The following is a 68,101-nucleotide window of genomic DNA, read 5'->3' on the forward strand; positions in this document are numbered from 1 at the left end:
CGCCTCGTGTCCCGGCGAGAAGAGGCCCTCGAGGAACGGGACGCACTCGTGCGGGCTGAGCCGGAGCAGCGGGTGGTCGGCAGCGGTGAGAGGGTTGTAGGTGCGGCGAGCCATGACGGCGAAGGCTAGGGCGTTCACCCACGTGGTGCCGCACTTGGGGAGGCTGGCCACGATCACGTCGTCGGGGCGGGGCTCGAAGCGTTGCTGGAGCGGGACGGCGCCCGCGGCCAGTGCCTCCGGCAGCCAGAAGCCCTGGTAGTAGAGCTGCTTCATCTCGGCCTGGCCGGCCAGCAGGCTGCTTGGCAGGGCGGAAAGCGGGAGCGGGACGCCAAGCACATACGAGGACACCTCCGGCAAGTCGTCGGTGACCTGCTCGGTGTCCTTGAATGGGACGGGGCCTATTGGAGCAATGTGTGGGCTGCTTCTGCTTGCCATGGCTATGGGTCACTCCGGTCTAGCTTTAATTTAATTCTGGCAAGAATATGCAAGGAAGCAAGTTGTGAGAGCTATATAGCTCCTGGCCGGACGCTAAGCTGGAGTGGCAGATAAAAGGAATATCTCCATTACTGTGTGCGACGACAGAGAGATTATAACCATATATAGGAATAAGATTTATATTCATGTCGGTCCTGTTTCACCAAACGGTATGATTTATTGTCCTTCCTTTCATAAGAAAAAGATTGTTGTCACACCGAACCTCGCACGAAAATGACATAGGCCTAATTTTTCAAAAAGATGATCACACGATAATGACGGGGCCAAAATGTACAAAAATAGTTAGCACTGCCACTTTCCACTTACCACTTTCATAGGGGTTTAGATGTACGAGCTCCACTTAACAATAGGACCTGAGTGTAAAATACTCCCTCCGTTCTTAAATATTTATTGTGATTTTAGTGCAATACTCCTGAAAGTGGATTGGCCTGTACGTTCCCTGGCCAGTACTATCAGTGCTTCGAGATTCGTAAACACGGTTGAGATCATAGCACCCCTATTGTACTGACACCACTGCAAGGCGCACGTCTCTCTTTCTCTCTCTTCCTTTCTCTCTCACCTATGTCATGTACCACCAAGGTTGCCTCTTTCCCGCACATCTCTCTCCCATGTCCCATCTCTCTCGCTGTCTCTTTCTTCCTTTCCCTCACCTATGTCCTGTCCATTTTCGAACCACCATCGCCGCGTGGACGAGTTCGTCGTCTCGGAGGAAGAAGAGGATGTAGCTGTCTCTCTTCTGCATCTCTCTCCCATCCCTCCCTCTCTCTCCCATCCCTCCTCTCTCTCTCTTTCTCTCTCTCACGTACCTCTGTCATGTCCATCTTGGACCACCACCGCGGACGAGCTCTCCGATGCGGATGAAGAAGAGGATGCGGGGTGAGCAGATGCGCACATCGTCTGTGCAGCAGCAGCAGCCTGTTGGTGTCCACGTGCTGCTCGTTGTCGTCGTCGAGGAGTTGGACGAGACGAGGTCCGGCCATGGCTTGGATCTGCACCGACCTGGATGTGGGGAGTTCCATGACCTCGATATGCGCCAAGGAGCTCGGAAATTTTTACGGCATTAGCCCCCGGCCAACGTTTTTGTCAAAAATGGCTTCCTCCAAAAACTATTGTCAAAAATAATCTGGCGGAAGATCGAAAAGGTGCCCCATCGCAAGTTCTGCCAACTCAGCACGCTGACAAGGCTTTGTGACAATCTGGAAGGCCGAAAGACCCTGGGTCCAATCCCATGGGCGGAAGGCCTACGGATGTTCACTTTTCGCCCAGCGGGTCCCTCTTTCCTCTGCGCTTGTCGGCCCATGCAGAACGCGGAAAAGTCCACGGTGATTAATCTTAATAACAGTACAATATGCGATCATCTCACCGGCCACTCCGCGCAAAGCCATCTATTAATCACGTGCAGTGCAGAAGCAAAGCATCGATCTCCACGCATGATTTTTCCTGTCACCGTGAATCAATGTTGCAAGCTAGCTAGTCCAATTAAATTTTTTGTAGAATTGAGTTCAGATTTTCTTCTTCTGCCATTGATTCTTGAAGACTGGAGTGTTCCTGCTGCTTGCGTGAAAGCAGATGATCCATCAACGTTAATTAATTGATTAGCATCAAACATGCATTGGTACTCCCTCCGTTCCAAAACACAGCTCCTATGCTTTCATGATTCCAGGGTGGTATTAATTCCTACTCGTCCGTTGCGATTACCTTTTCAGCCAAATTCGCGCGGGTACTCTTCTTTCGCTCCCGCGCGCGGATGCGGAATACTACCGAAATTTTCTGGCGCGCGCCGTGGCTGCCGACTCCCGAGCTCCCGAACCAGCCACTCTCACTCGCATGCATGCGCCATGCAGGCCAATCAGTTGCATGCATGCAGCGCTACTGTACTCTAGGCGGGCAAAAATAGCGCAAATCGCTTTTGTTCGCGCGCGTTGCATGCATGCAGCGCTACTGTACTCCATGGAGCTACAAACTGCCGCCCGCCATGAAATTCAACTTTTGCAAAGTCCCATTTATAAATAGCAGACCTCCCATCCATCTACTCATATTCATCTCCATGGCCACTTTCAATCTAAACGAAGCAATAAACTGGGAAGAGTTTGAAGATTTCGATGGGAATGCCGTGGACCTAAACGATGAATACTGGGAAGTGGATACTGATCCTGGTAAGTGTAATTTCTGTAACAATCTCTCAATCAAACATGTGCAAGGAGGAGATGCTAATTGAAATACCATTTCTTTTGGCAGGAGACGAGGAGGGAAGGCAAGACGAGGAAGGTAGAGATGTCTCCGGCGGATCGTCATTGATCTGAACGAACCTGCAACTGAAATCGATGACGGCCATGCGGCGGCTGGCAGCAACAGCTTCGTCGCTGGGACGTCTTCATCGCAACCGCCTCCTGCCACGACCCCGTCCTCATCCGCGGCACCATCGGCAGCAGGGGACCCGAACCATCTTCAGAACAGATGCATTCTACTCATTGCTAAGTTTACCTTCATCAAGAGTCATCTCATCGGCGACCAGCTCCGGATCGCCGCACGGCACCCGAACCAGCTTCACCTCGCTGCGCAACATCTGGACCTCGTCATGCATCACCTCATCGCCGTGTGGCAACCCGGACTAGCTTCGCCTCGCTGCGCAGCACCTGCAGCTCGTCGCGCAGCATCTCGTCGCCGTGCGGCACCCAGACTAGCTTCGCCTCGCTGCGCAGCACCTCCATCTCGTCTCGAACGCCAGCGACGACGTCTTCACCAACACCAGTGCCATCTTCAATTGCACCGGCAACCGGTGTTGGTGAAGACGTCGTCGCTGGCGTTCGAGACAAGATGGAGGTGCTGCGCAGTGAGGCGAAGCTAGTCTGGGTGCCGCACGGCGACGAGATGCCGCGCGACGAGCTGCAGGTGCCGCGCAGCGAGGCGAAGCTAGTCCGGGTTGCCACACGGCGATGAGGTGATGCATGACGAGGTCCAGATGTTGCGCAGCGAGGTGAAGCTGGTTCGGGTGCCGTGCGGCGATCCGGAGCTGGTCGCCGATGAGATGACTCTTGATGAAGGTAAACTTAGCAATGAGTAGAATGCATCTGTTCTGAAGATGGTTCGGGTTCCCTGCTGCCGATGGTGCCGCGGATGAGGACGGGATCGTGGCAGGAGGCGGTTGCGATGAAGACGTCCCAGTGACGAAGCTGTTGCCGCCAGCCGCCGCATGGCCGTCATCGATTTCAGTTGCAGGTTCGTTCAGATCAATGAGGATTCGCCGGAGACATCTCTACCTTCCTCGTCTCCTGCCAAAAGAAATGGTACTTCAATTAGCATCTCCTCCTTGCACATGTTTGATTGAGAGATTGTTACAGAAATTACACTTACCAGGATCAGTATCCACTTCCCAGTATTCATCGTTTAGGTCCACGGCATTCCCATCGAAATCTTCAAACTCTTCCCAGTTTATTGCTTCGTTTAGATTGAAAGTGGCGATGGAGGTGAATATGAGTAGATGGATGGGAGGTCTGCTATTTATAAATGGGACTTTGCAAAAGTTGAATTTCATGGCAGGCGGCAGCTTGCAGCTCCATGGAGTACAGTAGCGCCGTACGAAAGCGATTTGCGCTATTTTTGCCCGCCTAGAGTACAGTAGCGCTGCATGCATGCAACTGATTGGCCTGTATGGCGCATGCATGCGAGTGAGAGTGGCTGGTTCGGGAGCTCAGGAGTTGGCAGCCACGGCGCGCGCCAGAAAATTTCAGGAGTATTCCGCGTCCGCGCGCGGGAGCGAAGAGAAGAGTAGCCGCGCGAATTTGGCTGAAAAGGGAATCGCAACGGACGAGTAGGAATTAATACCACGCTGGAATCAAGAATGATGTGTTCCTCGGGAGTACGCGGAAGGACTGTGCCTTGGTCTAAGTGCATGAAAGCATACGAGCTGTGTTTTGGAACGGAGGGTGTAGTATCCATGCACCCACAGTATATGCGTAACTCCTTTCCGCCTTCTGCTTTGCTGGAAGGTGTCTGCGGGCTGACACATGCAGAAGAAGACGGGTCCACCCAGCTGGCTTAAAGTGGGCATCCATCAGTGTTCCGCCAATGGCATTTGAGTTAGGAACATTCCGACTTTGGCATTGTCACAGAGCGTTGGCTGCGAACTGAGATGGCGGAACCAGCTAAGTGTCACCTTTTGTGCTTTCCGCCGGCCTACTTTTGTCAATAGTTTTTAGATGGAGGCATTTTTGTCATAAACGTTGGGCAGGGGGGCAATGCAACAAAAAATTCAGGAGCTAGTCCTTCTTGTCTGCGGAAGGAGCTCCGGTAGATGCGGTTACCGGTTTTATGTTTTTTACGGAGGCGGCGGTGGTGGTGGCTCACGCCGGCCTAGAGGAAGCCCGCGACGGTCGGACGGTGCCTTGAGCATCACTGTGTCGACAAGGACCTCGACGCGCGCTCTCCATGTCGCTATCGCTTGAGATGGCGAGCCGCCGACGCGCAGCAAGAGGTGGTCTCTTAAGGTGTTGTTGCTGGCGTCGATCTTGAGCGCTGCCACGAACGCGTCCTCCACGCATCGCGTACGTGCTTCCCCTGCCCCTTGTACACCGTCGAAGGCGATGCCGAGGTAGCACTGGATGTTGAGCTTCACCCAGTCGATGGCGACGGAGGGGGAGGATGCGAGGCGGCGCACGTTCTCGTCGGCCACGTCCATGAACCATGATGCGCAGATTCCGGACCCGTTGAGGACCAGGACTTGCACGCATCCTGTTCGACGAAATGACCGCCGCGGACGTCGAGCCCAACTCCCGCACGCTCACTGCACACAATCAATTGTCGAGGAAATCGAGAAATCAATTGAGAGAAAGAACACAAACGCCAAGCCGAATACGCTCTGCATGGAATCAAGAGCTAGAATGAAGTTTTGTTGACGATTAGCTATTAGTGCTCGCCGTTCCATCCCGTGACACCCGCAGAAAGAGAGGACCGGTGCAGGTTGGGCTTTGATGAAGCACACCGTCCTGACACATGCAGCGGCGACGCCCTCGACACGGACTTGCATGCATCCTGTTCGACGAAATGACCGCCACGGACGTCGAGCCCAACTCCTGTACGCTCACTGCACACGAGAAGAAGCTCCCGCCGGCGTTGCTTGAGGCGCGAGGTTGTCTCCCGCGCCGCACCGGAGGCCGTCCACCGCACGGCGGCCCTGCCATCGTTGTACGCCGTGGGGAGCACGTGCTCCGACGAGAGGCGGTACCAGGCAGACACGACGGCGCGTGGCCCCCTGCTCCCCTGTCCCCTGACCTCGCCGAGATAGTGGCTTGTCTCCACATCGCGGAACGTCGCCTCCGGCCACATACTCCCATGCCCACGACCTTCCCTCCGTTGAGTCGACCCCCGCCGCGGAACGCCACACACCTCCTCTTCGACTTGTGCGCGCGGAGCAGGTTTGCGAGCTCGCCCCCGAGCTGGACCTCATCGGGATGACATCGAAGAGATGGAGAGAGAAGATAGTGCTACTGCTGCCTCCCTTCAGTCCCTCCGTTCCTAAATACTTGTCGTGGTTGCATTAAAATCACGACAAGTATTTAGAAACAGAGTGAATAGCTGTTTAGACAACTTAACAATACATATGATAATAGTTTCACGAAACAACATTGTTCTCACTTTTTTAGTTGTTTGTTTGAAAGAATGGCTAACCACGTTTGCCGCGTGGTTCACTTTTTTAGTTGTGACTTGCGAAGTTGCGAGTTGCACAGTACCTTTTGTCGACACAATTTTCCTGTAAAAATTTCTGAAAACCAACATCCAATTGTTTTGCTGGCAGTGCGCGGGCCATGACGGTCACATTGAATTTCTTTCTTTTCATTTTGGAAAAACGCAAAAGCCTTGCATATACGGATGTAAAAGTTTTTTTTTCATTCAGTTGGGTATTCTCTCCCCTCGCGGTGATTAACTCTCAAAAAAAATATTTTCCTGTCAAACATACCACCAGCTGATCTCACTTATCTATGTTTATTATCCACAAACCCAGAAAGGACAAGTAGTCTCTGAATCACCTATTCTACCTACAAAACTATCGATGTGGTCTAATCCTTTATTGCTTATCTTACATAACAAAGCAGCATTTAACTGAGTCCTGGTACAATTGCTCAGTCTTCTTCACGGTTCTTGCAGGTTGGGTTGCAGGGATACGGGCAGTCAATCAACTGAGATACATGCCGGTTGTAGAACCAGTCCCCCACCGCTTTTCCAATTCTCTGCAAACAATATGGAACATATTATAAATAAGTAACCACGCGGAAAACGTGGTTAGCAATTCTCTCAAACAAACATATCAAAGATTATAAATAAGTTGAGACCGGGTTTCTGTTTTGCAAACATTCCTTCTTATGGAACTCGTTTCTTTAATATTAGTCCTGGCTTGATTGCTAAGAAACCGTTGAGCATGCAACACAAATGGGATAGTAATAGATTTGGACTTGCCATCTTTTGAATGGAAGGAGAACCTTCGCCAATCCATGTATCTTGGGCTCCAGATTGGCAGTGAGCAAAGCATGAGTCTATAAAAATGCCTAGAGAAGGAGACTGTCCCGGTTGAGGAAGAGCTGCCAAAAAGTCTTTCCTGAAATCTGCGCCATAAAATAAATAAAATGAAGCAAGTCAGATGAATGAAAAAAATTGCTCATCCATGAAATCATCACCCAACTGGCTGAAATTATGATTGTATGCAACAGTTGAAGTTTAAAAATCACTAACTTTGCAAGGTCACGAGTTGGCTGGAGGAGCAGCTCTTTATATCAAGCTTGCATTTGGCCCATGTCTTCTTTGGATCAGCCGCATTAGGCGCTAGGATGTTCCTGATCTGTAATGCAGGTGCCATCTTGTTACTCTTTCATCGCTGATATACATCTATATGAACTGAATCGATTCGACGTGACATGGAAGGATACATGCTGCAGAAGAAACACTAGCATTGAGTTGTGCTGGGAAAAGGTACGAAATTTACCTGCCATGTATCATATGCTGCATTAAGTATGAACAGCGGTGTGCGCAATGTCGGGATGACATACTGCGGGAAGAAGCACTGCATATATTGTTTTTCTCCTTTTATGTTAGTGCACATGGTATGATAGGAACGTTCCCTTCAATCCTGTAAGTGAATAAAACTGACCAATTCAGGTGATCGCTTCGATGTACATGAAGATGGCAGACTTTTAGCTGATCCCTGCAAGAGATTGAAAGGGTTTATTAGGCTTAAAGGAAAATGAAACTTGCGTGCAGTTTTCATAAATTATTCAGGTGATCAGTCAAGAAACTCATAATAGTGGAGAAAACTGGTGAGAACGAATGGTGCGTCAAATTTCAGATAGAACAACAACATAATAAAGCTTCCTTTGGTAGTGAGAACTGAACTATAAAGATGGGGTATTTGCAAGATTAAATATCAGATAATTAGGATCACGGATACTGCAAGGTCAGAAGACAACATACATGTAGGTTTACAATATCCTTGTAGGATTTTCTAACGTAATTGTTACCGGTGATATCTGTCCTGCAATGACAACAACAATGGTCATTTTGTAGAAAATCTGAATAACTAAAAACATGGTATAATGTTGTAGTTGTCAACTGTAGAAGTAATGAAAGATCCAACAGAAATACTCAAAACACGGATGAAAACTAGCACAGAGCACACTGGTTTAAAATACCAAGAGTACAGAGCTTACCCATCAAAAAAGTAACCAGCATCAGAAAAGCACTTGACCTTTGCCGATGCCGGAAGCAGGTCACTGAATCTGTCACAATGCAGTATTGCTGCTAGACCTCCAGCTGAACATCCAGAGAGAAGAGCCTGAAAAGATGCAATGCAATAGTTAATTTTCCAGAATTTGTAAGGTTCATGCAAGAAGATCGCGGGACGCAGATTAAGAATTTGCACACTGCTGCAGGTACAGTTTATGATCCTAATAGCTGAAATAAACTTCCGCTTACGTTTCCAGTAAACAAAAGTATTGTGATTTAAACCGTAACTGCATTCATTGGTGGTAATTTTCCCCCCCACCAAATCAGCACCATAATAAAACGTGAAAGTCATTGTTGTCGTCAATAGCTAACTGCCTATCAGTACTGAACTTACATTTTGTGCCTTGCTCATCCCCCTGTCAAGTAGATCTTGGATGATGGCTTGCCAAACTCTGTTCCCTCTGTAGTGCAGGTTTGTTGACTATACATTGCAAACATGAGGTCAGTCCCAATATGTTGCACATAAAGACGTACAATCCACATTCCAAAAGTCCAGAAAACTTACAGTTTCTACTGCCTCAACATCACCGGTAAACGACGAACCATCGCAGTATCTGACCTTCACTCTGTTCCAGTTGTAGAAATCTGCGATTTACCCAAGAGAATCAGTGCTACAGCCATGCGAAATTACAGAAGCAGATGATAAGGCACCACTACATTAATTAAAGGAGCAAACACCATACCAGGATTGAATTTGTCGCTGCCCCCTAATATCCCTGAAAACGAGAGTGGCTTCATGTATTTGGACGAGCCCCTGAAGTTGCCCTTCCGGATGGAGCACTCTTCGGAGGTCTTGCACCACCCTCCTCCCTTTCCAAACAGCACACACAAAAAGAAATTGTTTTCATCTCCAAAGAAAAATGCACTAGGGGTATTCAGACATGCAAAATAATATAATCTGAATTACAACATGATCAAAATTTACCTCCATGTGAACCACCCAGTTATTGGCGCCGGAGCCGGAGCCAGGGGAGAAGTGGTAAACCGGAGGGCTCCCATCCAGGCACACTGCAATGGCGCAAGGCGGTGAGATGAAATTTAACGTTAGATAACATGGCATTGCAGCAGTGGCACAATGTACGCACCTGCTCCTTTGGCCACTGCACTTTTCAGGAACACCATTTCCACGTCGCCCGCGGCAGCCACCGCCGCGAGACCCAGCACCAGCGTCGCCATCATCGCCGCCACCGCCGTCGGAGAAGCCATTGCGAGAGACCGGAACTTTCTCTTCCTAGTATCAAACATCGGGACAGCCAGAAGGAAGAGTTAGAGAAAGATGGTAAAGGAAGGAAACTGAAGCGCAAGAACTAGCGCATACATACTTGGGTGTGTGTTTGGAGAAGAAGAGAGCTAGTAGCGCAAGAACTGCGCGGCCTCAGGCTGGGGCAACTCGTCTTGTGACCGCAGCTGGGGGGCCGGGAGCGACATAAATAGCAGCAGGCTGTGGGAGGAAGAGAGCAATAAAGGAAGGCAGGGTGCCGACAATGGCGGTGGCATCAAGCAAGGTATATGGCCCATGGCTCTCCCAGTATAGGAATCTGCAGCTAGCCCTGGAGTTTACTGATCAAGTTTTGGCACTAGTAATGCACTGATGCCCATTTAATTTCTACCACTGCCACACACACATGATTCTGGGTTGCTCTGTCTGCGCCTGGCAAGGAAGGAGTACTGCAGAATTTTGGAATACCGTTGGTCACAAATAAGGAGGATTATCTTCCCATTTCCTATTTGTAACACATGTTTATGGAACGAAAACACTAGTTTACGTGGTGGGGATATATTTGTAACAAATGGCCGTTGTGTTCTAGTCTCATCTCTTGTCCGAAAAAGCGTCTCCATACCACCGACCTCTACCGGCGAGGCCATGGGTCCCCTCCGCTTCCGTCTGTCGATCCGACGGCGGGAGGGGATGATGACCCTAAATCTATGTTGTGGCTTGACAATTACGGAGTAGGTCTTCGGAGCTGCACTAATGATGGATATGGCAGAGCCATGCGGTGTAAGGTTTCCTGTACTCCTTAATCCTGGTCCATCTCGTCGTTGGCAACGATCTCGTCTTACGTCGTAGAGGAGGGCGATGGATCGTCTGGCCACTGCTCTTCTGGATTGATGGATTTGGTTATGTCTTTCTATTTTGGTGCTTCTCATCCGATCAGTGTGGATTGGGCAGTTTCGACATCATCGCAAAGTTTGTAGGTTCGGTTTCTCTGGACCTGTCTGTCAAGATCTAGAGTGGTCATCCAAATCTCTTTGTCATCTTCTTCATCAGGACGACAATCTGCTTTTGAAATCATTGTCGTCGGCATTTTCTGTCTTTGATCGGCGACTTCTCGGCTGCTACGTCAGCAATGCTTTTCTGGCTCCGTCATGGTTCGGAGGTCCAGATGTAGCGTCGAGTTTTGCTCATGGTGCGCCAGTGGTGAAGGATTCTTCTTAGTTGCGGTGAGTTCACCTTCAATAATACTACCTCTGTTTGGGTTTATAAGGGCCACACGGAATTTTATGCCAAACTTTGATCAAAAATTACATTGGTAATATGAGATATTACTGCACAAAAGATATATTGTTTGATTCGTATTGAATTTTTTTTTCAAATGGTATGATTTTTAATAATTGTTGGTCAAAGTGTGGCACGAACTTTTATAGAAACCTTATAAATCCAAACGGAAGGAAGGAGTAATAAATAGTGATAATCACTAGTGAAGGATTCGTAGAATCCTACAGGTTCAAGTGACACAGGCACTGGCTCTGTCCCCGTTGTCTCTCTCTAAAGACTTGTGAGTATTTTTTTTTCTTTAAAGATGATCATGAGTATGAAACTTTGACTTGTTAAAAAGGAAAAGGAAAAAGACTCGTCTCGCACCAAAGCTATTAAGCTAAGAGTATATGTAGCGGGTTATTTTTGAAAGCACCCTCGTCGTCGCCGACCCACAGCAACATGACACGAGCATCGCATCGCCATCACGGTTGCAATGGGTTCCGGCGCACGTGAAACGGCCAGCTGCTGGCTCGTGTCGTGTGGCGAGGTAGCATCCAAACGCCTCCCCTGTCATCATCTCATCTCCAGACTCCCGTACGCCAGCCACAAACACGCGTTGGATTGGATATTTACATCGCGCGTGAAAACCAAAAGAGGAGCATTACTGAGGTGAGGCACAAGAAAAAGGAAAAGAACAAAGAGCTGGCGATCAGCAGAGAGTACTGAATAGTGATACGTGTGCACTGCAAAGCTTTGTAGCCGTGCAGGCGATCCACAACACAGTTCACACGGCACAGCGCAAGTTTCGGAAACATGGTCGCGGACCTTGCGACGAGGGAACAATGGTCTATCTAAACCGGGCCAATTCGGCATAACGACAAATAGACAAACTGCCCCCCGTACCCGTAGGGGGCTCCCGATCACTATTCATCAGTAGGAAGATGCAACGATCGGAGTTCCTAAAGAAAAAAAGGAAAAGGAAAGAAGAAGCAACGGGCGAAAAATAGAATGGACGGCGGCGCGGAGCCCCGGGTCCATCGGATCGCGCGCGCGGGCCATCCGGCGGAAGCAAGGCGCGCGTCCCTCGGCCCTTCTTCCTCCTCCCCCCCTCCTTCTCCTCCTCCCGTCCTCACGTTCCCTTTCTACTACTCCACCCCCCGGCCTCGCCACCCCTCCATGAATCCACCCGCTCCCCTTCCCCGGACCCCGCCCATGTCGTCGCCGCCGGTGCCCTCCCTCCGCCTCCCGCTCCGCCCCTCCCTTCTGCCCCCGACCACCAAAACAACAAACACCCTCTCCCGCCGCGCCACACCCCCGGCTCGCTGCCTCCTCCTCGCGCCGCCCCGTGCTGTCCCGAAGCCGCTCGTCGCCATGTCGTCGTCCGCGTCCTCCTCCTTCCGCTCCCCGCTCCTCCACGCCTGCCGCCCCTGCGCGCTGCCCGAGACCTCTTCAACCCCCGAATTGACCCTCAAGGTTTGCTTCGCTTCGCTTCGGTTTCCACTTCTCCTTCTCCCTACATTGGCGGAAAATCGATCAATCCTAGCTTCGGTTTGCTGCTGCCTGACTGATGGTCGCGTTCGGTACGTTAGGACCCGAAGAAGTACGAGGACTGGGACTCCCTGACGGCCAGGTTCGCCGGCGGCGCCAACGTCCCCTTCCTCCTCCTCCAGCTCCCGCAGATCGTCCTCAACGCCCGCAACCTCATCGCCGGCAACAAGACCGCGCTCTTCGCCGTCCCCTGGCTCGTACGCCCCTCCCCCCCAAATCGCTCGCCACCTTAAATTCCACCCGTCTCAGTCTCTCTCTTATGCTCTGATTGGCTGCTCGCTTCAGGGGATGCTCACCGGGCTTCTCGGCAACCTGTCGCTCATGTCCTACTTCGCCAAGAAGAGGGAGACGGAGGCTGTCGTCGTGCAGTCTCTTGGATGCATCTCCACCTACGTTGTTATTGCCCAGCTTGCGATAGCGGAGTCCATGCCGCTGCCGCAGTTTATCGCCACTACAGCTGTCGTGGCCACCGGGCTCACCCTCAACTTCCTCAATTACATTCGCTGGCTCCCGGAAGGAGCCTGGATGCTATGGGAGGATTTCATGACAATCGGTGGCCTCGCCGTGCTCCCCCAGGTGACAATTGTTTTTGTGCTGTGCCATCGTGCAGATCCATCCCATGCTCCTGATATACCGTCCAATGTTGATGTTGAGTGTGATTTATGGCTCTCTCTCAGTCCTTCTCAATTGTGATTGAAAATGCAGGTCATGTGGTCAACATTTGTTCCCTTCATCCCCAATAGTGTCCTGCCTGGCATCATCTTTGGCTCTTTGGCTATTGTTGCTGTTGCGATGGTATGAGACACCCTCTTGCATAAATCAGTGCCTTCAAAGTTGCCTGTGTGTGTGTGTCTATGCTCTGGCACTATCTCCCATGGTAAACTAGAAAATGCATAAGTTCTAAGTTTTACTGTACTCAGTGGTAACTATGAACAATATTTTATCACTTGCATGATTCTAGCTTGAGCCCATACTAAGTTGTAGGTTTTAATGTAGTCCAACGGCTTTAAGAAAGACTTGCTGCAAAATAGTTGCGGAATAATAACGAAGTCAAGTTCCATATTATGATAGAGTTCTTATTACAGGTGTTTTAGATTCTTTTTAGTGTGGTAGGTTTGTTTCTCTTTTTAGCACAGTTCAAATTTGGTTGATGATTCTTTATTTAGTAAGTTTACTCTTATGTTTCGATATGTCATTATCAAAAGAGGGCCCAGGTGCTTCATAAGGAAATTTTGTCCAATAAGATTTCTAGTGCTTCTCAACATTCTAGGTATATAAGAATGACCATTGTATTTACTTTGCTTTATCCTTTCCATTGCTGTTCATATGCCTCTAATTTATAGTGTCCTTGCTGATTAAGCAATTCAAGACTAGAAGTAGCTTGTATTCTCAATTTCTCATGAATGTCCTCTTTTACTTCATTTGTCCTAGATTATGTTAGCTCTTGATTTTGTGTTACCTTAAATTCAGGCAAGAATGGGCAAGCTTTCCGAGGGAGCAACTAAATTTGTGCGGGCATTGTCTGGTTGGACTGCCACACTTCTATTCATGTGGATGCCAGTTGCACAGATGGTATTCAGACATTCACTCTTGTAGCATTTGAAACTTTAGAAATTATAATCACCTAACAGCAAGACATTTGCTTACAATCTGTGTGGTTGGTTGTGCAGTGGACAAACTACCTCAACCCAAGTAACATCGAAGGCCTGTCAGCTTTCACAATGTTGCTTGCAATGCTTGGAAATGGACTTATGCTTCCTCGTGCTGTATTTATCAGAGATCTGATGTGGTATTATATATTTAGCTTGCTTCTTATTAACATTGAGCACAACTGTATGATAATCTACAAAGAAGTTGATTTCTGATGCAAAGACTCAACTCTCGCAACCTGCTTTTCTACCTTGTCAACAGAAACATCAATATCTTCCCAATCAGGGCTTGTTCGTTTTCCTTGTAATCCCTTTGGGTTGAGAGGGATTGGGAGGGATTAAAGGGAAACTGAACTAAAATAGCTCTCAATCCCTGTCAATCCCCTATGCACATGGAAAAGAGACTTGCTTAGCCTGTATTTTAATCAGACATGGTATGGTAAACCTGATTAATAATAAAGTATGTTATGGACCAATCATTAGTGAAGTTAGATTTTTCTTCCTGTTATTGAGGTCATAAGACATTATAACTCCTAGAAAATGTCTACTCTAGACAAGAGACACGTTATTTATTTGTTGCGCCAGCCGGCAAGTAGTCAAGGTGAGATTATAGGGAAAGGTTACTAGCCTAAGCATTTTCGTGTATGAAGCTTTACTTACACCCTCCAGTAAGATATTTTAATTTACATCCTCAATTGCATCAGAGGCCATAACTTGGATATTTATTAATTTATTTCCTGAAACTGTGATTTGAAAGGCTATTGACATCTCATTCATAGAGATTGACTGTAGTTTCACTATAAGATAGGAAGTGTATTTCAGTTTGATATTTTCCTAGTCAACCAGATGCATTTTTATCTGTTGTGTCGCAGCTCTTACGTGGCCCCTTAATGTTTGTTCTTTTAATTAATCCATTTAGGTTCACTGGTTGTTTTTGGGCATCTCTCCTTCAGGGTTGGGGTAACCTGGCCTGCATGTACTGGTAAGTTTTAGCAGCAATGGCAGTCCTGACATATAATGAGCGCTCTGTATTACACCATTCCCTTCTACAAGACGGTTGGTTAACCCCTGAACTGTGTCTATTTCCAGTTTCAACACCATCAGCAGAGAATTTTTCTTCGCGACGACATTCGGACTTATTTCGTGGCTAGGTTTGATTTCTGCTCTATCTCTAATTGATTGTGTTTCTTTCTTAGCAGAAGTTTCAGTCGAAATATAAATGTTGTCACCCCGAGCATTTCTATGAATACTTAGAGTGGTAGCTCTTTGAAACCCTAGCCCTAGAAGTAGTGGTTTTGTGAAATTTATTCCTACTAATGTAAATATTGTCACCCCAATAATTTCTATGGAGAGCACACACATGATAATACATAACAGATTTGTTTTAAAGGAATACATAACATAGTAACTGTTTGATGAACTGCAACTCTTCAGGATTTATCTCCTAACGGAGATTCATGCAATGTCTTTTGTTTCCTCAGTTTTCACTATCTGGAGAGACACCGCTGCCTACGGCAACAGCTCACCCATGACTTCTGTGAAGGAGCTTGTTTTCGGAAAGTGATAACACAATAAGCAAGCACATGAAGCAGCTGACTGATCCGGGGTAGGAAGCTCGCCTACAATAATTTCCGGTGAATGTCAAGACATTGTGGTAGAATCTTGGTAAGCATAGAGGTGAATGAAAGAAACTCGCCGTGGCCGACAACTTATGGCCGTGGTGAGCCGAGAGTCCCCCCCAACCCGCAGAAAGCGCCATGAAAGTTCACATGGTAACAGAAGCTACCGTGCGGGCCGCCAGCTTGCGCATCCGGCAGAGAGGGTACAGTCTACAGTGTAGCAGATCTATCTATCTATTCGTTGTAAGAAAAAAGGAAGTCATTGTTTCTTTCTTATCTTGAATAAAGTTATCAGCTCATGCTGGTTTGCAAATATGCAATAATCAGAGGCTATCTATTCTTCTTATATTATGTCGAACAACTAGGTCTCGGTGACTTGTGCTGTTGCCCCTGATGTGGAGACACTCCGACTTGTATGGTTTAACTCTGGCCGAACCTAGGTCTCAATGAAATTTGGGACCGGGGGCTGTTGCCCCTATCATCTAAAAAAATATCTTCTGTTCTTGGGTATGGCGGGCCAGTGGGTGGGCGGCGGCGCCGGGCCCGGTCCAGTCAAGTCTAGCCTAACAAATCCTCAGACGACAATTAATAAAAAATCGTGGAAATAAGTTGCAGGTGGACGGACAGCTAGTGTGAACGCGAGAGCGAGCCCCTGTTCTTCTGAGCCGAGCGGCGTGTGAATGGGCAGAAAAGTAATGGCAGGCAGCTGCAGCAGCAGGCAGGAGGCTGCGGCGAGAAGAAAAGCGAGGCCAGAAGGTCGCGTCCCAGAGCAAGCAAGCGGGCAAATCAAAGCGAGAAAGGAGAGCCCGCACCGCCGCGCGTCACGGGCGTATCATCAGGGATCGCTGTAGCTACAGGGCGGAGGCGGCGGGATGATGGAGGCGGGCGTAGGAGGAGGAGGGTTTAGGGACGAGAGGGTGCCGCCGTGGGGCACGCAGGAGACGCGCGAGCTGATCGCGGCGCGCGGGGAGCTGGAGCGGGAGGCCGCTGCTGCTTCCGCCGGCGCCGCCGCGAGCCGTAGCGCCAAGACGCTCTGGGAGGCGGTGGCGGCCAGGCTCCGGGCGCGCGGGTACCGCCGCACCGCCGACCAGTGCAAGTGCAAGTGGAAGAACCTCGTCAACCGCTACAAGGTACAACACCCCTGCCGCTCCCTTGCACAATTTCAAACCCCAAGTTCCCAACCTCCTCGCTTCTCCCTTGGGGCGATGGTGGTAATAGCTAATGTTATCACGCTCATGGCAATCTGCAATGCATTGGTGGCTGGAGTACCATATTAATTTAGGCTCTGGGTCCCCGAATGGCCTCTTCTGTCTCAGCGGCTCCTTTTGCCGTGGTACAAGTATGCACTCTTTGCTGTTTAAATGGTAGTAGTGGAGTAGTAGCATTTCGATCAAGGGCATTGATGAACCTCTGTTCCGGTTGAACCAGTTGTTTATTCATTCAAGAAGTGTGGTTTTCTGAAAAAATTAACGCAATGTGTGGTTCCTTGAAATTTACTCTTCTAATTTTGGAAGGGAAGTTGAATCGTCTTCGGCCCTAGTCTTCTGTTAAACATAAGTGGTGCACGATAACACCTTAAACGACTAATGTCATGGTCTCATGGAGACTCTTGCTTTTGCTTTCCGATAATGGGAGCTTTACTGAACATATAAGTCATGGAGACTATTACGGTGAAATTTACTAGCATGACTGCGAAGTGGTGTGTTCAATTGGGCATCTTTAAGTGACAGCAGAGATGTCACAGATAGTTGGTGCTCAAATACATGTTGGTCTAACACAGTTTCCTGTAATGCTAATATGCAAGGCATTTTTTTACCATTTTCAACCAAAATACAGTCCCCACTTTCAATGTTGTCTTTACCATTACGCTCTAGGATAAGGAACGAGGCTTTTGTGAGTATAGCTGTGCCTAATTGGTAAGGACAAAATTGTATTCCACTCTGTTGTATTTGACTATGTGTGAAAAGCTGATCCAACATGACACAACTACTCCATATGAGACTAGGATAACTAAAGGAAGTATCAACAACAATGGATAATAACTCCTGATAGAAAAGGGAACACATGTCAGCCGAGGTGAACATGGTGTTGTAGGTGTAGAAAGTTCAGTGTAAAGGAAAGTCAATGTCGAATCACTCTGCTTTGAGTGTCGATAGCGAAGCTTGAATGGCAAACAATCCAGAAATGGAGGTCGAATAAATACGTTACTTTAATTTTCTACTATGGTATTGAATCGGTATGAGCACTTTGCAAGTCTTTGCATAAAAGGGTACTGACATTTTACTTGGCTTCACATTGCAATCAGAGTGGCTCAAAATGTGACATTTCTATGCTTTGCTTTAAATTAGGACAACCAAAGGTTGGACATCTCACCAAAAATGAGAATGAAGTTAAACCCTTGGGTAAAATTGGTTGTCATTTTGGATGATTTAATTATGGCAAAAACACGTCTACTGATCATAATAGCTAGCACGAGACTTGAAATTTATGGATATGCAAAGAGCATTGCAGAAGATAGACAGGTACTACATTTTAGCAGATCGGGTTTGATATTTCCATGTTAGGTTTATAGTGACTTTGCTGTTGGGTTTGTGGTGGGACCAATTTCAAGCTTTCAGGTAGAAATGTTGCTTTATAATCATGCGAATTCGGATCCTACAAAGCAGCACTTAATCTGTTTCGATATAGTATATATTTGTTGTGAAGACATTCCATTCCACCCTCTCGTTTTTCTGCACCTTTGTTGTGATAAGTTTGCTTTCTATATCAACTATTAGGATATATAGTACCTTCACTGTTTAGTTTAAGGGGACAATGGCTCATAATCGATGCATCCTTTTTCATCAGGGGAAAGAAACATCTAATCCGGAAAATGGTAGACAGTGTCCCTTCTTTGAAGAATTACATGCAGTCTTCACTGAACGTGCTAGAAATATGCAACGGGAACTCCTTCAGTCTGAATCAGGGGCTTCAGTTAAAATGAAACTAAAGCGAACCAGTGATGACCGGTCATCCGGGGAGTCTGATGATGAGGAAGATGAAGTTGAAGTAAGCGAGGATGAGAAACCCATGCGAAGCAGAAAGCGGAAGGCTGGTGATAAGGGGCAGCAATTACGACGAACAGTGGAAAATTCAAATACGGGCAGGTCAAGCATCCGTGACCTGTTGCATGATTTCCTGGTTCAACAACAACACATGGATATCCAGTGGCGTGAGGTGATGGAGCGACGTGCCCAGGAACGGCTCGTTTTCGAACAAGAATGGAGGCGGTCGATGCAGAAGCTGGAGCAGGAGAGGCTGATGTTGGAGCACTCATGGATGGAACGAGAGGAACAGCGGAGGATGAGAGAAGAAGCAAGAGCTCAGAAAAGGGATTCCCTCCTGACCACCCTACTGAACAAACTCTTACAAGATCTATAGAAGGTGAAGCTGCTTCACCAATGGATAGATAATGTAGTAGATAGCATTCTTACGATGTTTCATCGATTCTTTTTAGCTCTTGCACAATTTGTCCAAAAGAAAATGTTTCTTGTAGCATATTAGCAAGGGCTATTTCCAATTCTTTAGTGGTGTAATCTTGATGAACTATTTTACTAGGGATGTAACAGATGTCTGATAGGTGGTCTACTGATCTGGAACAATTGAATCACGATTCGCATAGCTTAGCTACAGGTATCGGACTACGGTATTGAGCCGCTGCTCAATACCACCTGACCAAGGAGTATATATATTTCCTACAGTACTACATCATTATAAATCTGCTTCTCCCTATCGATGCTGCCAGGAATCAGGACATGCTGCAAGGTACTGAGCTATGGCAAGAAATACAAATAAGAACAACTAGCTCACCACACAATATAGCATGTTATCTGTCTGTAAAATTCAAAATAGAAATCAATACATACATATGTCCGTCTACTGAAGGAGAGGATCCCGTGCAACCTTGAATGTTCATTCAAACTTCCAACACATGGAGCAGGCGTGGGATGATGCTTTGCAGCTTCAGCTGCGCAGGGACAATGGGCATCGAATTGCATGTCGACATGCTATGACCATAAACACCGATGAGCATTGTGGGTGTTTATGGTCCTAGCATGTCGAAACCTAAGTTAAAGAGTACCATGACCATCAGGCTGAACGATTTGACCAGACCCTTACACTTTGGGTTCCCTAAAGGTCCGCGCCCAGGTGACGGTGGCGCTGCTCCAGAGTCCAGACATTCTGCAGGTCGAATTTCTGGATCAATTTTCGGGTGGTCACCACGAACCACAATCTTGGTCTGGTTAAGGAAGAGAACATGGCGAATGGCGTGCACGGGGACTCCCAAAAGTGCAAATAAATCAGTGATGGGCTGAATGGCAAATTAAGGTTAAGAACTGGCCATTTAGGAAAATTTACTCATCATGTTGTCCCTCCTCCCCCTTCGCTTGCCGTCCCCCGCAGCCACCACGCTCCCAAGCGCCGCCTTGCTCCTCCTCCTCCCAGGTGTCACTAGGGTTCGTACCCTCCGCACCCCACCGCGAGCCAACATGAGCGCCGCCGCCGCCTCCACTACGGACGCAGCGGCGTCCTCCGCCGGCGTGGAAGCGGGGAAGGAGGCCGAGGACGTGGTTGTCCAGTACGTGGTGCTACGGCGCGACCTGGTGGAGGCGTGGCCGCTGGGGAGCGTGGTGGCGCAGGGGTGCCACGCCGCCGTGGCGGCCTTGTGGGTGCACCGCGACCACCCGGACACCGCCGCCTACTGCGCGCCCGAGAACCTCGACCGCATGCACAAGGCATGTTCGACCGTTTGCCTCGCACGAACTCGCGCTTCTTTACATTTTGTTCCTCATCTTCAGCATTTGCGTTGCGCATCTAAAATAGCTTTTGGATGATTGCATCATGCATTTTTGGAAAATAACATGTGTTTGCATTACGTTTTTTCCCACACCTGTCTGATTAGTTTCATGAAGCCATTCGTTCATTTGCACTGCGAAAGGGACTGTGGAGGCTTGGACATCACATGGTACATTGGTTTCTTGGTCTAATTAGGAGGTTCTATCTGTCACTTGATCACTTAAGCATAGAAACTACCAAAGACCTTAATGCCATGAACAATGTCCCAGTCTGTCCAGTCCAGAAAAGAAACTTAGAAACCCCAATTGAGATTTTATATCATGTTAGACACTCCCTGCACAAAGTGAGTGAGCAAAACGTTTCGAATTTCAGTATTCTTACCCTGCATACCATACTTGTCCCTGACCTGGGTAGCATTATTCCTTGTTTTGATCTGGAGAACTTTTTGTAAATAGGTGACATTGGAGGTGAAAGGCGAGACACAGCTGAAGAACCTAGCTGAGAAACTGGAAGCAGCTGGTGTCAGGCACAAGCTGTGGATAGAGCAGCCCGAGAACACTCCGACTTGCATAGCCACCGCACCCTGCCCAAAGTCACAGGTTGCTTCTTTCTTCAGGAAGCTAAAGCTTTGCAAATGACTGAAGCATATTCTCAATCCTTGGTTCTTCCCCCAATCTATGCGGATCATCAAACTTTACAAACGGTCCAGCTTTATTCTTGGTGCTGATTTTGGTATCGTGGTTTGTCTTCAGTAGCATTGGATTCAACACATTTTGCAGCTGTGTATTTTTTATACCTGCTTCTGTCTTGGATCAATCGATCGTTCTTGTTCCAGAAGTGGACATACTGGTTTCAAATAATAATCCGTAGAGAATGTTCATTTAGTCCTGGATCCACTGCTTCTCATGTATTGACGGATTGTGTTTCAGCTGTGAATATAATTGGGTTGCATAAAGTGATCACTGATCAGTCAGACACCTTCAGTCTTGGATGATTTTGGGCCATTTTTAGCCAGCATGAATGCATGAAGGTAACCTCCTCTATTTTGTTGATTGTGTCATACTCAAACGTTACAATGGGAACATGTCAATTTGGATGTGAGTATGCTAATAACCCGAAAGCAATGGAGCATGTAGTATCGCTTCAAACTGAGGTTAAATTGTAGTAAATACTTATGCAACTAATTATATTATTCTTTCACTATATTTTTATGCTTGTGAATTTTATTTGATGCACTATGCGTGTATCGTATGTTGCACGCATATACATCGCTAGGCATGCCAAGTGTCTCGATAATAAAAAGCAACTTTAAAAAAATGAAATTTGGAAGACATGTTTAAATTTTACTAATGTGCGTGCATGTGCCACACTTACTAGTTCAAGATATAAGAAACAAAGACTTTCTTTTTCTTACAACGAATAGATAGATCATCTGCTACACCGTAGACTGTACCCCCTTGGCCGGATGCGCAATCTGGAGGCTCGCACGGTAGCTTCTGTCACCATTTGAACTTTCATGGTGCTTTCTGCGGGCTGGGGAGGACTCTCAGCTCACCACGGCCATAGGTTGTCGGCCACAACGAGTTTCTTTCATTCACCTGTATGCTTACCAAGATTTTACCACATATCTTGACAGTCACCGGAAATTACTGTAGGCGAGCTTCCTACCCCGGATCAGTCAGCTGCTTCAAGTGCTTGATTAATGTGTTATCACTTTCCGAAAACCAGCTCCTTCACAGAAGTCATGGGTGAGCTGTTGCCATAGGCAGCGGTGTCTCTCCAGAGAGTAAAAGCTGAGGAAACAAAAGACATGGCATGAATCGCCGTTAGGAGGTAAATTCTGAAGAGTTGCAGTTCATCAAACAATTCTGTTACTATTCCTTTTAAAACAAATCTGTTATGTATTATCATGCCAGTGCTCTCCATAGAAATGACTGGGGTCACAATATTTATATTAGGAGGAATAAATTTCACAAAACCACTACTTCTGGGCGAGGGTTTCAACGAGCTGCCACTCCAAGTATTCATAGAAATGCTTGGGGTAAAAACATTTATATTTCGACTGAAACTTCTGCTAAGTAAGAAAAGCAATCAATTAGAAATAGAGCAGAAAGCAAACCTAGCCACGAAATAAGTCCGGATGTCGTCGCGAAGAAAAATTCTCTGCTGATGGTGTTGAAACTGGAAATAGACACAGTTCAGGGGTTAACCGTCTTGTAGAAGGGAATGGTGTAATACAAAGCCCTCATTATATGTTAGGACTGTCATTGCTGCTAAAACGTACCAGTACATGCAGGCCAGGTTACCCCAACCCTGTAGGATAGATGCCCAAAAAGAACCAGTGAACCTAAATGGATTAAAAGAACCAACATTAAGCGGCCACGTAAGAGCTGCAACACAACAGATAAAGATGCATTTGGTTGACCGTGGGAAAACATCAAACTGAAATACACTTTCTATCTTACAGTGAAACTACAGTCAATCTCTATGAATGTGATGTCAATGGTCTTCAAATCACAGTTTCAGGAAACACATAAATAAATAGCCAAGTTATGGCCTCTGATGGAAATGAGGATGTAAACTAAAAGATCTTACCGGAGGGTTTAAGTAAAGCTTCATACACAGAAAATGCTTAGGATAGTAATCTTGCCCTATAATCCTATCTTGTCTACTTGCCGACTTCCGCAACAAATAAATCTGAGACACTTATTATGGATCGGAGGGAGTAACATGTATCTTGTCTACTGTAGACATTTTCTAGGAGTTATAATGTCTTAGGACCTCAATAACAGAAAGAAAAATCTAACTTCACTAGTGATTGCTCCATAAGATACTTATTAATCAGGTTTATCTGATTAAAATACAGGCTAAGCAAGTCTCTTTTCCATGACTCTTAAACCGGTTACAAGGTAGAAAAGCAGGTTGCGAGTTGAGGCTTCGCATGAGAAATCAACTTCTTTGTAGATTATCATACAGTTGTGCGCAATTAAGGTGTAATATATAATACCACATCAGATCTCTGATAAATACAGCACGAGGAAGCATAAGTCCATTTCCAAGCATCGAAAGCAACATTGTGCAAGCTGACAGCCCTTCGATGTTACTTGGGTTGAGGTAGTTTGTCCACTGCACAATCAACCACACAGATTGTAAGCGGATGTCTTGGTGTTAGGTGATTATAATTTGTAAAGTTTCAAATGCTACAAGAGTGAATGTCTGAATACCATCTGTGCAACTGGCATCCACATGAATAGAAGTGTGGCAGTCCAACCAGACAATGCCCGCACAAATTTAGTTCCTCCCTTGGAAAGCTTGTCCAAGCTTGTCTGAATTTAATGTAAAATAAAATCAAGAGCTAACATAATCTAGGAAAAATGTAGTAAAAGAGGACATTTATGATAAATTCAGAATACAAGCTACTTCTAGTCTTAAATTGCATAATCAGCATGGACACTATAAATTAGATGCATGTGAACAGAAACGGAAAGGATAAAGCAAAGTAAATACAATTGTCATTCTTATATACGTAGAATGTCAGGAAGCACTAGAATCTTATTGGACAAAATTTCCTTATGAAGCACCTGGGTCCTCTTTTGATAAGGACATACCGAAACATAAGAGCAAACTTACTAACTGAAAGAATCATCAATCAGATTTAAACTGTGCTAAAAAGAGACACAAACCTACCGCACTAAAAAAGAATCTAAAACACCTGTAATAAGAACTCTATCCTAATATGGAAATTGACGTTGTTTTTATTCCGCAACTATTTTGCAGGAAGTATTTCTTAAGGCCGTGGGGCTACATTACATCCTTAAATTTAGTATGGTCTACAACTTAGAACTTGTGTATTTTCTAGTTACCTCTCAGTACAGTAGAACTTAGAACTTGTGCATTTTCTAGTTTACCATGGTCCATGGAGATTGTGCCAGAGCATACACATACACACAGAGGCAACTTTGAAGGCACTGATTTATGCAAGAGGGTGTCTCATACCATCACAACAGCAACAGTAGCCAAAGAGCCAAAGATTATGCCAGGCAGGACGCTATTGGGGATGAAGGGAACAAATGTTGACCACATGACCTGCATTTCAATAATTCACCATTGAGAGGGACTGAGAAAGAGCCATAAATCACACTGATCATCAACATTGGACGGCACAGCAGGAGCATCAGATGGATCTGCTCTCGATGGCACAGCACAAAAAGCAACTGTCACCTGGGGTAGCACGGCAAGGCCACCAATTGTCATGAAATCCTCCCATAGCAGCCAGGCTCCTTCCGGGAGCCAGCGAATGTAATTGAGGAAGTTGAGGGTGAGCCCGGTGGCCACAACAGCCGTAGTGGCGATAAACTGCGGCAGCGGCATGGCCTCCGCTATGGCAAGCTGGGCAATAACAACGTAGGTGGAGATGCACCCCAGAGACTGCACGACGACAGCCTCCGTCTCCCTCTTCCTGGCGAAGTAGGACATGAGCGACAGGTTCCCGAGAAGACCAGTGAGCATCCCCTGAAGCGAGCAGCCAGCCAATGGCAATCAGAGGAGAGCATATATAAGAGAGACACTAAGACTGGAGGAATTTAAGGTGACGAGGGATTGAGAGGCGTACGAGCCAGGGGACGGCGAAGAGCGCAGTGTTGTTGCCGGCGATGAGGTTGCGGGCGTTGAGGACGATCTGCGGGAGCTGAAGGAGGAGGAAGGGGACATTGGCGCTGCCGGCGAAGCTGGCCGTCAGGGAGTCCCAGTCCTCGTGCTTCTTCGGGTCCTACGTACGTAAGGCAACGCGAGCAATCGAGCATCAGTCAGGGCAGGCAGCAGCTAATCAAGCTTTATTGATCGATGGACTTGCCGCCATCCAATGCGGAGACGGAGAAGTGGAAACCAAAAGCGAAGCAAACCTTGAGGGTCAATTCGGGGGCGGATGTCTCCGGCAGCGCGCAGGGGTGGAGGAGCGGGGAGCGGAAGGAGGACGACGGCATGGCGATGATCGAGTGGTTAAATCCAAGGTAAGCATGGCCTCGATCTTATTAATACAAGATGACATGTCATGCAACATGCATGTTACTCAACTCAACTAGTACTGTACTTCTATATACTATCACTCGTGGCAGTCTTTCTTTCCCGCTCTCGTCTTCTCGCGGTCCTCTTAACAATTCTGCACCAATCCCCCGAAAAAAAAAACAATTCTGCACCAAAAGATACCATGGCCGTCTACATCCTAGAGCATGCTTGATTTAACATGGGACATGCTCCACACAGGCTGTTGATCACTTCCTATTTTTGAAAACAAAGACTGCAGAGCATCCCATACTCAATGATAGCGCGGCTTCTGAACGTTGTGATGCTGGACTTGCGGTCCATCCAGCTCACGTCGCTGCCCAACTCCATCGGGTGCCTCTTCAAGCTCCGGGTCCTCAACGTCCCCGGCAACCTGCTCGAGTCCCTGCCGGCCACCAAGCTCTTGCACATGTTGTCCAGAAGAAAATGTTTGTTGTAGCATATTAGCTTTAAAGGGACATTTCTAATTCTTTAGTGGAGTAATCTTGATAAACTATTTTTATAGCAAAAGACCTCGTGCGTTGCTACGGAACAACGGAAAATTGTATCAAAACGTCAAATCAAATGTTGATGTGTTTCATGGGCACACATGTATATATAACAATTATAATATGTTTATATTCTAGGCTATACTTTCTCTTTTGCACATGTCTTATTTCTATATCTCGTGTAAAGAGAAAGTGACACATGCTCAACTCTTTTGCTCTCTACCTCCAAGTTATCACTGTTCTCACATACACCACACTTGAAAAGTCATGTGTGAGCTTTTTTAACTTTTTTGCTGAATTCATGAAGTGATTCTCAATATAATCATGAATAATGAAGAACATGTAGCAATGATAACGTTTATCACTTCCATCCGTCCAAGCCGTTCGACCTCTCGTGTGGTGATGATTTAAACAACAAGCATCGATATATTGATCAAGACAGCAAGCAGCAACAGCCATCATATAAAATAAGCGGCAGTATAAAGTAGCTTTCCTGCTCTCCTATTACTCCTACTCTCTATTTTATTTCTCAAATCACTTCTTCCAATTTCTCTCGCTCTCCCTCTGACTATCCTCTCCATCCATCTTGAGTGCAAACTCCTCCTCTCCCCGTCCCGATTCATCCCGCCACCGAACATTACACGGCCGCCCGCTTGTGCGCACCACCTCCGCCCATAGATTCCCGCTGCCCGTCTGCCTTCGCGCGCCGCCTGCTCCCACTTGCTGCCTGGTACAGGTGTGCGCCCTCTCATAGCCTTGTCCGCCTGTTCGCTGCGCCCGCGCGCCGCCCACACATCGCGTCCGGCCACTGGTCGCCGCGCGCCACTGTCCGTTGGGAGGGCCACCGGTGGCTCGCGCCGATGCGGTCCTTGCTGCCTTGCGCGAGGCCACCGCCATCCCGGCCTCAGGCTCATCCCATCGCCGTCCAAGTCCCGCGGGGAGCCACCGGCTCGTGTGCGCCGGTGGTCGGGGGCGCGTCGGAGCCACAGGTCCGCAGCCGTCTTCCGCACATGGACGCCGCCAACGCGCACGAGCTGGTGGAGACGACCAAGAGCGACGGCGGGCGCTGGCAAGATCCAGATCGAGTGGGGGTGAGATTCGTAGGATAGGAGGAGCGAGGAGGGCTTTGTTGTTGTTTTTTTCTTTTTGAGACGGTACGTGTTTTTTCTGCGCTTGAGGACCACGAGAGCCGGAATTAAAAGGCGCGTCGGGACCGCGACGACCGTACCATCACCGCCAACTCCAATTTAATATATTAGATTATGGGCGTAAGTATCAAGTGTCACATAGGTCTGGTCTACTGATCTGTTCCTATTTTTCGATAACCTTGGTCAGATTTTCTTAGCATACCGGAGGATAGCGAGAAAATGAACCGGTCGCATAGTTACGTTAAAATGGGAGAAATAGTCAAGTCTGTGGCTGTGAACGAGGCAGTTAGCAGGCTGCCATGGCGAGCAAGAGAGAGTGTCAGGTTGAAAATGGGAGCCCAAGAAAAATTGCCTACCGCTGACAAATGGTGCCTGTTCTACCACTCGACCGAGGAAACCGCCATTCACATTTGCATGCCTTGTGCTTATACTTTGGATCTTTGGAGGATGGTGGCTGATTGGATTGGCTGCCCGCTATGGAAGTTGGAACCCGGGGGCTTGGCCAACCTTCACATCAATCAGGCAATGATCATCAACCGCGCCAGGCTGCAAGGGAAGCAAATGGGCAAGGGGATCGCCTCGATCTCCCTGCTTGTTCTCTGGGAGATTTGGAAGAGAAGAAATCATCGAATTTTCCAAAACAAGTTTTGGTCCAAGAATTAAGTTCTCAACATAATCAAAGAGGAGGCTGCGACATGGAAGCAAGCAGGCGTTGGAATTGGCGACCTCTGCTCTGGACTAGATGATGTCCGATGATCATAATTTTTTCACCTTGCTTTCTAGTGTAGATCTTTTTTGTGGCCCCTCCTCTCTCGTGTTTTTTTGGCCGCTTCATGTGACCCTCTTTGGCAATAGATGGATTGTTGTATCTGTTTCGTAATAAAAAGAAAAGGCAGAAATAGTCTAAGTCCGTTGTATCTGTTTCGTAATAGAAAAATAACATAAACAGTGAAGTCTGTCGGACTGAATGTCAATTAGTAAGGTTTAAGGATAAACCCTTCACACCATATTGTCCCTCCTCCCCCTTCGCTTGCCGTCCCCCGCAGCCACCACGCTCCCAAGCGCCCCCTTCCTCTTCCTCCTCCCAGGTGTCACCAGGGTTCGTATCCTCCGCACCCCACGGCGAGCCGACATGAGCGCCGCCGCCTCCACTCCGGATGCAGCGGCGTCCTCTGCTTCCGCCGTCGGCGGCGGCGAGGAAGCGGGGAAGGAGGCCGAGGACGTGGTTGTCCAGTACGTGGTGCTGCGGCGCGACCTGGTGGACGCGTGGCCGCTGGGAGCGTGGTGGCGCAGGGGTGCCACGCCGCCGTGGCGGCCTTGTGGGTGCATCGTGACCACCCTGACACCGCCGCCTACTGCGCACCCGAGAACCTCGACCGCATGCACAAGGCATGTTCGACCGTTTGCCTCACCCGAACTCGCGCCTCCTTACATTGCTCCCTCGTCTTCAGCATTTGCGTTGCGCCTCGAAAAATAGCATTTGCATGATTGCATCGCGCATCCTTGCAAAAATAGCAGGTGTTTGCATTACGGTTTTTTTCCCACATTGGTTACCTGGCTGGTTAGTTTCATGAAGCCATTCCGTTCATCTGCACTGTGATAGGGACTGTGGAGACTTGGACATCACATGATACATCGGTTTCTTGGTCTAATTAGGAGGTTCTATCTGTCACTTGATCACTTGAGCATAGAAACTACCAAAGCCCTTAATGCCATGGACAACCGGCAGGACTGTGACGTCTCAGAAATTGGAAAATCTCTGACCCGTAGTAATTTCTGTACCAGAGAAGTTGCATATGATGTCATTAGATGGTCCCAGTCTGTCCAGTCCACACAAAAAAATTAGAAACCACAATTGAGACTATCATTTCGGTGCCTGATTTTGTTTGGCATGGGTACTCCCCAACACGAAGCGAGTGAGCAAAACGTTTCAATTTCAGTATTTTTACCCTGCAGAGTGACCTGGGTAGCATTATCCCTTGTTTTGATCTAGCGAACTTTTTGTAAACAGGTGACATTGGAGGTGAAAGGAGAAACACAGCTGAAGAACCTGGCTGAGAAACTGGAAGCAGCTGGTGTCCGGCACAAGTTGTGGATAGAGCAGCCCGAGAACATTCCGACTTGCATAGCCACAGCACCCTGCCCAAAGTCGCAGGTTGCTTCGTTCTTCCGGAAGCTAAAGCTTTGCAAATGACTGAAGCATATTTTCAATCCTTGTTTCTTCCCCAATCTATGAGGATCATCAAACTTTACAAACTGTGCAGCTTTATTCTTGGCCCTGGTTTTGGTATCTTGGTTTGGCTTTAGTAGCATTGGATTCGACACATTTTGCACCTGTGTATTATTTATACCTTCTTCTGTCTTGGATCGATTGATCGTTCTTGTTTCAGAAGTGGATATACTGGTATCGAAATAACAAAACATAGAGATTGTAATTTCAGTCCTGGATCCCCTGCTTGTCATGTACTGAAGGATTCTGTTTCAGCAATGAATATAATGGGGTTGCATAAAGTGATCAGTCAGACAACTTCAGTCTTGGATGATTTTCAGCCGTTTTTGGCGGGCATGAAGGTAACCTCCTCTATTGTGTTGATTGTTTGATACTCATAGGTTACAACGGGAACACATCAATTCAGCTATTTACGTAAGAAGGCTGGGCACCTCAGAATCCTTGTAGAGTAGAGAATTGAAAACTAATGATGCTTTTCATCACGCGAGTCATCAATAGTATTGGACTGTTGAGTTGTTATTTTACTATTCCAGTTTTGGTTGACCAAAGTGTGTAGGAACTACTCAAAACCTCGAACTTTCCGTTCATTCAACATGTAGACTACGCAAAAAAATTATAAAAATGTATTGTACATGGAGAATCATTTGTAGCAAGTAAACAAAACACAGCAGGAAATTAAAACCAACCTTTTTAGTTTCTATGTACATCAATGACCCTACTGTACTTCTTTACACATTACTGTATTTAATACCTCTTCAGAACATTTATGTACACATCAGCAGGAACGGCAGCGCCTTAATTATCCTACGAGCATTTCATCTGAAAATGCTTGAAGCAAGCAACTCACACTGATGGACCATCATCCGTACTAATGCTTGGGGGAATTCCTCCGTGGCGAGAAGAGCCGTCGTGGTGACAGCATGGAGAGAAACCCTGGTGATGCCACGCCGTGGAGTGAGCGATAATCCGACATCAACAGACCTTCCGAATTGTCATGGGCACTTTTTCGACCGGGTGTCATCCTCCCGGGCGTCATCCTCCCAGAGAAGGTGCTGTATTTAACCAGCTTGGGCACCCATCCTTTCTTCTTCTTGGCATTGACGCCAGTGCCGTTCATCCGGGAGCTGAGGTAGGCGCGCATGGCGTCGAGGCTCTGCTCGACGATGTCCATGGGCGGGCAGACAAGCGGGTTTCCGACAGCGCTGAACTTGGCGAGCTTGGTGAGGCAGCCCATGGAGTCCGGGAGCACGGAGATGGAGTTGTAGCTAACATCTAGCTCCCGGAGGGAGGTGAGTAGCCCCACGGCGTAGGGCAGCTCCCGCAGGAAGTGGAAGTTCTGGCTGACGTTGAGCACCTCGAGGTTGATGAGGTTCTCAAGGCCGTCCGGGAGTGCCCGGATGCAGTTCAGGCGAGCGTCGAGGGCACGCAGCGCCGTCATGTGGGAGGTGGAGAACGGGAGGCTGGCGAGCTTGTTGGAGTTGACGGAGAGCTTGCGGAGGCTGTGGAGCTCGAACCCCAGCGTGTCCGGCAGCCTCGTCAGCTGGTTGAAGTTGGCGTTCAGCTCCTCCAGCGCACTGCATCCATGCCAACATCTCACAAAGGTTATCACACGAATCCTCTACAGATGCTGTTCTTGTCAGATGAAATGGGAATGAATTTACGGCTGCGTTCGTGCCTTACCGGCATTCCTCGATGGTGGCTGGCAGGGATTCGAGCAGGTTGCCGGAGACGTTGAGGACCCGGAGCTTGGAGAGGCACCCGATGGAGTTTGGCAGCGACTTGAGCTGGTTGGACCGGACGTCCAACACCACAACGTTCAGAAGCCGGGCTATCACTGACTCTGGGATGCTCTGCAGTTTTTTAAAAATAGGACGTGATTATCAGAAAGATCAAGTATGCTCTAGGATGTAGACGCTATGGTATTTTTTGGTGCAGAGTTGCTAACAGCAACGCGAGAAGACAAGAGCGGGAAAGAAAGATTGCCACGGGTGATGGTATATAGTAGTGCTAGTTGAGTCGAGTACCCTCCAAAGTACAGAAAACAAAAACCACTTGAGTTGAGTAACATGCATGACATGCCTTCTTGTATTAATAATAGGCCATGCTTATCTTGGAGTTAACTTATCATACACAAAAAAATTGGGCAGCTGCCGTTTCGAAATATGTTCATACCAGTTATCCATTCAAAGAGAGGACAAAATAGCTAGTGGAGACAAAATGACAAGGAAATGTCTACTTGACATTAGAACAGAAGAAACTGCCGAAGAATTGATTTGAAGGAAATAAAAGATCGTTATAACACAGACAAGAAGAAAATCCTACCTCGAGGTTGTTGTTGGAGAGATCCAGAGTGGTGATGTGGCCGAGAGACATGGTTATGTGTGGCAGAGTGTCCATGGACATGCCACTCATGTCCAGCTTCTTCTCCTTCTGCTTCTCCTGGTCATGTTCTGCATGTTGTCCACCTCCTGCTCCTGCTCCAAACCCAACAACGTTGACATGCCCACCATGCCCATGCCTCCTCCTCTCTCCCAAGTCCCTCATGCTCTCCAGCTGGTTATACTACAAGCTAGCTTCTCCACCTTCTGAATCCTGATGTGTATATTTAAACAGCAAGAGATCAGATTGTGCCGTTGGTAACATCGATCAGTTGAGACTGAGAGGACTGAACTGAAAGCAGCCGTGTACTATAATTGACGCCGTTGTACGTCCAACAGTACGCAACTAACTAAAAGATTGAGACATGAGGGAGAGACCCATATTAACAAGGGAACACAGGACGACCAGCATTAATTGCATGTTGTAGTCAGAAACATTAACACGCTGTGCCCAGTCATGGAAGATCGAAAAAATATTATTTTTTTTGGTTGATGTGGCTTAAGAAGAGGGAAAGAGGGTCGTTGGTGGGAGATTAGTAGTAGCAAAAGTGGTACAGTAGTGCTGATAGAAAAAGGGCTTCTGTGAACTGTAGTTATCTATTTTCTCTAGGCTCCAGGCAATTCAAAGCTGCATGGAACGAGATGAACACCATGCGTTCTTGCTTGTGAGTAGGTCAAGAACAAGGAAAATGGAAAGGGACACATAATAATTCACCCCACATATCACCAAAGGGAAGCGTTGAAACCAATATGTTGTAGAATTGAACAACCAGCTAGCAGCTACGGAGTAATTAACAACGAAGAACACCCAAATTGCTACCAAGATACTTAACCATATAAAACCATTTATATTTCTTTCTGTTTGTTTTTTGAACCAGAGTTCCAGAACCTAACTAGGGGAGTAGCTAGCTAGTAAAACAAGAAAATGCATGCATGGCAATTGTCTACAAAATTAGCGTAGAGAAAAGTACAGAAAGAAGAAGAAAAAACACAAGCACTAGAAGTGCGCTTGGCTTGGCTTAACATGCCCAAATAATTAAAGGTAGCAACGAGCAACAAATTCCCTGTAAGAGTTTTTCTACCACAAGAAGAGATGGAGATCCTTTTCCCAAGAAGAAGAACAAGAAGATTATTAAGGAGGGAGGGAAGATATAACGAACAAGCAATAGTAGGCAAAAAAAGAAGTTGAAAAAAGAACAGCGCGGCCACTCGTGCATGCATGCCATTAGTAACCCATGAGGCTAGCGCGCTCGAGAGAGAAACTGAAGATGAAGTAGAAGAAAAGGAAGGCTTACTTGAGCAAGAACAGCTATCGCAGCCTTGCTCATATATGCATGCACGGCAAGCAAATTAACATGCATGCATGGGCGTCGTCGCAGAGAAGCAAAACAAGCTGCTCTAACCTCAAGGCGCCGGCCGGACAAGGTAGCTCGAGGCGGTCGAAGATGAAGAGCAGCTCAAGAAACAAGCTAGAGACGGCCGGTCGGGATGAAGGAAGGTAAGGAAGGAGCTTAATTATAGTATTAGCTGTTGTACTGACTCTGTTAGAACAAGCCAAAGTGGCCTTGATATATAAGCGGCAGCGCGGGCCGGGTAGCTAGAGAGAGACCGACGGCCGGGGAGGCAAGTCAGGCAACCGATCGAGAAGAGCTGACCCGGGGGCAGTATGCGTGTAAACCACTGGCCTGATTATCGACCTTGATTTTCTGATAAAAGAAAGCCTTCAACTGGGTTTAGTACTCGATCTGGGTCGTCTCGGCCGCCACGGTACGTCCGTACGTACCAGCCAGCTGCAGGGGGTCCACAGATAAAGCTTTAATTTTCTTTCAAGGGGGCGACAGATTTCTCTCTCTGGGACTCTGAATATTACTTGCCCGTTTGGGCGGCTGGTTTAATTTTGGAAGGTCAGACTCAGTTGCATCATCGGAGAACGTTCCAGAGAAGATATCCACGGAAGATGCCAACAAGAGCTATACTGAGGTGAGTACCACCAGACCATCGATCTAAAGTCCTTCATAAATGAAAAATCGCTCCCGTGGTAATTAATCTCGTGACTAAATCATGCATGGAAGTTTTCAAAGTTAGAAGTGTAACCCCTCGTTTTCACGGCACAAGAGGTCAAACTTGCATAGCAAATACTACTGATCTGAACGTGGGTCTATACAAGCTGGGCAACAGTACGTCTCCGTTTGATTTCCAGTACACGGTGGCTGGCTGTGTTTGGCTTTTACGGGCATTCAAGAAACGTCTAGCTATAGCTAGATACTAAGATACTCCGTACTTCATCTGCCCTTGAAAAAAAAATCTGCCATGGAAATTACATATGCTCAGCCATTCAAACACGTAGCGCAAGACAGAATCTACAGCAATCCATCCATAATTCGATGTATATCTCAAATTCTGTTTCGCGGGAGGAGAAATGTGTGGTGCTCAATCGAATCGAAGTTCTTGGCCAAGTTGAAGAGATCGGTCGATGTATCCTGGATCCCTTTGCGCTAGCAAAGCTCCATCGTCTCTCAACTTCCAATTAATAGGAGCAATTGACAGGTTCTGACCGAGCTGTTTTTGTCTTCATCTTCTTGTATGTTTCCTTCCTGAACTCCCTGTACACATGTGCTTAACTAACTGGCTGCAAATGCGTTCAAAAAAGGAAAGGAAAAAATCGTTCGGAAAGAAAAACTGGCTACAGTTGATCTGACCGGCAAACTAACTAGCTGGGGACGTGGCAAGACAGCATTGCTATTGCTTGTACGATAAGCATGTACTACTAGTTTCCAACTTCTGACTTTTTGCCATGCATATATCTCAAATGTGTCCTACCCAGACCTATCAAATGCAGAAAAATTAAGCACTTGTGAAAGAGAATCTGTATAATTTAAGTGCCCCGTCAGTTTAGTGAGTAGTACTTAGTACTCTGTTTCTAAATAATTTGTACTGAAATCACGACAAATATTTAGAAACGGACGAAGTACATAGCCCGAAAGAAAAGGAAACGACACAGTCATGTACAGTAGATGTTTCAGTCTAAACAGACCTGATCGCAGACTTGATAGTGTACTTACAGTACGTCGCAGGCATGCATCACGTTTTTTACAGGAGACATTGCGACGTCAGTAGGTAGGTATGTACTACGTACATGCATGTGGCTTTGCAGAAAGAAACGAAAAAATGGAGAGGAAAGTCAGTATCAGTACTGTTCTAGTTCAACATTATCGCCTTTTGCCTTGATCGATCGTCAACTATTCTTTATTTTCCTTCTTGCTGGTCAGAAAAGAAAATTGGTATATGTGTAAAGAATTAGTTGCCGATTAAGTCATCTGAGAGTAGTAAAAGAAAAGGGCTATCCGGTCGTCAGACATTTGGTACGTGTAACTGCAGATATGAAAAGGTCGTCCCTTAGCTGATGCAGAGTTGGAGACGACGTAGTTGACATGGCTAGCAACCTCAAGCTCATCGCTACAGGTCCCATTTTCTTTCGTCAGGGTCCATCGTAGATATTTCTTCAAGGAGTCCTTTACCGTGCAGAGAACAAAGTACTCCGTACTAGACATATATGTACCTCCGTCGGTGACAGAGGATTGGCTTTGTATGATGAAAGGTTCGAGTTGTTAAGTAGGGTGAAGAATTGTTTAATTCATGGATCTAAGATCTAATTGAATACCGTGGTATACCATATAATTAAACAGAACAGGCCGGCCAGCTTAGTTCTTTTTGTGTTAGGATGCATGTTTATCTTTACTCTTATAAAAGAGCCAATTAGTGGTGGCGGTCCGTTATCTTCTTTTGTTGGAAAGAAATAACTTCATCATCTTTTTCTATTGTCAAAAAAACAATTGCCCGTCTCTTTAAACCTATTTGTTCCGTTATCAGTGATTGCGGAACCGATCATATTTGGTCGAATGGAAAAAGGAAAGAAAAAAATAAACCTCTTGCAAAAGATTGACATGTGGATAATGTTTGTCACCAAAATTGAAATAAGATGGGCAATGCCGCTAACATGTACTAACAGTGATTTTAATCTAATTTAGCGTGTAGTCTAATTTTTTCATCCATAGCAACACATGGGTATTTAGCCATTATATATACTAATATACATGGGAGTACTTCAACCAAACGGCACCCGTAGAAATGTTGATTAATTAGGTCATGTTCAATAGTAAGACAAAGGACTTAATTTGTCCCCTTCATGTGTCAAAGACTTGACTTTTTGCATTACTAGCTAGCTATGTAGCTAGATGCCAGAGGAGATCGGTACTACTTCCCCCATGAAACCAGCGGATCCGAAACCAGTAGCTGCTAGCTACAACTCGATCGGTTGAATTAAAATGCGAATTTTGGGGCACAAGGGGGTCGATAAGATATTGCCATAACGACATTGATATCAACGGCTGCTTAGATCAGCTGCCCATGTGACCGTACCGTACCGGATTATACATACGACCGAGATAAGTACTAGTTCGCCAGTGATAAGATGTTGCAAGTCATCGTGTCGGCCAACCAGCTGGATTATACACACAACTGATCTAACTCACGAGCAATTGAAAATCCAATTTACCTACTAGTATAGTATTATCTTTGTAGTTGCTTGCAGCTGTACAATGCATCCATCCCCACTTGCAAATTGATCGACTAGTTTGATTTTGATATGATCCGAGCTAGGAGTAGTTGACTAGTTTGATGTTAGTTGCGGTCTGCAAGATACTACTACGTGCAGCACTACTAGCTGCTGCTGCTGAAGATCCACATTTCCTTCACGCTTAAGAGGTGAGCTAGCGTGTGACTATGTAATATGGAAACAAATCGGTGCGCTGATATGATTCTGTAATTGATCAATTGCAAAAACCAATCTAGTGTGCCATTTAAAATTTGTGAAACGAGGGGAGAAATAAGAGTAATTGAGCTTTCACGAGGGGGTTTCTACTAAACTACATTGCCATTGGTTATAGTCTGTGAGCCTCTTTGCTGTCGTGTACTGGGTCAACGAGCCATGCAGGTGGTTCAAAGGCGCCAGAACCAGCTTAGGACCTCGCCTGAGCCACTTAAAATAAAATTAGGATCTAAGTGTGCAATTTCATAATTTTAGAACCAAAGTAACACCAACTGAATAATACCAGGACCGCTTATACATTTATCTCATAAATAAATAATGAGACGGGATTTTTCTGTCAGGGCCAAATAGCCATGCAACGCAGATATCTTAGATTTGCCTCAAGATTCACATCATGTACGTTCATCCATATACTTCCAACTCTAACTGAAAGATTAAATAGGAAACTAGACGGGAACAATAGTTGAGATCAATTTCAAAAAGCTCCAACTTGAAATGTCTTTAGCGACAACCAAAGAGTTTTGTGTGTAACTATATCTCGGTCGCCTGATTTTTAAGAAATAAATAAATAAATTTAAATTGACGCATTGGATTAATATCCGAGTGTCATCTTCAGTCCCTTCTCTCTCACGTATTGCCAATTAGCACGTCGACTTCTCTAACTAAAAAACGGAAATGACTTCTCAATAGCAAATCCGAAGAGTTTTTCAATTATTGAAAAGTAACAGTACCTGCCTACAAGATGCGTTCATGTCTCTGCTAAAAAGTGCTTTTGTTTAGCAGGAACATTAGTTTCCTAGTAATGACAAGCTCTCTCTTGCAGAGAAGTTGACTTTCCGATCGCTCGATGCAGGCATGTGTGCCACCCCAGGACATGCCCCAGTCCTACATGCTGACTAGATAGCACAGAACATGCATGCCAGCTCGATCCATACATAAATTTATTTTCTGTCTGTACTACATGCGTATGGTAGTTGACCGTTGGAGCAACCGGCCGTTTGCCCTATCGCTTTTGGAGTTCGATCGACGACGACCTTGATTCCAGAAAGAAGCAAATTTGCCAGCCTGCCGTCCGTGTATATGTTGTTTAGAGTAGTACTCGCTCCTTTTCACAAAGGTTGGCGTATTTTGTTTCGTTAAGACAATTCTTTGAACAAGAACTAGTCTATTAATATGTAAGCTATATGATACGAAACCATGATCATTAGCAAGAACTTTTAAAAACGAATCCATTGATATAAATTTCATGTATGAAAAAACACATATCAATAGAGTTTTCATCGGTCAAAAATTTGTCTTAACGAAACAAAATACGCCAACCTTTGTGAAATTGAGGGAGTACTAATTAAACTCTGTTGCCAACCAAATTAAACATGATTAAGATCATCATGGGAGCTTGATTTTCTTGTCTTATGTTCGGTAAGCGCCAACAGATCCTGATGAGCAAAAGTACAAAACGTACGGCTGCACCCACCCACCCAAAAAACAATCTTAGTTGCATCTCTTGTTGGCTTCTTTGCATGACATACAATGGTATTGCAAAATAAAGCCATGTCGTTGTAGAGATTAAGCTATCCTCGATCGATCGCAAGAAAAGAAAAAAAGCAACAATGGTTAGGAATCGATTAGGTGCAAATCAAGTCCTATTAAACGGATTAGAGATTTATGTACTCCCTTAACTACAAGTTATTCTAATTGGAGAGTCTCTTTTATGTATATCCACGCCGTGCCGGGATTTGTTTTCTGATAAGTATCAGCCTGATTTATATATACAGAGTCGTGGTTGAGAACCAAAAGATGATTGCTCATTTGCCGATGAATTAGTGCATGATTTCCGCAAGCGAAAGCTAATAGTCATCCGTCCATTTGGACCGGGGTATGTATATTATGGGTTGCACACATATGTTATATGTAGCTAGCGATGTACTGGTAGTATAATATATCTGCAGCGATTTGCTGAGACGAGCAGGTGATACGTACGTACGTGCTTCTGGCTTTGACTTCGCTAGCTGTGAATACGTACGCGCCGTATATATGCAGGCTTTGGAGGCCACGCATGGCTTGCGAAGTGTAGGAGAAAGTACAGACGTGCCGTACATGCATAGTGTACTACTGACTCGCATGACCGATGCATATCGATGGCTTTCCAAAGTCAAACCAGCACCCAAAGTCGTATGTTTGACGTACGCATGTACGGTACGTGCAAGGCAAAGTCAGCCGAGGCAAGAGGGTAGTAGTTAGTTGTACGTACATGTGACTCGAAGAATTGTTCTCCGTACGTACTGGCTAGCTTAATTGTCTGGGGAAATTTATTACGGAGTAATTGTTATACGTGGCCGCGCGTGTGGGCAGCAAGTCTATGATCGGCCGTGCGTGTGGGCAGAGGATGACTGCTTGCTTATCCTAATGTCCTGATCAAAGAGATTTATACTGAACCACCAAAAGGAGGCTCTGCCGTGTCACATTGATTCCTTGCGTTACATGCAATCTCGGCCTCCATGCCTCCATCAACACGACAATACCCAGCCGATCCCCCAATCGGCCCAGGCCAGGATCGTGGTGGCAAAGCTAAAGAAAACAGAAGGAAAAGGACCGTCCGTGCCCCGAAACACAGGACAGAGGGAGTCCCCCCCGGTCTCTGTCCCCCTGCAGTACGTCAGAGCTACGCGGGCTCCAACAGGTGAGATGACAGATCCATGGCTTGGCGCGCGATGATCCGTCGAATAATGCCCGTAACCACCGCCATTAACTCGGTCGATTCGAGGAGCGATCAGGCTTAGCCAGAGGCTATGTGTATATTAAGCTTTCGACGTCAAGGATCGGGGCTGAGGTTAATTCAAAATCATGTCGATCGGCGATGGAATGGATGGGTGGATGGAGTGAGTGAAGGGTAGGTGTGAACGGCAAGCCGTCGGGAGCGGGGCTCGCGGCAGCGGGGAGATATGTGTCCGTGTGTGTGTCGCCCTCCATCGGTAGATCGATCTCCTCCTCATCTCTCGCGCCCGGTGGAGCTGTCGCAAGTGTGAACCCCGCATTCAATGCCCGTTGAATCCCCTGCGCGCGACGGTTTATGTATGAATTACGATCTGATCGAGGCAATTCCTGGTGGAGGCGCGCCAGGACGGAACCGTCGCCGTCGCCCGTAGAGCCTAGAGCCTAGACGCATTGGAGTGAGGCGCCACGACGGCTGGCTGTTGGATCGAGTCGGGTCGGGTCGTGGTCAAGCGGGAGCGGACGTACAGGTCTCATATGGCTTTGAGGCTTTCCCTGTGTTTGTGTGCCCGGCCGGACGGAGATTTCATGTCTTGCGCGCGTGCGCGCGACAAAGTTGTACACCAGGTTTGATTTCGCCGTGAAGAAAGAGCGCGTGCCCCCTTGTCACAATGCGGGGCAGGACCAACCTGCCAGGCCGGGGGACTCGTCTATGGTCTATGGATGGAAGTGTTCTTCTGTTCATTCCTCCTTGGGAGAAAGAGGTCAAGCAAGGCGCGTTTTCACACCAACAACGGTGCCAAGTCCGTACGTTTTACTGCGCCCAAAATTGTGGTCCTCAAATGGGCGGCTGTGTGTTTTTGCTGGACAATTTTGGTTTCCGACGATATGTTGATCTCCTTGTCCTTTCCTACTCACTTTTTAAGCCGATCGACTAGATTACGTGCATCCAAGAAGCTGAAAGGAGGGTAAAAAAGAATATGCTAGAGACAAGGATAATCACTGCATTTTGTTTGAATAGACCTCAACGACGACGACGAACAACGGGTGGATCGAAGGCTCCAGTCCGTCGTGTCGTGTCCATCTTTTTCCCCGTGGATCTCGACCGAGCTGTTAGAACGTCAACAATTACTGTGGGATCCGGCTGCTACGTACGTACACGCTGCTATGCATATCTAAGTGTGTCCCGTGGATTACTCAACGTAAGAGACACTTTACGCGTACGCAATTAATTAATCTGACCTCCGTATGGTGCTCCATCGATCGTAGCCTTCACATCAACATCTCCCTCGTCTTTTTCATGGCAAGAAGTTGTCAACAAAACCTGTGAGGATTCATGGGTCGTGTATGATGAACACTGTACGCTATCTGCTGGTGTTCAGAGTTCTGACCCGTGAACGCGCGGAACAACGGAATGCGTCTAAAATGCTGTAAATCTGAAGAGAGAGTAAAGACGTTGGGAAAAGTATCACGATCGACCGTGTGTCGCCAGCAGGAAACAAAGAAATCCCTTCACGGAACGCTAAGGAACGGATGCGCCGACCTTATCGGCGTCGCAACATGTACACGCTCATATGTTTTTTTCAACGACGCCACGCGTGTGGTTACGCTCATTTTTCTTCAACGATGCCACGCGTGTGGATTTTTTTTAAGAGAACGGTTATCTAATATTCATGGATTTAGTGTTTTGTAGGATATTGTCCACTCCAAAGTAGAAAACACTAGAAATCCAAATAGTTATTTGATAAGGAAGGATTATAAGAAATTATCCTAACTTCCCCCACTAGTGTCTTGGGGTGGAATGTGTTATTGACAGCTTTGGACGAACACCAAAAACCCCCTCAAATACCAAAACCAGCGGCGGAGCCAGCCGGCATCCTGGGCAAAACCTATACAAACTAGTATTTTGTTTAAGAAAAACAATTCCATCTTTCATATTAATGCAGAGATTAGTAGAAAATTTTCCAATGAGCAGCGCCGGCCGCCGGTGACCAAAACGCCAGTGATAAAAAATACTAGTACCAACTAAGGTCTTAATGTAAAAAACTGGAACCTAAATACTGTGGCCGGAAACCCGTCAGACACATCTTTCAAAACAAGATGTGAAAAGTGAAATGAGTGTGGGATAAATCCACAAACTCACTTGGTCTTCGATAAGCACGAGCTGCGGAAATCACTACTCCTTCCTATCCAATGTTGTACTAAATCTGAGTACTAACTTTATTACGGTATATTGCGACGACAAAACCAGAACACTATTCTTCTTCGAGACAGACTGCTAGGGTTCTTTCTGCAGACACTACTAATATCTTGTCAGTTACGCCACGCGGCCCACACGTATGCTGTGCCGAGCATGCGCGCGTTGGAACCAACAAGGCAACGAGGACAGACGAAGCCTTTGCACCTTGTCGCTGTCGTGTCATATTGAACTAAGTCTGCTTCCACTTTTGTTTACACGAACGAACTACAGAAAATGAGCTCCAAGCCAAAACCATTCAGAGAAGCCGTTGCACCAAAAGAGTGCAACGAAACAAGAGCACTACCATGGAATGAACATAGGAGTACAGGACACAGCCTGAAGGCGTGGCGCAAAGAGCAATATAATTTCAATTTCTGATGTAGCAAGAAAACTTGTTACCTCTTCACAATTCATTCATTAGTGCGATGCATGCGATTTTGAATTTTTCTTTCTTTTCCAGGCCAGCTCCAGATAAGGAGTGATTCGCACGCTTTGCCCAAAATCGATGAAAAGCAATTTGAATAGAAACGACAGGAACTGACGAATGAACAAATTGGCAGGCACAAACAGAGAAAACGCAAGTCCTCTTCTCCAATATCCATTTTAAGCTAACTTCCAGCTTCCAAGTCAGCACACAACGGTCAGGCGTATGGTTAAGAAAGCGTGTCAAGTTTCCAAAAAGTGAGATCTATCCATACGAAACCTAGTGTATTTACAATCCAAATCACCAGATAATTACAGCCCCATCATGTTAAAAGCCTGGCAAAAAAAAGCACAAGGTACTCTCAATTCCGACAGTGGACTTCATACATTGTTCTGTTTAGCACTGCCTTCCTTCTCATCATCAGCTGCACGAAATGAAATCATGTGAGGCAAGCCTGATGTGAGGAATCGATGATTAACGGAAGGGAGGATGACATAGTTTGCCAATGGCAATATGAGGTACGAAACACAACCCATATGAGCCTAGGCAAACAAGTACAGTGTGGAAGTGGAATACAATGCTAAACACATACCCTCTTTCTTCCCTCGGCTGCAGCAGGTAAATGAATCTGAGAATGGACGGTCTGGAACAGGGATAAGCTTTCCCAACAGTGACAAGGGCCAGCTACCCAAAGAAAAAAGAAATCCATCAGCTATAAGTTCAACATGAGGGTATGTAAAGTCTTGCAAAAATTTACAACAATAATAAAATTTAAGTTACCAGAGGACAGATGCTACAATCATACCAAGATCTGTCTGTTTTATGAACTGGAGAGTCTTACCTAAGAAAAGCGAGGCCTATTGACACCAACCACAGCTGCCAGCTCAGCCTGACTGTTGACATGAACTTGCCAAGGAACTCGATGATAAGTACCTGTATAGACCACAGGACCAAATATAAATATACAACAATAACATACCAAGATCATCTCACCTGCCATACAGAAGAACAATCTCGGTTCCTTTTACCTGGAGTACAACTGTTATCGCTATAATGGCCATGAAGAGGCGGTTTCCAGTAATACCCTTGAATATATTCAACTCATCTGGTTTCCTGGCATTGAACTCATTGAACACCTGAGGAAGACAAGATTGCAGTTATATGTATAACCCCGCTGAATCAATTGCATTTATTTCTGAGTCAAATTAGGGCAGAAGGAGTGAGTTACTTGGCAGAGGACGAATGTGTTGAATATGAAGGTATTTTTCAGTGTTTCCGCATGTGCTGCGTTATCATGTTTCAACTGCAGAAGGCTCTGGCCCTTGAAGGTCAGAGTAAGGAGGACTGAAACTTGAAAGAAAGCCTGAAGGAACAACTTGTCAGTGAAAATATGCTATCAAATATTCAAATTTTAAATATTAAGAGTACAGCGGCAAGTAGCATACCATTATGAGCAAGTTTCTCCACATGATATTTGTTATCAAAGGTTCCCTGAAAACGAGTTGAGACACCTTTAAGCAAACTATTTTGGGACTTCATTGCATAATCCGATATATTGGTGGTATGTGATTACAGATACACATATACAATATCATGAAGAGCATGTGATGGGGCGATCAATCAGGAACATAAACTTATGTCATACAGATGAGCAATATATATTTAACTAGCATGTCAGAAGAAGCTCGGGCTCGCCAAGATGCTTGATGTCAGCTCGGGCTTGACAAGACGCTAGACATGAAGTTCAGCAAGCTTCACCCCACACAAACCATCAACCCGACACTCCCTATCATTACACCATGGCCGGCTGGCCCATATAACAAGCCTCAACTTACAACAACCCCAGCTGCAAATGGAATACCCCAGATATGAAGTTCGGCAAGCTTGACCCCATGAAAACAATCAATCCCACACTGCTATCACTACACCATCGCAGCATGTCCCCTACAGCAAGTCCCTTACTTACCCCAACCCTAGCCACAAGTGCAATACCCCAGGTCCCAACTCCCATGCCATCACCATGTGCCTGCTTCTCCTCCGCTGGTCAACCCTACTCATTGCCATCGCTAAACCATCCTTCTGCCACCAAGTCTGTTCGTTGATGAATGTGTAACCAACTTTCTCTTTCGGTCTAGAATCTTGATTAGTGGTCAGGGTTTAGGACCTCAATGTCCTTGATGAATGAGCAGTGTCATTTCGATTATGAAGAATGAGCACTGCGATCTTTTAGTCTTGGTGAATCTTTTGTCCTTTATATTCTTGATTGGTCAACCTTGGATTGAACGATTTCTTATACTTATGTGAAATTTAAGAGAGGTTTTGCTAGGCAAGCCAAAATATAAGCCCAGGACCAGGGCTCCAGGCTCGCTCGAGCAGAGTTGTTCACAGCTACATCTAACAATGAAATATTAAAACATATTTCCAATTCATCACAAGATTGTATGTGTACAATCACTACTCCAGGCAGATAGTTAGGTCCACAAAACATACTCTTTTTATCAACCCAAGAAGAAAAGGATAAATCACTTCTAACTTGTGAACTTGGCATGGCACGTGAACAGAATTATCTCTACAAACCAAGAAAGTTATTTGAACCACAATAGCACAAGGAACAGAACACACCTCCGTCCAACCGGTGGTCTCTGCATAAGATGGTTGTTTGGTGGCTCAGTTGCCAATGCAAGCGCTCCCAGAGTATCCATGATTAGATTAACCCAGAGCAACTGCAAACAAGGCGGGCGAAACCAACAAAAAATATGATCCGTGGTTGCAGAAATTAGAATGAACAATTCATAGTCTTATAAATAATTGCGGAAGGCAGTCCACTTAAGCGAATTACAGTGAAACATAGAGAACAGAACCTAGAAGATCGCAGGTATATAGTTAAGAATTCACACCTGGACAGCATTTAGCGGCACGTCACCAGAACTGACAGCAGAAACGAAATTAATTATCAAGGCCGCAACATTAACAGTTAGCTGGAACTGTATGAACTTCTGAATGTTTGCATAGACTGAACGGCCCCATCTGACAACCTAAAGCACAAAAATAATATCAGAGATGCCATAGCAGAAGAATAATACAAGAATGCAACGTACATACCCTCACGAGTGAAGCAAAATTGTCATCCAAGATAATAATATCAGAACTCTCCTTGGCAACTTCAGTTCCCTGAATGCCCATCGAGAGACCAATATCGGCCTATAAATACAGAATTGTGTAAGTAATACTGGATGATGGTTCTTACCACGTCCAGAAAATTGCTTCACAACTTGATAGATCATTATGCAGATCAGTAGTTCACAAACCTCATGCAGTGCTGGGGCATCATTTGTGCCATCTCCAGTTACAGCAACAACATGACCTCTGCTCCTGAGTGCTTTGACAAGCAAAAGTTTGTCATTTGGTGAAGATCTCCCCATCACCTGCAACAATTTATAGAGTGCACTTAATTGAAAGGGAAAAACTGGTAATTATATGTGAAACATACTGCAATTGGTATAAAAATATACTCCCTCGGATCCATAATAAGTGTCTCAGATTTAGTACAAAGTTAGTACAAAGTTGTACGAAGTCCGAGACACTTATTATGGATCGGAGGGACATGAGGACATCAAAATTAAGAACTGATAGCACATTAACTAAAATCATGAAAAAAATACCGTGTTCACTTGTGCCAACAACAGTGTGCTATCCCACATATCCTAATACTTCCGCAAATGAACGGTGGGGATGGAGCAGTGGAGGGGCATAAACAAAAAACAAACATGACCCCAGAGCACAGAATGCAGGTAAATTAGGGATCGTGTGCTAAACTTTAGTTAATTTATACACAGCTAATGCAAACCATCTCCTTACTAGATCACAGCAATTGATCTTCTCTTGACTTATGGTGTCACAAAAACAAAAACAAAAACAAGGCACTCTTTGGTTTTTTTTCCAACATGCCCCAAAAGTTGCAGATTGGTATAACAGTTCATGGTTTGAACATAACACACCAGAATCTATTATGTCTATTTCCATGTGATTTACTTACAATGTAAAGATAACACAATGCTAGTAAATGTGAGTATAATGAACATACAGAAATTTTTTCAGCAGCTTCCTCTCTTTCTAAATCTGGCAATGCCCGAAAAGTCTTTCCTTCCATAATGATTGGCTCCGACACATTGGGATCAGTAAGTATTCCACATTCCAAGGCAATGGCTCTGGCAGTTTGAAGATTATCTCCAGTGACCATGCGAACCTAACAATTCAAACAATAAACTGTATAAAACTGACCAGGAGGAACATTTGGCAAACATCACAAGAGGACGCAAAGATATGAGACAAGCCATATCTTCTTTATTTTATCCAGAATGTGCAAGAATTACCTTAATGCCAGCTGCCGTACACAAGCGTATAGAATCTTGAACTCCTGGGCGGCAGGGATCCTGTACAGAACTAGTTGTTAGTTTCTTGCAAACAAATGCAGTTCTTTCTCCTAACAAATGCCTTATAAAGGCTGCTGCCAGAGGAACAAATGTCACAAGAATCACTAAGCAAGAAATAAAAGGGGAAGATCTCATGTAGGCCATACATATGTTAATAACGGTTGAAAATGTGTTACTAGCAGTTGCTTGTTGTCGTGCTAGATGTCCGCAGATGTGGCAATAATCACTAAGCAAGATAGAAGGGAATGATCTGATGCAGGTCATGTAAATGTTATTATAGCTTTTAAGTGTTGTAGCACATGCTTCTTGGGTTACTATGAGCAAAATATTAGGGTTAGGGGATATCTTGATGGTTCTATTTCTAAGTCTGAATGAGTAGAGCAGTATTTCTTTTTCAAAAGTTTCTCGTCACTTGAGCACGTTCTGTGCAAACAAAAAACAAATAAATGGAGAAATTAATCATAAGTGTGCAACTATATGACCAGGGAGAGCAAGTGCTAACAGAATTAATAGTAGGCATGCAGCAGAAAGTAGATCAAGCTACAGATAACTGGTGTAAAGGCGCAGGAATACTACCAGAAGTGTATAAACCACTGATGACAACATCGAGATGGACGCGGTAACTAACAGCATAAAATTTCTAAATTACCTTTATACCCACAATACCAAGCATAATCAGGTTATCTTCAGGCAATACCCAGTCAGCCCTTTGATCCTCATTTGGAACATCATCCATGTCACAAGGTCTATATGCAAAGGCAACACAACGGAGGCTAGCAATAGCCATGTCTTCTATGAACTTCTTAAATTCACCGACCTGCAACAGTAAATATAATTTAATTGCAAAACTGTACTGTACTTAAGCAACTAATAAAAAAATGAACAAGAAATTACTTTCTCAGGAGTCATCGAGTTCTTTGAACCATCTGCGTCAAGCCAATTGGTGCACGACTCCAAAATGAGTTCAGCAGCTCCTTTCCAGTAGACATGAACCTCAGAGCCACCCTTCAGAAGTAGGAAAGGAGAGCAGTAGTTAAATCATGAATATACAAAGAAATTTAATGCATTGAAGAAAACAGGTTAGCAAACTCATATCTCATTCTGTATTTATTCAAGCCTTCAAGGCAAGGATGCACACGATTAGGTACTTAGGAGTAATTGGTAGTGACAATACGAGATAGAGTTAACCTGCTTCCAGAACCTTAAAAGATGCAAATCACAGTGCAAAGTAAAGATAACAAATGAAGCAGAGTGAGATAGAAATGTGTACTATTTCAACAACTGAAGCCACAAGAAAGTACACTATCAAGACATACCCACCCTTGACAGGGTGGGCAGAACTGCCAGTAGCAGATCATGTAAAGGCAAAATGAGGAAGATACAATGCAACATTGTGATCCAAAAGGCAGCTGACGAAAAAAGCTAAAAGATACATCATACACAAACAGTACCAAATTAGGAATTTGTCACTGATGCAGATAACTTGAATTACCAGATGCACCGCGACACCGCCTCGCTTTTTCTCTGAATTGAATGGGAAGACTTGAAGAACAGAGGACTTTGATCGTGTTTCACTGAACTTCATACCAAGCTGTTGAAATATGCAGATCATGGTTATCAAGCCTGAGACAGAAAGAATCTCTAGGGCGAGGCTGCCACTAAGAGGCCATATTTGTACCTGCAGTCCCCAAGACAATATAGCCTTTTCAGTTGGCGATCCAGTCACCTCTGGAGCTTGACCACCCTGCAACATTGAATAAAACTCAGTAATCACCAAGCTGATCAACAACATGAGAATAAAACAAATTTTTGGTTTCATGGATAAAAAGGAGCGTGTCATGTAAATGCCAAGAAGGGACAAACTATGAGATTAATATAAGTCTATACAGACCTCAGGCTCAAATATGCTACCAGTTGTATTCTGGGCAATTCCTTCAATAATCAGTGACAACATAGCAGCGGATAACATCTGAGTGTTATCTGCAGGAGCTAACTTCTTTCCACCAAAGTATGCCTCAACAACAGTCATCTTAAGATTGTCAATGAAGAAAGAGTAAAGAAGTCAATGACAAGCATATTTCAGAAGCCAGTCCTACTAGGACATTTCCATGTATTAGGAGAAGAATATTGAGAAAATAAAAGAACAGCACTTCACCTGGTTTAAAGTTAAGGTGCCAGTCTTGTCACTGCAAATTGTTGTTGCGGAGCCCATTGTCTCACATGCCGAAAGCCTCCTAACCTATAGCAGTAACCATTTAAGAAAATTGCATCAGATAGGCTGTTGCAACAAGTAACACAACACAAGCAAGCAATGGAAAGTTGGCAACATACGAGAGCCTTGTCCTTCATCATTTTGCGCATCGAAAAAGCAAGCCTGACACAAATATGACGATCAATGATTGCTAATGATGTGTTACAGGTAAATTACACAGTAAATTCATGCTTACGTCAATGTGACAGCCAATGGTAGTCCTTCAGGAACAGCCACAACAACAATCGTGACCTAATTACATCCCAAGATGGTAAGATAACAGAAATTGTAAAGACACAATCAGCAGCCATGAATACAGAAGCTAATACCTACCGCCACTGTGAAGATTTTAACTATTCCACGTATTGTCGAGCCTACACCCATTTTTCCTTTCACATATTGTGGAGATCCATCTGGATTGTAGGTGTGCCCAGTGAAGTACCTAGAAGAAAACAAGGTGCCGTTGATAAGCCAAAAGGCAGTTGGCCAAATTAAAAAATACACCAATCATACCTTGCCAAGAGAACAATGAGAACCACAACAGCAACAGAAAGTCCAATCATTCCAATGAAGGTAGCAACACCGTTCAAGCGAACCTACACAATACTCGTGATTAAAAAAGAATGTCAACTCATGAACTTGTGCAAGGGCTTCTAACAGTTACAAGATCAAACCTGCAAAGGTGTTTCTTCACCTGAATCTTCAGATATGCTTGCCATTAGCAATCCCCATTCAGTGTTAATACCAACAGCAGTCACCTGGGTATTATACAACAGAAATTTTCATTATCAATGGTCTATTGCATAAGAGACCTTGCTGGATTGACCTCTGTCCACATTATCACAAATTGTCGATTAGAGAGCTTTTTCAACTTATGTTATACGATATCCAATAACCATGCTTGATCTCAGGTTCACTCACGTTGGCCCAAAAGAGGCTGGCCTGCCTACTGTGTATCATAAGACTAAACTATATTTACAATGTCACCTTTTTAAGGTTAGAAGTAACACATAGTGACTAGACTATATTTACAATACTGCATTAATTCTACAATTCGGTTTCGGATTTACATATGTGAAATTGTGAATCATACGGCATACATTAACTTGCAGATATGCGGGAAGTTAATAGCTGCAAAATTCATTTGCTACCATAGCTAAAAAATCAGCAGATAGTAGTAACAATTATAGCATAAAGATATCTTCTTGTTCCTTTGACAGCAATAGTTTCGACAGACATCACTTGAACAATTTATTTCAATCATTTCCCAACAGAAAATGAACCAATTTATATTCAAGATAGAGCAATCAAAGCTGATTCAGACCATTTCTACTTTGCAAAGTAACAAAAGAAAATCAGAAGCTGGAAATAGCTGTACGTTTTCTCCATTTGGTATGTAGAGACAAACTCACCAGCATTGTACCATAGCCATCGGCGACTTTGCAACCGGACATTAGAAACGGTGACTTCTGGTCTTTGTTTACCTTCAATAAACCACCATGTTGCAGTGTCAGCTTGGGACTTGGAGTTAGTAAGTTCAAATGCAGTGTATGAGAGCAACTCACGATTTTACTTTCTCCTGTCATGCTCGATTCATCTATGGAAAAGGAGTGACCGCTGATAAGGATCCCATCAGCAGGCACCTGTCAAAGAAATTATATTACCACTTATAATTGTAAACTGCTCATGGCTCGCAACCACTTGATTCAAAATGATGATCAACATCCTTTATACCTGGTCTCCAATCTTGAGTGGCACGACATCACCAACAACCAAATCATATATGGATACCTTGATTCGCCTTCCACCTCTAACTACCTGAATGAGATCATCCGGGATGTTATTTGGGAAAGAATAAAAAACGTTCTATTAAGATGTGACTCAAATTTTAACCTCCAAGTGGATATTCTGTTTCTCTTCGTTCAAATTCTGAAACTGCAGCGACTGCTTGTAATCACTGGTAGCTGGAGCAAGATGGCATTGTCAGCCATTAAATCATGAAACGTAAATGGCAAAAATGACTCAAGTATCCGAAATACATGTTGTAGTAGTTCACTTTTCACTAAATTAAAGTTTTAAAGGACTATTATATTTTGTGTAGTTTAGCAGGGGAGACACATGCATTACGAGTGCTCACAGAAATAATCAGAAACGGAGCAGAACCTGTAACAAAAACAACCAGCAGAACTGCAAAACCGATGCTTGCTCCATCATACCAGCCTTCTTTTATCCCCTACAAAACCAGAAAAGTTGAACTGGGTGTTATACAGCCATAACCAGGTATAATAATGGTGATGAACAGTCCATTTAATGGTAAGCAGATGAGCAAAGATTGGAAGGAAAATAAAACTAAGATATGGTTTTCCTTCAGCATCACTAGTCAATGAAAATTGAATAAAGCTGGGTAAATTTGAAATGTGTTATATAACACCAGATTAAACAGCAAGGAAATCAGAGTACTCATACAGTAATATAAATTCTGTTTGACCGATTTAGAAGTAAAGAAGTGGAGAACCTAAAGGCTAAAGATGCAATGCACACCTCTGTTGTGATGCCCAGGGCCAGAGAAACAGCAGCTGCTACCATGAGGATGATGAGGGTCAAATCTTTACAAGCATCCCACACAAAAGCCTAAGCAAAAGTAACAACACCAATAGTGAGCATCCCAGAGAGTTGAGAGCAATTGCCAAGCAAATATAAGAGAACCATATGCATACCAGAAAGCTTCTTCCTTTCTTACGAGGGTATGTATTAGACCCAAATGCATTTTGTCTCGCCGTCAAATCTGACTCGTCTCCACTGATTCCCTTCTCTGTATCTGTCTTTAGCATACTTGCTACCCCTGAAATCTGTAGGGAACGTTACACAGTGGAAATTATTACATTTTAAATGTGAAAAGACAGGGCACCAGAACTAGCTCACCCCTTCATACTGCAGCAGAGCAGAGTAGTTATGATCTCTGGTCAGTGCAGTAAGCTGATCTTCTTTAATTCCAAAGCCAAGTGCACCATCGACATGTGATGCTGCAAAAATTCAGCATAGAAATAATCATGTTAGATAGTTGTGAAAAACTAAATTTTATCTCTTTCGTTATGTTCTGAATTCTGGTGGCCAGCATTGAATCACGGATAGTATATATTAGCAGCAGTGCTCCTACAAAACATTAATACATGCACTGCTAGAATTGGCAAATCATAAGGTCTGTCATATGCAGGAAGAAGTGAAACTAATAGGTCAGGTAGTAAAAAGGAAATAATACCCTTTGTCTCCTTTGGCTGATCATTGACTCGAGCTGCTTCTTTAAAGCGGAATGCAGCCTAAAGAGGGAAATAAAAAAATATCAGCATACATCCACAAGGAAAAATCACACTGAAAACAAGATGAAAAATACCCTTATAACGTGAGCTTGCGCACGAATTTTTCTTATGACTTCCTCCTTTTGTTCCTCTTTTTTCAAGTCTAGCGTGTACCTGAAGCGCCTTGATGCATTCAGGACAAGAGCTGCTTGCTGCAGGACACAAGACAAAGTGGTTATATCCAAAATAGTCTGAAATATCAGCACTCGGTTACTAGGTAGCAGAAAGAATCAATGTCTCCAGTCACCGACAAAGAAAATCTACAGTTGCTGACAAAACCCAGAAAAACACGCACTGCAATAGTAACTAGCATGGAATGAACTACGCCATCTTATCCAACGTTAACTGGATGTCCCTAAACAATGTGTAGAGATGCAAATAGGTCACCATTAGGGTACCCTCTGACCCTACTTAGTTTAACCAAATGAACTAAAATTCCAAAGTCACGTCACTTCTTGGAAAATTAGTTCATTTTTTGGAACTAAATAGGGTTGAAGGATACCCTAATAGTGACCTGTTTGCATCTCTAATAGTGTGATTATCTCTCCTAGACGCAAGTAAAGAGTTCTGCCACCAGCACAAACTCTGTGCAACATGCTGCGATATTAAACTTTCGGACTAACATTGTGACAGATACTACAGAATTTGAGGACATACACCACAACTACACATAAATCACTCCTCGATGCTGTTAAGGGAAGCACCCAAATCCTCCCCAATTGTCCATTTGGGGGTTCTTGGACCAAAACACAACCCAATGGGAACCCTCATTTGTCCAAAACTTGTCCAACTCTCCCATTTCTTCCCCAAATTTGGGGAGAGAATAGGGAGTCCCCATTTATGCAAAACTTGGCCAAACTTTGTCCACTTGTCTGCCGGGTCCACATGTCAAAGACTAATTAGATGGACAAATGGGGGCTACCATTGGACAACTTGATATTTTCTCCACTCCCATTTGTCCAAACACCCCCCAAAGGGACAAATGGGGGCTCACCCTTGGAGATGCCCAGTTCCCATAAGGGCCTTGTTGATTCAAAGGAATCCAAAATCTCAGGAATTATTCATCAGGATCAGGTCATCTATGCCATCCACCAAATTTCTAAAGAGAGTTCATGTGATTTTTCCTGCGGAGCCACCAAATAACCTCTAATATTACTTATTCCTGTGTTTCAGTTCCCGTAGGATAGGTGCTATAACAACTAATCTCATGTTTTCCATGTTCCAAATAAATGTCAGAAATTAAATCGATCACAACCCTATTGGCCAGCAACCATTTCTCTTTGAGGCTGTCAGGTCCCAGTGGGGACCAAATCCACCTGCATCACATATTTCAACAAGGTCCATCTAATACCTCTCCTTATTAAACTCGTGAATGAGATGCGACAGGTGTGGTCACTGGTCCCAAATACTATAAACTTTATGAAAATACTACCAGAAAGCCAATCCAGAGGATTCGGACATGATAACAACAGATTTTGTCGTCTGTAGTACTCCAGTATTTGCGAGTTCTGTACCATCTAAAACAAGGCCAATACTGAATTGTGAACTCTACAAATTCGAACAACTTCCAAGCATTGCTTTGAGGACGAGAATGACGCAAATCTAGGCCGTCCACCAGGAACTACAATACAATATTCTTCATTAGTGAATCTCTCGTCTGCAGCGCTCGGACACCCGAACCCAACAATTGAATATGAGGGCAAGGCTAGCACGTCGGCAGCTCCAACACTGTCACAGTTCGACGCGTGGCTAGACCAGAATATCATACTACGCATCTACAGAGTTCTAGACGACGTCCGTATTTGGAAAATATGCAAAAGCGAGTGTATCCCTGAGTAAGGGAACATCAATCCATATCTAACGCAATTTCAGTCGGGTCAAAAGCAAAAGAACAATTCTAAGATATTGAGGACAAAGCCGGTGGGTTAAAGTGCGAATGAATACCAAAACTGGCCTGAGCAACTATTACTGAATCAAATCCGAACAACTGGCTCGGTGGTTTTACACTTTTACGCCCACTAGCCACGGGTAAAATCGAATCAACGTAACGCAGCAGAAGGGCAAATGAACTGAACCGACGGGTACATCCACTCAGAAGCAACAACAGGGAGTGGAATGCGAGGGGATATCTCGTGAAAGTGGGACAAAACGGGAGCCAGTAACTCTCAAATCTGAACGCGAGCACGAATGCCAAAGGGGAAAAGCTACTCCCCTCTCCCTAGCAACCACCAAAGGGCAAAACCGGAAAAGTTACTTGATCATCTACTGGTGCAGGCTGGACTTCAAAATGCGGAGGCAAAATAACTAGATTCTGAACTGTGAACGCGGCGAATGGATATGACGGCCTAGTGAAAAAAAAATTGCGGCCAAAAACAACTCCGAAGTGAAAACAGCGGACGAAACTGGCGATAATTTTCAAATCCAAAACCCTAAGCACAGACCGGAATCCCAAAAAAATCAGTAAATCTCAAGGAAGAGATAGACAGAAGCCTCCATCCGCTACCGAAAACAAATGAGAGCGCGCTAACACGAAAACATACTGGAAAAAAGCTAGACGAAGCACAGCAACTCACCCGCCACTTTTTGAGCCGCTCGACGGGGGCGCCCTTGGCTGGGATATCGAACGGGTCGGCGCCGCCGCCGCCCACGCTGCCCCAGCTGCCGCCGCTGCTGCTCCGCCGTGCCTTGGCGGAGCCCGACGAAGACGGTTCCATCCTCTCCTGCTGCGTCCTGAACACTGGCACGTGGCTTGCAGTGAAGGGGATTTTTTTCGCGGCGAGGAGAAGAGAGAGAGGGTGCTTTTGGGGAGAAGCCCAGAGGTTCGCTGGCGAGTTCAGCGGTTGCCAGCGGCAAAGCTCTGTCACGGCGTGGCCGTGCCGCTTTTATTTTATGGGAACTGGGGATACGGAGGGAGGCCTTCCATAGTTTTATGGAGCGTTCAAATATTTTTATAATGAAAAAAAATGGAAGATCATATTCTTATCATAGGAATAAAATTAATGAGAATTCCTTTTTCAGTTTTTGCTAAAAAAGACGGAGTACGTCTTTTTTATGATGGACTATTTTGTAGGCATATTTGAAGGAATTTTTTAATAACCCCACATGAAAAAAAAAATGACAACTACTACAATAAACACTTAATCATATATTCCTTCCGTGTGTTTCCTATGATATGCTCAAATACTTCTATTTTTGATCTTGTAGGTTTAGGCAGGCTTATATATTTTTTCTATCTATTTTAATTTCATAAACAAATTGGCTATATCTTTGATTTTTAAACAAAAGATTAATATCTCAGTCCATGTGGTATTATAGCCATCGGAATAGTATCTAAGCGTTATTCTCACTCCCTCATCTCCGTTGTTCGGCTCAAACATTAAAAAGACATTAAAACATGGACTGGTTTAAAAAAAACATGGACTGGATCGGACCGATGAGCAATCAAATTATTTCTAACTAAAAATCGAATGATTTAGATACAACGCTTAATTTAAGTTGGTCCTGTGGAATTTCCCGATAATTTCCTTGCATTCAAATGAACTCGATCCATCTGGCCAGGCCATGTTCTGTTCTTTCATCTCTCGAATCTTTATTTCCGTATTGCTACTTTCCTTTCTGAACCACTGTTGCCTTAAACCGCAACTCCTTCGCATCCACGGCTTCGCGTCGTTTCCATGCGGGTAGTCCATAGTACGAATAGTTCGACCTTTCCTTTTCCTTCGAGCTGATCTCATAGGAGAGCTGCCTCATGCTAAACGCGCCTTGTACGTACGTTGGGGTAGAGTAGCATATATTCCTACGGGATCTTATTGGCGTATGGCGCTTGGACCCTCTTGTGAAGCCCGCGTAGGTTCTGCTTGTCTCAAATAAAGCTCTTGTCGACCGCTGATACGGAGGAACGTGCCAGGACACGTGCATGTCTCCTCCTTTGCGTGAATTTGCACCGGAAATTTACAGGCGCTTTCGTGTTTTCCGAAGGCAAAGCACTTCTTCGACGTCGTGCCATGCTTGATTAGTTGCCGAATATACGCTGTACGAAGAAGACCACCTAACAAAGGAGAAGAATTGAAGATCGATCACACTGCACTGTACTGTAGTCTGTAGTGTACAACACGCATTTTCAGGATCCTATTGCGGTTTGGCTGGCTGTACTAGCTGGCTTGGCCGGTTTATTCGGAGAGACGGGAGGTGGAGTCTTAATTAAAACATTATTAAACGCCGGTATAACGGGTTGAGTGAATCTACGTTACGTTGTATTTTTTAGAAGTACGTTACGTTTTGTTATGATTGAGTATACTACTGTGGACTTAATTTGGCGCTAATCCATTCGCTTAAGCTTCCCGTTACCACAGTACACCCGCCGCGCTGGATCCAACCGACCAAGCTAGCCCATCAACTAATCGTCGAGTCAAAGAATCCATGATGTTCATGAATGGAATTTAAGCTGTCCATGTGGCCCCTCGTGAGAAGGCCGGCGATGACGGCCTCGGCCTAACGTGAACACATCGACGACTGATCGACATAGCAGCGCTGTACTCCAACTCCAATCCACCGAAGCATATATTCTCGCGTGGAACGCCGCAGCAGACCGTGCTGATTCGTTTTTTCTCTCCATGGACTTTGATTGATCATATACATTAGGAAATGTGGTTAACTGCGACAAGTGCACTTGGCAATTTTGTAAGGGAACTCACTGGCACTTTCGCTCTGTCGACCAAATCGAAGCAGGTTCGCACTTTACACGTATCGAAAGTTTCGAAACGGAACTAATTGGCATTTTTGCACGAGCAGATCGATAATCTGTACTTTACACGTACGGCAAGAACCCAGAAGCCTGTAAACTAAGCCGCGTCTGAACTTGAGAAAGTAAACTTGGAAAAGAATCGGATAAGCAACTCTGCTAAGCTCGTACTCCTACTTTCAAGTCTTTTGATCCATCGCCTTTCTCTGAAACATCACAGTCCCTTCTCTAGCTAGAATCTCTACGGAAGGGCATTCATATGGGGCTGTTGTACTTGCCAAGGAAAGCATGCATGCATGTGAGTTCATGTCTTTCCACGGCCGTTACATCGACCTTCCAATACCGGGTTAAAGAACGAACTGATCGATCTCAATAGTTTCTCGGTAACAAAAGAGAGAGAAAGCACAGACCAAACCTAAAGAGGAGGGAGAACGAGATGCGCATTCCAAAAGGGGTAATAGTAGGTATAACAAAATCAAAAGTCCAAAGTTTGTTTGACTATACATGTCAAAGAGAGCAGATCGTGTGCTGATCGACCCGGCGCGTAAGAAAGGCAGAACTCCTGCCGAAGCAACGTATGGAAGCTAGCCAAGGCTTGTTGGGACTTGGGACTATTTATTGGGCTAGAAATCGATCGACGGTGTACTTTAGAAACTTTGCAATGTACTCCGTATGGTTTACGGTTCAAAAAGGGTGTAATCAAAATTTGAGTGGATTCCAATTTTTCACTTGTGTGTAAAATTGTTTCTTATTTTACCCCTAAGGCCCTGTTTAGTATTAGATTTTTTGGGATGTTTTTTAGGATATTATCCACTCCAAATTGAAAAACACTAGAAACCCAAATGATTGTTTGGTAGGAAGGGTTTAGAGGGGATTATCCCTAATTTTCTCCCACAAAACACTCCATTTTTGTACCAAATTAAAACACTTCTTCTACTAGTATTTTTTAGAATAACACTGGTGTTTTGGGTTTTTGAGTGATTTGGGTGAACACCTAGACTCATCAAATACCAAAACACTAGTGACTAAAAACTATACTAATATAACACCAAACAAGGCCTAATTTGCCACATGGTGACGAGATTTATCCCATTGAATTATTTCCCCTTGATTTTGATTAATTAGGACAACTTGTCAGGTTGAAGTGGCACGGACTAGTATATACCATCTCCGTTAACCGTTGGGCGTTTCCTCGTACTTGCCAACTCCCCCGCCTGACCCACAACATGTCACAGTGAAATTAAGTGGACTGAAATAAGGACATGTACATTGGTTTAGACGGTTGGTGTATGTAATAATACTCTATGTCATATGTAGACAATACATGTACAATAATTTGTCTACAAGATGTCTAAAAAAATCTACTAAAAATTATAGACAATATGCATACAATGGTAAATAGTTTCTTTATTGACTGTCTATAAGGGCATGTGCAACAGTTTAGACATCATCCGTCTATAGTACCCCTCCATGTCATCCGTAGACAGTCCTAAAGACTACTTCTACGATAGGCTGTCATCTGGGTTGTCTATAGAATACGATAGGAAAAACAAATTAGAAAATCTTTTGATACAACGGAAGAAGATCACAGCTGCAGACACCTTTCGTACAACGGAATAAAGCCGTCTGTAGCCACCGATTCTTTAGCTCTACAGATTGTCCGTAATTCTACCAACGGACTGTTTCTCTCTCCTATCTCTCTGCTCCACCTCCTCATAAATCCTACGTGTCACCCTTTTATAGACAGTTGATTTGGACTACTGTACATGCCCTAAGATTGTCTATAAAACTATAGACAGCTTGCTCTCTCTCCATCCTCTTTCCTCCACCTCAACAAAAACACCTCTTATACAACGGAAAAACACACACTTCTTATAGACACCTAAAGACCCCCTGTTGTACATGCCTTAAGTGACGAATCTGACAACCTTTAGCAGTGAGCCCTCCCAATGCAGAGATGGCGCCGGTTCTCCTTGCCGCCTTCTGTTTTGCCTCATGTACGCCCCCAAATGTGACCTCGCATGGATCCAGCTCAACCAAACAACCAAAACAATGTGACCAAATAAGCTAGGACGGTATGCGGGTCGGGTCGAGAGTGCACCGAGAAACCATCCTTTGGGTTTATTTTCAACTAGCAAGGAGCCCGTGCGATGCTACGAAACAACAACGTTCCCTTCAACATTTATAACTTGATTTAGAAAAGTAGGGTATTTTTAGATCCCATACAACATTTCTAGTAAGGTGTCCACGCGTTGCAACCAAATGAGAAAGGAAAATGAAATATATTTTTCTCTAGAATAACAGAAAGGAAAATGAAATATTGAAAACAAAAATAAGAGCATGACACAACCAAAAACTCATGGCTAATCACCGAGCATTACACAACCAATTAAAAGCTCTAGCGCGAAAGCACCTCGAGGAACCATAAGCTTCTCTGCGAAACATGTCGATGTAGCGAGACTTAAGCAAGCAAATGTGATCACATAATATAAGAACATGCCCAAGGCAATATATACAGGAGCAGATTTTTACACTTATCTTTTTCTGCTCACAATACAGAAGTCAGTTTTATTCGGAACACAAGATATACTAAAACAGTAGGACAATTAGAAAAAGATGTTGCATTCATTCCATTTAATTTTATGAAACAGATAGCGAGTACTTAGAATTTGTCAAATACCTCAATGGATATAGTGACTACAAGGAAACAAACACATGTACAAATGTACATAGATAGCAAGGTACATGTTTCTTGAGCAAATCATCCACAGCCAGTTTGGTGTTTTCTCTTCCGTGTACATGCATATTCTTCCGGTCATCAACTCAGTATAACTCCAGCAACACTGTACCTCCATTGTTTCAAGAATTAGAATTGCACATAGCACTGGCAGTAAGCATCGGCACAACTGTCACTCAAATCAAGACTTGTCAAGCAAATAAGAAAAGGGTGAATAAATAACCATTTGCAAATAGAACCCGTCATGCACAATTCTACATTTCCTGCCATATTTTGCTCGAGCAGTGGCTAGGGGAAGGTCAGACACCTCCCTAGCACCATGCTCAATTAAACCTCAACTATCTTCTCGCTAATAGCACTACAACTCTATACCATGACAATACCAAAATCAAGAGTAGCCTGTTAAAGAAGCGTTTGTTCGAACTCCCAATTCATGCACTGCAGCACCAGGTTTGAGGAGAAGAAAAACACAACGTGCTATCGACTATTCAATTTGCATGAACTATCTACATCACCGCATGATACTTGCACCCTACATGGCAGGATGCATATAGCAATTTCCATTTCTAAATACCAATCCCAAGCATATGAGATCTATCAGGCAAAAGAAATTACAAGCTAGATTAGACAAATGGACAAGTAAAAGGGACGAGATCAACTGAGCTCAAACATAGGATGACATAGAACCAAATCTTCTGCCCAATGTCCGACACCAGCAGCCTACATGCGGAGATGTTTTTTTTTTAATTAACACGCATCTACCAATCTGACATGATATAATCATAACATTTCCATGAACATGAAACACCAGGTTATGTGTATGCTGCAGCCACCCCTTACCAAGTAAAACAATGAATGGAACTGCATTAATGAATCTTGTTATAGCCCCATCTCATCATTCCAATTCACCACTTGGTCATTTCAGCAAACACTTTCAATGCACATACAACACTGTTGCCTCCCGGTTGTCTGCTTGCACTACAATGACAGTGTGTCAAAACAGAGAGGTCAGGGGATCATCCACTCAGCAAGCAATATGTGTCTGACCCCTTGCAAAAAAAATAAATCAAGCAACCTAAGTTCCTATTTTGGAGCTTAATTGGTTTGATACACCTTCAGAACAGAACAAAGCACTTGGGTGGAGGCGTCGTGTCGTGCTTCCTGGTCGGGGGCATAGACTGGGAGTCTGGGATCGTAGCATCCATCAAGTAGCAGAAAAAAGACAGCTTCAAGATGCAGGCGCAGCGACGGTGCAGAAGTTCATGGGCCGTCGTGCCCGCTCATTTCGCCCCGCAGAGCCTTCCGTCCCACATGTGAGAAAAGGAAGGAAAAGGAGCAGGCGGCGGCGACGAGGGAGAAGGCAGATGAGCGGCGCATTGTGACGTTGAGGCGCTCGCCACCAGCGGCGAGACAATAGTGGAAAAAGATTGGGCGGCCTTCTGACGCTCCGACACATGACGCAGATATGAGGACTATAGGGAAGGGAGAGGGAGGCGGTTGCGGCAAAGATAGGAGAAGGAATGACCGAATGAGTTCGTGGACAGGTGGCGAGTGGGCACGGGGACGGGAGGCGGACGGGAGGACTGATCTGAGACGTGGATGTATAGTAGATCGGACAGTCCAGGACGAGTGAACGGTGAGCCATGGGTAAACTGTGTGTTTATAGTAGTAGAGAATTGACATCTCAATCACCGGTCACATGAGACATATAGATGGCCTGATTAGTTAGTACGGAGAAAATTAATAAATGACGTTAAAAACTGACATGGCTGAACTTGTCGTCACAGATTTACTCCTTCCGTTACATAATTCTTGTCGTTGTTTTGGTACAAATTTGAACTAAAACAACGATCAAAATTATGGGAAGGAGGGAGTACAAGCAAGAGGTAAAAGGTGGGATTTATTTCCAGAACATCACCAAATACTTACGCAACAAATTAAAAATAAATTCAGTGAATTAGTTTAGCTTCTGCGGTCACTGGCCATGACACATGACGTGCATTTTTTCAGACAGCAAACTAAAGTGCGCCATTTATCCAACTTATCGGAAAAAACATGTCTCAAAACAGATAATGAAATCAGTTTTATTCCGTCTAAACACGTAGCCGTCAACCGGGACGTGGCGAACCTTACTGGAAGATCGACGCGATGATAGGTTCGAAATGAGAAAAGTGCTGCGGAGCTGCTATCCGGGAGATTGACATCTACACGTAAGGTTCTATCTTCTCTCCCGGATAGTATCTTATTGACAAACGACGATTGAGATATTTACTGCCTCCTCCGGGTTTTTTTCTTCAAATTTGCGTAAAAATAAATATAACTTTTTTAAAAAACATATAGATACATGTAATATTTCGACAAGAATTATGAAACGAGGGACCCGCTGCTTTCTTCTCGGGAGTGTCCAAGCAGCTGTTTTTTTTCTTCCCTTTTTCACCAGAGCTTGCTTTAGTCGACCATTCATTGTACGTGGCACAGGAGACTCAGTATCCCGGGACACGCGTCCTCGTGCAAACGTATGCAAAGGATCGTTAGGGCCGGTTGTCCTCACCTGGTAGTTTCACAAACGACCAAAGTAGCTTTCGGAGTAAAATATAACTAATCATTGTGCGCCAAAAATGTCTCGTCGGTAAGGGCCTGTTTGGTTTTAAGCCCAACAGAGCCCTACCAAATCTTGTCAAAATTTGGCTTGCCAATTATTTGGTCAACAATTCTTGAACCCTTATTTGGCCAAAGATTTGGCAAAAATCTGTGAGAGTGATGACTAGAAGGTCGTTGGCAACCAAATTTTTGGTAACAAAACAAACAAGCACCAAATTTTAGTTGGTTGTCAATATTTTGGCATTGCTAGAGTTGGCTCAAAAACAAATAGGACCTAAGTATAGCCGAGATGGCGAGATACCATGGCGTTTGTTGCTTCGCTAAGGATTTTGAAGCAGGAATAGAAAAAACATAGGAATATGATAGGATTGCATGTGCAAAACAGAGGACTGAAAAACACATGAATTGCATAGGCTTTGGTGTTTGATTCACATGAACAGAAAAAATAAAGGAGCGGTCAAAATCATGAACATGTGCCATTAAATATCATTGTCTTGTTGTTTGTGCAGAGGAATTAAAAAGGAGGTCTAGGTGGATGGTAGAAAATCACGTGTTTTTCCTTTGAAAGTGGGATGAAAGGAAATTTTCCTGTGTTTTTCTTATACTACCTTCGTTCAAATGGATGAATAATGTCTCTACAGGGAAACCTTCCTATTTCTATGATTTTCCTAATCAGAGAGGCCCTTATTATTGCTACAGTCGTCGCAAGTTTCGGGATTGTTCAAACGTCGTCGTGCATCTATTATTTAAGAGCACATACGGACGCGTGCCGACATGTCGGGAGTGGCAAGGAGCATGCAGCAATTCCATGCAAAGCTGGCGCGGTACGTCCTCACCTCTGGTGACGAGGACAGATGGTAGGCAGCGAGGAAAATGCTGGTTTTCTAGTAGCCGACTAGCTAGCTTGTGTGTGCGTGGCAGAATGGACTACGTACACGCGTTGAAGTGCTAGCGGGACGGGGAACCTGATGTCACTATCTCCCTGATTAATAATCCAATCTAATCCTCAGAAGAACTCGTGTAGCACTACCAGTGCCAGTATCCTCAGCCGGTTACTGTACTGCTAGATCGACATACTCCTTGTAGGATTACTCGCTGTCCTTCCAAATCAGATGGTTACTGCTAGGTCGATATAGGCCGACATGGCCAAACGGTGTCGTACAGGAAAAGGACGAAAAGAAAAAAAAGGCGAGGAGGGTGCCTGTTTGGACCAGCGGCAGCAGCAGGTGGCGCCGCGCGCGACCCGCCCAGCGATGAATCCACGGACTGTGACCGCGACGTCGGAGCGGGCAGAAAAATAAAAAAGAGAGTACGAGACCCGAGCTAGCTACGTGTCGTGCAGCGACGTGCAGCACCGCGCTGCCTTGTTCTGTTTTGGCCGGTGAAGAATCTCAGATGTCACGTGGCGTTGGCGTGGGCACAGAGGTCCAGGGCAGGTGGGCGCGCTGAGCCACGCGGCTCTCGTAGTCGATCGAATACACTACCGCCGTCGACATGCCGTCCAAATCGGTCGACGGTCGGTACACTGCTCGGCTACCCACCACGGCTGCAGTCGACAGTTCACTGCTGTGCTCAGCTACCCACTAGTCAGTAGTCACTGGCCTGCTGCACCCCTTCTCTCTCTCTTCCGCCTGTCTACTGACACTATTGACCACGGTCTTTGCATCTGACGCCCCTTGCTTGACTTTTTCTGAGAGCGAACTTGACTTTAATCTTGCTTTTGTTTTGTGACGTTTTACTATCTTTCTGAAAGGGGCCGTCGATCCGATCACACGTACGCGGGTTTCACCTATCTAATTGTCTTCTTGTAAAACTCTTGCGCGATAGAGATATATAAGTCGCGATCAGGTGATGCAAAATCACACAGCAATGTCAGCTGCTTCTTCGTCACGATTGGGCGCCGGTCCCCGTTGCTACGAGTAACTAGTGGAGTATAATTAAGCTGAGAACACGATGCTATCCTCTACAGAGATCTATGAAGGGCAATCTCGTCGACAATTTGTTTTAGCAAGTCTATGACATTTTATTACGGTTAGAGACAGCCTGCTCAGTCGGCCTTTGCTTTGGTATATCTCCTGTCCTTTAAACTTTATTTTTGCGATTTTTTTTATTTTTACTTAGGTGACAGGGAAGCAGCTACATAATGTAGTCATTAAAACAAAACGACACGAAGCTAGCACGTTCGTTCACATAGGTTAACTAATCTACATCAGTAATTATTTCTGGTTCATATTATAATAGCTCAGATCTAAAGATGTAAAATAAATTAAAATGATCACGCTCGCTAGCACAAGATAGGTAATCTGCGGTGTCAGTCATTGTGGGTGCAAATTATAACGACCCGGATCTAAAAATAGAAAAAATAAATAAAAATATTCATTGAACATATACATATAACCGTGAGTCTCTAATTGTCACCTTATGAAGGGGGCCCAACAGAAAGTTTAAGAGAGATGTAACGAAATACTAATCTTTCCGTTCCATAATTCTTGTCTCAAATTTGTCAAAGAAAATGGATCATTTATTTCTAAAAAGTGTCTAAATACATGTAATAGTTCGACAAGAATTATGGAACGGAGGAAGTATCTCGATAAAATGGTGAGGAATTAAGAAAAAAAATCCAGTTGAAGCATGTCGTTTGGTCCTTTTTTTCAGCAAAACTACGCTCGGTCGCGTTGAACAAGACCACTGTGATAGGAGCACGGAGTTGATCCAGCTTTTTCTTGCTCAACTCAAGTACACAAAAGAAATTCCATTTATTAAAGCAAGAGAAAAATCATCATGTTCATACGTATAACCTAAATAATGTCGATCATTGACACATTGATTGTTGTGGACTAATCGACAAAGGAAATGACAGAAAAAAATTCTAATCCGTCGATCCACGTAAATAGACGGGTCAATAAGTGGAAATGATTTTACATAGGTGGCAATTTGTGAGCTCCATGAGTACAGCTCGAGCTACAGTGATTTCCTGGTTGAGATACACGAGACAACACCGTTAATCCTTTGATTTCCGGTCAGTCAAACACATACTTCCTCCGTCTTATAATTCTTGTCGTCATTTTAGTTTAAATTCTACGAAAACCACGACAAGAATTATGAGAAGGATGGAGTGCATGTCATTTTCCAATGGAAAAAAACAAACCTCTGCAGACTGCGGAAACGCTCGATCAGATCGGCTCACACCGACCAATCTATCTCTTGTTTATTTTTTGACCGGAATGGCAGGTGCTCTGACTTTTCTAATAGAAGCGTACCAGCAGGTTACAACACCTAGCAGCAAGAGAGCGCCTAGTTTTGAACAGAAAAAACAACATAAACCAGCCCAGGCTGGTGACCTGCAGATCTACATTTCCTTTGCCTTAAGGAGGCCATGAATCTATCTCTTGTTTAGCCATGGCTGTTAGTCATTGCCTTGTTTACGTCAAAGTTTTATCTGACACCTGCCAGACTGATAGTACCAGAACAGCCTAGTGTTAGCCAATAACGGACTGAAGAGCGGGTGTCCAGTCGCCGCGACGTCTCCGGCGCGCAGCCGACGTCGTGTCCTCTTCGATGTTCCCTTCCGGTACGGTCAGGCGTCCACGTCCGCCCGTGCTGTGCGCGAGACAGAGATGTACGGGCCTGGCTGGTGTGCGTCTCCTTGTGCTGCTAGTAGGACAGCCCATGATTGACACCACAAAACTTAGAAGGGGAACCAGGATGATGCCGTAATGGATATGCTTGTTTTTGTAAAATTTGTGCGCGCCTAATGAACGCGCGGCCACGAACTGGGATGTCAGTGTCACCAAGAGAGGTGGTTTTCACTTCAAATCTCCTCTTTTGTACCACTTCCCCAGAAAGCTGATTTTTGTCAGGTTGCATTAGGTGCTAAAAAGCTCCCGGTACTAGCTTCTGACCTCGTAGCCTTTATTTTTTTTAATTTCTTTGACAACAAAAAACCCCTTATTGATTAATAGTAACGATGGTTACATCATCCAGCAAAAAGAAGGATTAAGCAAGAAGGTGGAGAACAAACCCAAGATCCAAGGGGCGAGAATCTAGCTTGGCGAGCAATCTCGTGGGCCACATTATTTGCATTTCGGTCACAACGGACAATTTGCACATTCCCAAACTCTCTAAGTAAACAGAAACACTCTTAAAAAATAGCCGAAGCAATACCATAGTCGCGGTTCCCTTTGTTTAGAGTCTCCACCACAACAGTATTATCACAGCTAATGATAATTCTCCTACACCCCTGGGACATTGCCAACTCCAAACCAAGATAGACAGCAGCCACTTCAGCCGAGATTACATCAGCCACCAGAGGTAACCGGTCATTTGCCGTCGCTACAAACTCCCCATTGGAATTCCGAATAACAGCTCCAACAGTCCCGCTTAAATCATCGGCAGAGAAGCTTGCATCCACATTAATCTTCACAAAATCCACCGCACGGTTTTTGCCACATCTCAGTTCTCACCGTTGCTTTAGGAGAGCCCGCAATGCTGCAGTTCCTGACCATGCTTCAGATAGCAAACAGAGAGCTGGAATAGCTCATAGTTGGTTCATTGTGGACAAACCTTTGCCTTTGCCACCAGATTTGCCAAGCCGTAACCACAACCTTTTCCGAAAATCGTTCAATATTCACCCTAGTGGCCAGAGGAGCACAGAGCAAGTACTCAAGCATCGCCGGCCCTGCTCTATCTTGCGTGATAGCTTCAGAAATGGCTTCTGACACGCCCAGCTCCTCCCAAATCTGTAATGCCTTAGGACAGCAGAACATGACATGTGCAGTATCCTCGGGACCACTTTGGCATTGGGGACACTGCGGATTCACTTTCACATGTCTATTCGCGAGAACAGCAAAGCATGGCATGGCCCCATGAAGAGTTTTCCAAGTGAATATTTTGACCTTGGCCGGTACATCCATCTCCCAAATTTTATTCCAGATATGGTGATCAGCCATCGCTCCCTGGCCACCACAATCATAACAGCGGTGTCCAAATTGGTGATCCCATTCCGCATGATAAGCAGATTTAACTGAGAATATACTGTTCTTAGTTAACTTCCACGCCACAAAGTCCTCCGTAATATTCTCGGTCAGGGGAATACTCAGGATCCTATCCCTATCAACCGGCCAGAAAGTTTGTTCAACCAATTGCTGATCCCAGTCTCCAGTCACTGGATCAATTAACTCCTCCACCTTGGCTAGAAGGTTATGGCGAAGCTTCGTGAATACTTTGCCCGACCTACATCCCGGAACCCAAGGATCCTGCCAAATATCGATCTTAGCCCCATTCCCGACTCTCCAAATCATACCCCGCTGGAGGGTTTTAACACCTGCCATAATACTTTGCCAAGTGAAAGAAGCCCCTTTCTTTAGATTGGCTTTCATAAAGTTTCTGTCCGGATAGTATTTCGGCCTAAGGATAGAAGCACAGAAGGACTCTAGGGAATCCACCAGTCTCCATGCTTGCTTAGCCAGCAAGGCTAGATTAAAGCAGTGAATGTCCCGGAATCCCATACCACCATGTTTCTTCGGAATACAAAGTTCCGACCAAGCAAACCAGTGCATACACTTATTCGAGCCTTCATCCCCCCACCAGTATTGAGACATCGCATCCGTTATCCCTTTGCAAGTTTGTTTAGGGATTTTAAAGACCGACATCGCATATGATGGAATGGCTTGAGCAGTCGCTTTGAGCAGCACTTCCTTCCCCCCAACCGAAAGGTATTTCTCCTTCCATCCCGAGGTCCTCTTCACTACTCTGTCAACAAAAAACTAGAAACTTTCGGATTTGTCGGCGCCAACCAGAGCAGGCAAACCCAAATACTTATCCGAGAGAGCTTCAGTGAGGATATCAAGTGTTTGGCAAACCTCTTGTCTAATCTCAACAGCAGTATTGGGACTAAAGAAAACACTAGATTTCTGTACACTCACAAGCTGCCCCGAAGCTTCGCAATAAGCATCCAGCACTTGTTTTAGCCCGTCTGCATTGTCCTTATTGGCCTTCATCAACACCAGGGAGTCATCCGCAAACAGTAGGTTTGTGACCGCAGGAGAATCACGACATACCTTCACTCCTTGGATT

At 45.1% G+C, this 68,101-nt stretch overlaps 8 protein-coding genes and 1 pseudogene across 11 annotated transcripts; 4 read left to right on the forward strand and 5 right to left on the reverse strand.

Annotated features, from left to right (window-relative positions):
• Positions 1–547, reverse strand: part of LOC100843742 — a 1,773-nt pseudogene extending 1,226 nt beyond the window's left edge.
• Positions 548–6,358: 5,811 nt separating this feature from the next.
• Positions 6,359–9,752, reverse strand: LOC100827238 (pectin acetylesterase 7). Its single transcript, XM_003580379.4, has 13 exons — positions 9,591–9,752; positions 9,354–9,499; positions 9,194–9,276; positions 8,952–9,078; positions 8,774–8,853; positions 8,603–8,689; positions 8,193–8,317; positions 7,957–8,017; positions 7,637–7,690; positions 7,472–7,549; positions 7,222–7,327; positions 6,949–7,094; positions 6,359–6,722 (listed from the first exon to the last, which is right to left on the reverse strand). Exons 2-13 carry the CDS (start codon positions 9,472–9,474, stop codon positions 6,615–6,617), a joined length of 1,176 nt encoding a protein of 391 aa, XP_003580427.1. The 5' UTR covers positions 9,475–9,499; positions 9,591–9,752; the 3' UTR covers positions 6,359–6,614.
• Positions 9,753–11,872: 2,120 nt separating this feature from the next.
• On the forward strand, positions 11,873–15,914 carry LOC100844045 (maltose excess protein 1-like, chloroplastic). Its single transcript, XM_003581571.4, has 9 exons — positions 11,873–12,220; positions 12,337–12,492; positions 12,581–12,871; positions 13,001–13,090; positions 13,766–13,867; positions 13,966–14,084; positions 14,864–14,926; positions 15,034–15,095; positions 15,426–15,914. Exons 1-9 carry the CDS (start codon positions 11,924–11,926, stop codon positions 15,506–15,508), a joined length of 1,263 nt encoding a protein of 420 aa, XP_003581619.2. The 5' UTR covers positions 11,873–11,923; the 3' UTR covers positions 15,509–15,914.
• A 246-nt stretch (positions 15,915–16,160) lies between these two features.
• LOC100845756 (trihelix transcription factor GT-3b) lies at positions 16,161–19,228 on the forward strand. Its single transcript, XM_003580436.4, has 2 exons — positions 16,161–16,693; positions 18,411–19,228. Exons 1-2 carry the CDS (start codon positions 16,436–16,438, stop codon positions 18,981–18,983), a joined length of 831 nt encoding a protein of 276 aa, XP_003580484.1. The 5' UTR covers positions 16,161–16,435; the 3' UTR covers positions 18,984–19,228.
• A 554-nt stretch (positions 19,229–19,782) lies between these two features.
• On the forward strand, positions 19,783–22,383 carry LOC100821168 (putative peptidyl-tRNA hydrolase PTRHD1). Of its 3 annotated transcripts, XR_001404833.2 has the most exons (4): positions 19,784–20,338; positions 20,855–20,998; positions 21,329–21,429; positions 22,055–22,383. XR_001404833.2 is itself a non-coding variant. In XM_024455903.1 (3 exons), the coding sequence occupies exons 1-3, from the start codon at positions 19,967–19,969 to the stop codon at positions 21,332–21,334; spliced, it is 522 nt and encodes a 173-aa protein (XP_024311671.1). In that variant the 5' UTR covers positions 19,783–19,966; the 3' UTR covers positions 21,335–21,420. The 3 variants fall into 3 exon arrangements, 2 of the variants coding, with proteins under 2 accessions (XP_024311671.1, XP_014751481.1); XM_024455903.1 differs by lacking the exon at positions 22,055–22,383 and having other exon boundaries at positions 19,783–20,338; positions 21,329–21,420; XM_014895995.2 differs by lacking the exons at positions 21,329–21,429; positions 22,055–22,383 and having other exon boundaries at positions 19,792–20,338; positions 20,855–21,283.
• LOC104581423 (maltose excess protein 1-like, chloroplastic) lies at positions 22,054–25,381 on the reverse strand. The gene is made up of 9 exons (XM_024456080.1): positions 25,301–25,381; positions 25,012–25,167; positions 24,621–24,911; positions 24,396–24,485; positions 23,624–23,725; positions 23,407–23,525; positions 22,684–22,746; positions 22,519–22,580; positions 22,054–22,192 (listed from the first exon to the last, which is right to left on the reverse strand). The coding sequence occupies exons 1-9, from the start codon at positions 25,379–25,381 to the stop codon at positions 22,110–22,112; spliced, it is 1,047 nt and encodes a 348-aa protein (XP_024311848.1). The 3' UTR covers positions 22,054–22,109.
• A 2,660-nt stretch (positions 25,382–28,041) lies between these two features.
• On the forward strand, positions 28,042–29,607 carry LOC100844649 (putative peptidyl-tRNA hydrolase PTRHD1). Its single transcript, XM_024455904.1, is given in 3 exon segments — positions 28,042–28,367; positions 28,370–28,485; positions 29,108–29,607. Coding segments are annotated over 3 exon segments (438 nt in total). The 5' UTR covers positions 28,042–28,228; the 3' UTR covers positions 29,291–29,607.
• Positions 29,608–29,922: 315 nt separating this feature from the next.
• LOC100834761 (plant intracellular Ras-group-related LRR protein 1) lies at positions 29,923–33,390 on the reverse strand. 2 transcript variants are annotated; one of them, XM_010242072.3, is made up of 4 exons: positions 33,000–33,390; positions 31,649–31,918; positions 31,007–31,176; positions 29,923–30,900 (listed from the first exon to the last, which is right to left on the reverse strand). In XM_010242072.3, exons 2-4 carry the CDS (start codon positions 31,868–31,870, stop codon positions 30,195–30,197), a joined length of 1,098 nt encoding a protein of 365 aa, XP_010240374.1. In that variant the 5' UTR covers positions 31,871–31,918; positions 33,000–33,390; the 3' UTR covers positions 29,923–30,194. The 2 variants fall into 2 exon arrangements, with proteins under 2 accessions (XP_010240374.1, XP_003580452.1); XM_003580404.4 differs by having other exon boundaries at positions 33,108–33,389.
• Positions 33,391–42,048: 8,658 nt separating this feature from the next.
• LOC100822921 (calcium-transporting ATPase 5, plasma membrane-type) lies at positions 42,049–54,843 on the reverse strand. The gene is made up of 34 exons (XM_003580365.4): positions 54,521–54,843; positions 51,983–52,099; positions 51,851–51,908; positions 51,514–51,614; positions 51,309–51,440; positions 51,133–51,222; positions 50,755–50,824; positions 50,485–50,555; positions 50,326–50,409; positions 50,157–50,234; positions 50,004–50,075; positions 49,266–49,349; positions 49,105–49,187; positions 48,925–49,033; positions 48,788–48,843; positions 48,672–48,714; positions 48,496–48,579; positions 48,232–48,369; positions 48,019–48,084; positions 47,833–47,931; positions 47,235–47,345; positions 46,990–47,157; positions 46,281–46,340; positions 45,992–46,153; positions 45,216–45,332; positions 45,010–45,108; positions 44,805–44,942; positions 44,530–44,630; positions 43,353–43,398; positions 43,136–43,270; positions 42,936–43,043; positions 42,749–42,840; positions 42,500–42,591; positions 42,049–42,331 (listed from the first exon to the last, which is right to left on the reverse strand). Exons 1-34 carry the CDS (start codon positions 54,659–54,661, stop codon positions 42,288–42,290), a joined length of 3,249 nt encoding a protein of 1,082 aa, XP_003580413.1. The 5' UTR covers positions 54,662–54,843; the 3' UTR covers positions 42,049–42,287.
• Between the last annotated feature and the right edge of the window lie 13,258 nt (positions 54,844–68,101).

This window comes from Brachypodium distachyon, chromosome 5 (genome assembly GCF_000005505.3).
Source record: "Brachypodium distachyon strain Bd21 chromosome 5, Brachypodium_distachyon_v3.0, whole genome shotgun sequence".
NCBI lineage: Eukaryota > Viridiplantae > Streptophyta > Magnoliopsida > Poales > Poaceae > Brachypodium > Brachypodium distachyon.

Excerpts from the sequence above, each read along its gene's own strand:
- LOC100827238 (XM_003580379.4), bottom strand. The coding sequence starts at position 9,474 with ATGGCTTCTCCGACGGCGGTGGCGGCGATGATGGCGACGCTGGTGCTG. Across the intron at positions 8,854-8,951 it reads CAGCGACAAATTCAATCCTG|ATTTCTACAACTGGAACAGA; the intron begins GTATGGTGTTTG and ends GGTAAATCGCAG. Across the intron at positions 6,723-6,948 it reads CTCCTTCCATTCAAAAGATG|AGAATTGGAAAAGCGGTGGG; the intron begins GCAAGTCCAAAT and ends TATTGTTTGCAG.
- LOC100844045 (XM_003581571.4), top strand. The coding sequence starts at position 11,924 with ATGAATCCACCCGCTCCCCTTCCCCGGACCCCGCCCATGTCGTCGCCG. Across the intron at positions 13,091-13,765 it reads CTATTGTTGCTGTTGCGATG|GCAAGAATGGGCAAGCTTTC; the intron begins GTATGAGACACC and ends CCTTAAATTCAG. Across the intron at positions 13,868-13,965 it reads GGATGCCAGTTGCACAGATG|TGGACAAACTACCTCAACCC; the intron begins GTATTCAGACAT and ends TTGGTTGTGCAG.
- LOC100845756 (XM_003580436.4), top strand. The coding sequence starts at position 16,436 with ATGATGGAGGCGGGCGTAGGAGGAGGAGGGTTTAGGGACGAGAGGGTG. Across the intron at positions 16,694-18,410 it reads ACCTCGTCAACCGCTACAAG|GGGAAAGAAACATCTAATCC; the intron begins GTACAACACCCC and ends CTTTTTCATCAG.
- LOC100821168 (XM_014895995.2), top strand. The coding sequence starts at position 19,967 with ATGTTGTCCCTCCTCCCCCTTCGCTTGCCGTCCCCCGCAGCCACCACG. Across the intron at positions 20,339-20,854 it reads ACCTCGACCGCATGCACAAG|GTGACATTGGAGGTGAAAGG; the intron begins GCATGTTCGACC and ends TTTTGTAAATAG.
- LOC104581423 (XM_024456080.1), bottom strand. The coding sequence starts at position 25,381 with ATGCCGTCGTCCTCCTTCCGCTCCCCGCTCCTCCACCCCTGCGCGCTG. Across the intron at positions 24,912-25,011 it reads TCTTCGCCGTCCCCTGGCTC|GGGATGCTCACTGGTCTTCT; the intron begins GTACGCCTCTCA and ends TGCTCGCTTCAG. Across the intron at positions 23,526-23,623 it reads GGATGCCAGTTGCACAGATG|TGGACAAACTACCTCAACCC; the intron begins GTATTCAGACAT and ends TTGATTGTGCAG.
- LOC100834761 (XM_010242072.3), bottom strand. The coding sequence starts at position 31,870 with ATGAGGGACTTGGGAGAGAGGAGGAGGCATGGGCATGGTGGGCATGTC. Across the intron at positions 31,177-31,648 it reads TCTCCAACAACAACCTCGAG|AGCATCCCAGAGTCAGTGAT; the intron begins GTAGGATTTTCT and ends AAAAAACTGCAG. Across the intron at positions 30,901-31,006 it reads GCCACCATCGAGGAATGCCG|TGCGCTGGAGGAGCTGAACG; the intron begins GTAAGGCACGAA and ends GCATGGATGCAG.
- LOC100822921 (XM_003580365.4), bottom strand. The coding sequence starts at position 54,661 with ATGGAACCGTCTTCGTCGGGCTCCGCCAAGGCACGGCGGAGCAGCAGC. Across the intron at positions 51,441-51,513 it reads CTCTGCTGCAGTATGAAGGG|ATTTCAGGGGTAGCAAGTAT; the intron begins GTGAGCTAGTTC and ends CGTTCCCTACAG. Across the intron at positions 43,044-43,135 it reads ACACATTCGTCCTCTGCCAA|GTGTTCAATGAGTTCAATGC; the intron begins GTAACTCACTCC and ends TGTCTTCCTCAG.